This window comes from Labrus bergylta, chromosome 11 (genome assembly GCF_963930695.1).
Source record: "Labrus bergylta chromosome 11, fLabBer1.1, whole genome shotgun sequence".
Lineage (NCBI taxonomy): Eukaryota > Metazoa > Chordata > Actinopteri > Labriformes > Labridae > Labrus > Labrus bergylta.
In genome coordinates this window covers 17368283-17437956 of record NC_089205.1, presented here as the reverse complement: position 1 = coordinate 17437956, position 69674 = coordinate 17368283, and the positions used below count along the sequence as shown (strand labels likewise).

The following is a 69674-nucleotide window of genomic DNA, read 5'->3' as shown; positions in this document are numbered from 1 at the left end:
TTTTTCTTCTGTGCCTCATTGAACAAAAGACACACCTTTATGTTAGCAAGTGGTTTGACGCAAGTGTGACCCCACCCAGCTAAAAACAAGGTGCATCACTGATTGTTTTGTTTGTTTTTTGCCCGGCCCAGTTAAATAGCTTGAATTGAACTTAGTAGATTGATTTGATTTGTGGTTTACATAATTCCTCCTTACAGCAGTAAACCTGCTTTATTACCATTTTTAAAAAACAAATTTTATTTATGTCCCCACAGGGATGTTGGGACCTAATATACCCTGAGCTCATATCATTTTACTGCATGATAGAAGCCTTAAGAAAAAGCAAAGAATAATAGTTTGATAAATCACTAAAACCCCAAAGAAAGAATCTGGTCACAATGTTATGATTATAAGCGTTGATTACTTTCCACAGATTTAATTAGCCATCTTTAACTCTAGCATCATATGGGAGCAATGTGTAAAAGATAACGGTCCATTGACTAGCCACATGACGTGACAATAGATGTAAGGTTCTGTATTAGGCCCCTTACTGTTTAATTGATACATCAATGATCTATCAGCAGAGTTAAAAAGATAAACCTGCAAATTTATGCTGATGAAGCTGCTACATACACACATACTAAAACAGCTTAGCTAGCAGGATTGTCCATTCATGGCTTCTGTAAAAACATGGCTGTTCAACATGGCAGACTGAGTGGAAAAGGTCATACTCTCACTGTGTTTATGATAGAAAGCTAGTTCTAAGGTTACAGAACCTCAATAAGGTTTACTTTCAGGTGATTCTACACTTATAAAAACATGTGTATTTATTAGTGTCATGATTCCTTTAGGCAAGTGCCCTCTGACTTTCACACACTGGTCATTTACTGTAACACAGAATTTGTTTTTTTTTCTTTTTGTTGTAATTTCAAGAAGATAATTTTTTCAGATATAATCAAATGCTCGCTGTTACCCTGTGTTTCCTGTCTTTGCTATACTAAGCTTAGCTAACATGTTGCAGCTAGCTGTAGCTAGCCCCCTGAACAAGAAATGATAATACTTCTCATCTCTTTCATAAAAAGAATATGTGTAGTTTCACTCAGAAAACTTACTAACACTAACACTGATATCCAAACCATTTTAACCACAACTTTTCGGTATTACATCGAAAACAATCCTACACGTGAGATTTCAGCTGGGAACTGATGTGTGTTTGATTGTGTGTTTGACTCATTTCGTAGTGACTTTAGCTATGCTACTTACCAAACAAGAACATTTACTACTAATTACTCTATTTTGCTGAGTGTCAGGGGATTACACAGAGATAGATAGAGAGAGAGATAGATATAGAGAGAGAGAAAGAGAGAGATAGAGAGATAGATAGATAGATTGATAGAATAGGTTCTACCTCTGTCATAGCATCATCAATCTGTTTCAGCTCCTCGTAGTGGTCACGAGAGTCTCTCAAAGGTTGAACCATGATCTCCTCTATTTGAGGGAAAAGCTGTTGGACAACACAGTGAAAGCATTAGGCCCTAGGCCCACTTGTTTATCAGTTTGTGTATTTATCGAGGAACACTTGTACACACATTATCTTACCTTCATGACAGTCTCAAACATTGGGATGAGAACAAACTTGATAAATCCGATTTGAGCGGTGGGTTTGGTGACTTTATCTCTGTCCATGAAGGGAGCCACGGGGAGACCCTCCGACTTCTCCCTGTCACTCTGGGAGGCACACAAGTGGAATACTTTCATGTTATTCTGAAAAATGTAACACAATCAGCTGTATGTACTCTGTCCTTTATCAGTCGACCTGAAATGTCTTTATTTCAGTCACCTGCATGAAGTACTCCTCCAGCAGGCAGTCCACCCAAGGCTCTGCGACATCAGTTGGCCTCACTTCGTTGGAAATATCGCAGCACTTGATCAAAACCATCTTCAGCTGCAATCATACACACACTTGTCAAAGCGAGCATGCAGTACTCCAAACAAAACCAGGATAAGAAGCCTTATTATCATTAAAGTGGATAACCTTTTTTCAGGACATCTACTGTATTCTTGTATCTACTTTATCAATTACATTAATACAGTCTGTTTGGAAAAGTTGACAGATAAAGGAATGTTGAGGACACATCTTGAATGTGCAGGGCAGTAAACAGCTGACCTTGTCAGCCATAATGTATACGTACACAGGTCACATGCTCTTCATTGGTGAAGTCAAAGTTGTCCACTTTGTGCTTGAAGGAGTCTAGTATCTCCCCGTGTCTGGCCATGTCTGTGGCCAGAATGAGGGTGATAATCGCCTAGAAATATATAAAAAAAAAAACAGCTGAGATTTTTAAATGTGTTTGCCTTAATTTATTTGTTATAACCCACATAGTCTTCAAAGTTACATGTAAATACTAGAGCTTTTCATCTCACCTGTCGGATCTGTTTAAACGCCTCTGGATCCACATTTGCAAAGATGTTGCACTCCGGCAGAGAGAGGATCTGGAAGGCCACGGCACAGTGGTGGTTCTCCAGGGGGGATATGTCGTTGTAGCGCACTGCCAGCTCTGTGCGGGCATTGATTTGGTAACTGATGGATGGATGACACAGGTGAATGCATGGATGGACAGTTCATTCATATAAAGCTTACCTGACAATCCTCGCCTGTCTGAAACCTTTGACAAAAACATGGTGATAATCTGAATGTTTTCATACCTACACTCTGTTCATGCTGAACTAGTTTCACAGTTCATTGACATCAGTGTTGTGCAGAAGATGTCAAAACAAACTGGGGTCAATGGGCATCCGCATTACCCTTTCTTTCAACACCTCTACAGAAAGGACAGTGAGTCTTACGTGTTATTGTAGCCAGGGTGGTCCAGGTCATGACACACTGCAGCTGTCATTAGGATGCCCATATCTGTGAGAGTCAGCTTCTCCTGGAAACACAGTGTAAATGATAAATGTAAATTACCGTAATACAAACGGAAAGATTATTAGTGTGAAAAATTTATTATTTTATTCTACAGAAGTTTGACTAATGTGTCATTGTGTGGGTGGATTTCTGACAGTTTTCTGCGGTGAACATGGAGGATCATTCCCTTGTATAATGAACTTGACATGCATGCATGAACCCTTATCAAAAAGCTTGCATTGTACCTGTAGGTTGCAGAGGTGGATCATCCCATACATCATCTGACTGACGCAGAAACAATGACGGAAGTTGTGAAAAGGGTTGATACGGTAGTTTTCCTGAATTGCCAACTAAAGAGAGAATAATTTTCATTGAGTGAGTGGCTTTTCAAAGTGAAGTAGAGTCAGCCAACAAAGCAGTGTACAAATAAAGTATGCTTCACCAGCCAGCGTTTGAGTGTAATGGGGTTCATGTTGAATTCCTTCACCAGTCCCAAGTCATGGTACATGTACTCCAAACAACTCAGCATCTGCAGCCACAAAAGAAGAGCCAAGAACTGTAGACTCTCTTGGGTTAACATGGAATGGAAACAGCTGATTGAGTTTTTTAGAGGCAATATCAACAAACCTCGTTATGTTCCCAGTGCCAGACATCAAATGTTGGCTTCTTGAGTGCCTCAATAGTCTCCTGAGACAGTGTGTACTGTAATGCCAATAAAGAAGGCCATCAGAACTTCAAAAGACTCTGTACAGATGAATGAAGTTAACTTTATCTAACAGTAATTAAGGTATTACTCCTGGTGGACATACCTTTGGGTAATTGGGGACATCTCGTCTAGGAGTGACCTTCTTTCCGTCATCTGAGAAGTTGTATTTGCATGGACAGTTTACTCTGAATTTAAAGGAGAAGAAAATTCAATCAACAAAATCAATAATTTGTTTTCCTGTACCATTTCACTTATATATCTATAACTTTTTTTATTCACCTGCCACCACCTCTTGAAGTCATCTCATCTCGAAGCTTCTTCAGTTCATTTTTACACCTCTCGATCTCGACCACCTTCAAACCCTCCACTGTTAGAGGACAACAAGAAAGCTAAGTTTCTTGTGTCTTAAGGCAGTGGTTCACCAACTTTTACTACTAGTGAATATTCATTTTTAGCCTTACATTTACCTGGAAGTCCTCTCACAAAAATGTCCATGTTTTGCTAGCAGTGAAAAACAGTTTGCTTGATTTGCTATGATTGTTAAGCCATTGTTAAGCCACCCCGTCATAACTTCAGGCCACCCCTAGGGGTCCCACACCATACTTTGTGAATCACTGGCTTACAGAATCTTTTTCCATTAGCTGAATTTCTTATTTTATGGATGTTTAAAAATTGTACAGGAAATTGCACCACTCACGTTCGACTCTCTTCTCCAGCATTGCTAGCCTGTTGGTGACCTCAGTCTTCAATTCGTTGATGCGAAAAGCTCTGTGATCAGAAAGTGTGATTAGGAAGGGGGGGGGGGAAATGAATGACAAAGATTTCATATGGGCCATTGGCAATTTAAGGACAACATAAGACTGTAATGGGGCCGACAAAATGGTGAAAGATCGTATTGCCTGATTTAACGTGCCTCTGTGGGTAGCAGCATGTATTATCATTGAGAGTCAGTGCTGCCAGGTATGTGTGTGTGAGGTATGTGTGAGAGTAGAACGGCGGGCAGGCTTCAGCAATAACATAACATAACATAACACAACATAACATAAACAACAGAGGTGTTACCTGCTGAACTGATCAGCCACCTGGGAGAGCACGTTCTGAAACATGTCCTCCTTATCTGCAGAGATAATTAAATCCAGGTTATCATCAGCAATTACACTTTTATATTTGTTGTTGTACATGATCTGTTTGTGTCGGTGGACTACAGAAAAATAAAACTGTTGCTCTCAATTTACCTCCAAGATTACCAGTAGACAGAGGGACAACTTTGTACAAAGAGCTGTGAGAGCAGAGGAGAAATGATGACTTATCAGCTGAACACTTTCTGTACATTGCCTCTGCAGAAATTTACATTTTCACCTCAAACATCACGTTTTGCTTTTATTATTTAGTACATAAAGATCCTTAACAGCTTCTAAATTATTATTCAGGTGAGAGTGATATGTCATTAAATAATCATGACCTAAGTTTATTACATTTATTGGGGGAAAGCAGTAAGATGAGGGGAACGTTTGAAAAAGCTAAGATAAGAGAAATCATACAATGTGATAATCACTATAAAAACAAACGTCATCATTCGTTACTTTGGGGAGTTGGTGGGCATGGTGGGATCAATGGAGACCAAGGCCCCTTCTGGGTCTACCATCATGATAGCAGTGTTCCTGAATTGAGAGTAAAAGAAACAAAATATATCAAGAGGAAAGACAGTACGTTCTTAGAACTCTCTTTAATGCTTTATATACTATCAATGAAAATGTTTGAGTCTAGTGAAAGACTGAAGGGCAGCTGAGTTCACTCATCACTTATCCTCGTCAGCATTAGCACGGTTAATGACATGCAAGTGTGAATGCACAATAGTGGTTGCTTTGCAGAATCTTCCCATGGCCATAGATAGGGACTGATGTAATCTCCATAGGAATAAATCTTAATAGATGTACAAAAACAAAAAAGGGAGGAAAAAAACTACCAACCTGGGTATGTTGGAAGAGGAACACAGAAGCTCCTTGATGTCACATGGGCTGCAGTGCCGACTGAACACCACCTGCGGAATCAAAACGGTTCTCAACCTGCTCTGCAACAAGTCTAATGCTCCCTTCATTTATCTTTTTAACTTTAATGAAATAACTGCAGAAGCTCAAGATTTTCATTGATTGAGGGTTAATTCACTGATCAGAGACATTTTTTAAATTAAAACAAACCGTGACCCACAAATTGGTAACAGAGCTATCTGTTTCCATGTTTTGCACAAGCACACCTGCACACAAACAGCTGCTGTGCTTTTGCTTTAAGGCCTCTGTGTTCTGTCAGCGTGGAAAGGATATCAAATTTCATGTCTCTTGTAGACAAATGTGTCACATGGGAATGTAAAGTCGGTTCCTTATTATGGTTGAATGGTAAATGAGTTGGACTTGTATAGCGCTTTATACGTAGTCTTCTGACCACCTAAAACGCTTTTTACACTATTTCACATTAACTCATTTACACCACATACACACACAATGTATTTGTAGTGTACTATACATAGAGGCTGCTACGATAAGTGCCAAACTATTACTATTTCAAATGCATTCTCTCGCTGCTGGCTATGCAGATAGAGCAATTTGGGGTTCATTGTATTGCATAAGTATACTTCAACATGTGACGTCAGGAGCAAGGGATTGAACCCCCAACCTTCCAGTTGAGAGATGACCGTCTCTACAGAGGAACCACCCTCTTGACCAGTAAGGTCAGAGAGAGCAATAAGAAGAAGAGAAGGACAGCTGGACTGTGAGCTAAATTATCCATGCCTGTTATGCAATCAGCCCAGTTTAGAGGCCTTGTTTATTACAGTATATCTCAAGAGAGTATCAAATCTTCCCATGGAGTCCGTGCTAGCCCAGAAATCCTGTTCACAAACTGTGATCTTTCATCTCAAGCTGAGCAGGTGTAGCAGACAAACATTCAGCCTCAGGCCGTGGGCTCGGGGCTCTTGAATAGACATGTGTCATCTCCAGCTTTGTACTTGAACCGCACTCTACATCACCAGATCACCAAGTGCTCCATTTCTTTGAATGTCAGTATGTTAGGAACGCTGAAACATGAGACTCGAGCTTTAAACCATTTGTGACAACTGTTAAAATGTTTTCAAAGCTGTTCCTCTACTCTCATTATGATTGAAAAGCTCACATAAGTAGCCGACATATTATTCCGTTCATGTTTTTTTTCTATATCATCACCGATTTAAGTCTTAACTTGATTAACATGTAAAGATAGAAATAGATCTTGATTCATATTTTCACACATATAATCCAGAGCTTTAACACCACAGTTAAAGTTGTTGACAACAGGTGTTTGATTATGTCAGAAACACCTGTAACACAACCTGCTCTGAATCAGCTTCTAATTGAAGCACCTTCGCAGGTGAGGTGTGTCCACTGGGAAAACCTGCCATGTGATAAGAAGGGATCTTACAAACTGGACTTATTATTTGCTGTGGTTAAAATTGTGTAGAGATGGTTTTAAAATAAAACCCATTAATAAAAATATATTTTTTATCAAACTGGAGAATGCATTTCATTTCGGATTGTCGTATTGCCAAATATTTGAATTTTGTGTTTGATAGCAAATGTAAAATATCAAATGTTTATTTTCATCATATAACTTTGTAAAAACGTTTAATTGCAAGGTAAAAAAAAAATAAAGTAATTGAAATCATTGCATTTGTTATTCATCATATTCAGATTTACGAGACTATGAAATTATGTGAAGTTAACTATATTCTTCTACATCCAACATGTCCATTCTACTCAGCTGAAAACACATTTTAAAAATATGTTTCTGCCAAAATGCTTCATTAACAATAGGAGGGAACATACTTTTACAATAAATGATAAAAAATTTTTTTGTGTTTTTAAGTACTAAAGATCTCTTTAAATAAACCCTGGAACTGGACCCACCTTTTGTATTTTCCCATCTACATCCAGGTAAATGGTTTTAGGGGCGTAGGAGGAGGAGCTGGAGCCCATGTTGACCTCCCTCTCCCCTCTAATGCACCTGAAGAGATTCTGGCTTATAGAGCCCCAATCAGCAAACCTGCAGAGCCGGTAACCAGGGTGTTTTCCTGAGGCGCCACTAAAGAAATGGATGAGGTGAAAACATAATATTTTTTCTCATTCAAGAAGATAGTGCACACATGCTTGATAAAAACACTAAATCACGACCTACGGAGAGATTAAAAAAACAGCATCAGATTATGATTTGCAATTGAACAAAATGTAAATAACAAACTTTTTACTTTTCGGAAATTTCTAGTAAAAAGGAAACAAAAAGGCAAAGGAGTACTGATGCAAAACGTAGAGTAACACACACATATATATATATATAAAGAATAACTTTACAGAGTTTATAAAGCAATAATTATTGAATTGACAAAAATCAACAGCAACAAATGTGTAAAACTCACAGAGTCAGCGATGCAGCTACCCCCTCTGGAAACTGAAGGATAAATCCCAGGTGCTGAGGATGCAGCTGACTCACATGCTCAGAAACAAGCAGACAAAAGAAAGAGCTACAGCAAGAGAGAGAGAGAGAGAGAGATAGAGAGAGAGGATGTGCGTGATGGTGTAGGTGAGGAAGGGTACGTATGAGGGAGTTGAGGGGGCATGGAGTAATATCAATACAACAGACACTCTTAATGGTTTCCAAGAGACGGTTGCTATGGAGAGAAAAAAAAGAAACCTAATGTCTTAAGTGGTGCAGGGCTCTTACCTGCACTGTTCCTTATCTACATAGTCTAATTCACTGGGTATGAAAGGAGAAAAAACATTCAGCTTGATCAAATTTTGAAGCTAAAGTGTGTACTATAGTGTTATCAGATTGAAACCTGGCTTTAAAATTGTATTATACCAGGGTCCTATTGAAAAAAATGATTATTACTTGCCCTAAAGGTCAGCAGGGCACAAACAAAGTGCTGATTATAGCACTCAACGATACATGGAAAATGATATCTTATCAGGGGGGACTCCACTTCTAAACGAGGTGGTCCCTAATTTTGTGTAAATACATTAATTCTGTCACGAATTCTGTATTCAGGTATACATTTGTTTGTTTGCATATCATATTGATTAATATGTATTTTTTTATTTTTTTATGGACATGTTTGTGTGTGTGTGTGTGTGTGTGTGTGTGTGTGTGTGTGTGTGTGTGTTTCTGTGTGTGTGTGTGTGTGTGTGTGTGTGTGTGTGTGTGTGTGTGTGTGTGTGTGTGTGTGTGTGTGTGTGTGCGTGCGTGCGTGCGTGTGTGTGTGTGTTTGTGTTTGTGTATGTGTGTGTGTGTTTCCCCAGTCCACTCATCCACTTCATGTTTGAGAGCAGGTCCGGCAGATGGTTTGGTCAGATGAGTTCGGCTGAACACTTGAGGAAAGTGTTTTTTATTTTTGGCAACAATTTAAAATTGACTCAGTCAATAATTAAATAGATATAGGTTAAAACACACATCATAATCAAATATCATAGCTTATTCTTGTTAAGTAAATTTGAGTAAATTTTCATATTCCAAAATGAACTTTTGGGACTTTACAGTCTGAACAAGATACATCATGTATGATTCCTGGCAGAGCTCTATTCACTCTCCCTACATCATTAACTTAAAGAAGCCATTGCTCTACTATCCACATTTAATGGACCACTGCAGGTCCTGACAAGACACACTAGAATAGGCTAGATAAGAGCTTTCTAACAATATAGACACCTTCCTCTACTGGGAATACCACCTCAACAGGTTGGTGTGAACAGGGACATTAGTGATAAGGCTTGACCAGGCAGGAGAAAGGAAGTCATTAATTTTAGCTGGAGAGCATCATGCATCAGCTCTATTCAACTCATAGGATACCTATTCCCTACAGATAGACTCATACACATGCACTGTATGCACGCAGATTAGATCTTTCTCCCAAGAGTTTAATAAGCTTCCAGGCTCCTCTGCTACACTGGAGGAGAACTGAAACACGACGGTCAGACTGTATGACTGAAAGAGAGCGGAAGATCCGAATAGATGAAAAGCTATTTCAAAGCCCAGCAAGAATGGATTACTTTCATTATCAGAGGACATTTAATTTCTCCATTGACTGTAAACCACAAGTGATTATGCACATATTTGTGCGCTTGCATGTCCCTGTCCATGATGCTGTATGTATATTCATGAGCCCACGAATACATTTTGTTTCAAATAGAACAAAGACAGCAAAGCTCAGATCAAAACGGGCAGCTCTAATATGCTGACGTAACCACAAGACTCATCACACCTTTAGTAACAGAAGATAGATTTCAGGATAAAAGCAAATGAATAAAATCCTGCAGCTTTTCATGACAAAAGGTGTCCAGCTGGACCTGTAAAGGGAACACATTATCCTGATAATAATGGCGGGGCCAGGCCATGGTGTGCGGCTGCATTTGTGTGCATTAGTATAGCCTTTCACAGGCTTGCACCACTCTTCTGAATACATCTTTCACTCTTTAATTTTTTAGATGTCGTTATTCCAGGCACACTAGCAGCAGTATGAAGGGTGCTGAAGAAAAAATAAACAGCAAATCAAGTAGTTCTTTCTGTTATTCAAGGCTTCCACATACTGTTAAGCCACTGTTTCGTGCACAATCAAGACGAGATGAAATGGAAAATCAATTAAAAGCCTGTAATGACCGATACTGATTGTAAGACAGACCTGTAAGTGCTGTCCAAACGGCTGGATCCTAAATTACCTCTGCATTTCATTTAAGATGTACTATTTCATTTGTCTGCAGTCACTCATTGATGACATCTTTAGGTGAAGCTAAATGTAAAAGGCAGTGCAAACATAACATGAGAGATATACCTTTAAAAAAAAGTCTCCTGTCAACTACTTCCCTTTCAAGTATAAAGAAATACATTATTGACATAAGGGCTAGATAAAATATACATTTACAAGTAAACCTTCCAATTTAGAACTCTTCCCTTCAAATTTGAGGATTAAAAAATAAATGTGTGGGCGACACCTAGTGGACTGGAATAGAAGTACATTGAGCTCAGCATGGCAGCATACATTCATTCCCCCAAAAAGCGCAAAAAAAGAAAAGATCTTTATTATATGTGTGTATATTACTGATAAAAACAAAATAAGATGCTAAACCAAGTTTTTTTTCTTCATGGTTTTCATTCAGAATGTTTTAAAATTGATGACAGCCACAAACAATTTTCAACAGTTTTTATTACCTTATGTTTTACATTGACCTAATATTGGAAAGAAAAAAAAAGTGGTTTAATTGTTTACAGGAGAACAAAAAGGAAAGGATAAAGAAAACAAAAAAAGGAAAAAGACATCAGACCCTAAACTTTTTACTTACATATGTACAGGTTCTTATCAAAAGTTCTCGGTAATATTTATGATTCATGAAGTGGCAAAATATATACCAGAATTGGACATCTTTACTTTCTTAGCATCACATTCATTCTATACTAAACTCTGTATACTCTCTAAAGAATATCACATGTTACATGTAAGGATATCGTCAGACATCAAACGAATTGTGCATAGCCGTAGAGAACTACATGATAAATAATGAAATATAAAGATAAAGAGTTAGCTAAAAGTGAACTCGTCTTTGATCCTAGTGCATCAAATCCCATATTTCAGTGGCAGGATGCAAGAGAATACCAATAAACTATACATGTGCTTTACATTTTACAGAATACAAAACTTACATCCAAGCAGTTGTCACTGCTGTGATGGACAGTGAGTCTGATCAATTGGGTCAGGACACTCTGCCTCTACAGGCAGCTGACTTGTTGGGATACCTACAGGAGGACGGACTTTTCTTATTGGGCTGAAACTGCGTGGCGATGAACTGGGGGATTGGGCAGGTGAGCGGACAGGGCGCAGAGGAGGACCTGGGAGTGGTTGTGGGAGAGGCTGTGCCAGTGGAGAAGGGCTGCGGGGATATCTGCGTGGGGCAGACCAGACAGGCCGGTCAGTTCTGTTGGAGGATGGGGGAAGGACTGGAGCGTAAGTAGCAGGGATAATCAATTCTGATTGGCTGACAGCATTGCTAGAACATTCTTCCAAATGCTCCAAAGCCTCCTGAAACAAGAAAACAGATACACATCATACAATGAGTGAATTAAGTCTTATTTTAAAGAGGCAATCATTTGGACCAAACCATCAACAAACCTTTAACTTGGCATTTTGTATACAAAGCATACCATCTGGGTTATGGATGGTATGCTCTGTGGTAAGACTATGGTTTTGATATAATTGATGATGATGATGGTAATGACGTTGGTTTTGTTTAATAACAACTATGATGTTTTTTTATACAGATAAGAATTCTCAAGAACATCGGACTTAAAGCTGTTCGTTTGCACTTACTGACATCGTTTCCTCTTTTCTAGTTCCTTGCTTGTATACTTACTCTCTGATGTACCTTGCTTTGGATTAAAGCGTCTGCTAAGTGAATTGTAGAATTTTAGAATTTGTGTCTGTTGCCCAGTCCCCCACTTTGGTCCCAAGTGATATGTTTCCCAGAAGAATTTTCCAACCCCTTGATTTTTCCTCATACATAGTCTGTAGTTTTAAGTGACATTTCTCAACAACTATTGATAAAAACTCATTATTTTTAAGCTCTATAGCTTCTTTCAAAACTCTGGCTCTTGAGACTCCAACTTTTCTACGCATTAAGGTTTCACAGCTGTCTAGGATTTCTTGCATGGAGCACTGTGTCAACATTATAGGTATGCTGTGAAGTAGTTCAGGTCTTCTGTCTGCATTGTTATTTCTATATCCTTAACTAAAGTCTCCTTTGTGGAGTCCCTCAGGGTTTTATTCTATGCTAATCATTTTTTCTTTTAATATGCTTCCTCAAGGGTCCATGCAATGTGGCATCACGTTCAACTGTTACGTAGATGACACACAAATGTAACTGCCCTAAAACACAAAGATGCATTTTTTTAAACTATGGACTTTTTAACGAGATCTAAGCCTTGATTGCCTTAACATTTCTAAATAGCAAAGAGAGTAAATGAGTTGCCAATATTTGGAATCAGTGTACTGTTTGCCTGTTATGGCTCTCATATTGACTTTTGATTCATTGACACCTATTTGAAACCAACTTGAAATCATGGGTGTAAAAATAAACATGATCGCAAAATAGACAGGATTTTCAGATAAACTAATGGTCACATGAGTGTAAGTGATTTTTAAACAGTTGTTCATGCTGTTATCTCCACCCAACTTGACTACTGCAACTGCATGCTCATGTTAGCAAGGCTTTCCTTCAGTTGGTCCAGAAGGCTGGAACTTGTGTTTTTTATTATTATCCTGTAATGTCCTACCTTTACTGGTTCCCTCTATATTATTATTAACTGAACCCAATGGATGGATTCAAATAATATTTGGTACAAAAACTCCCACCCCACTTCAGGATGGATTGCAACTATGATTGTATAACTTTTAATGAAGTGTCATTAATTTGGTTTATGACTAATTACTTGAAAAACTAACTAAATGATCAGCTGAACATTGTTCTATTACAAAAGTATGAGGATCATAACATGCTCAACTAAGATGGTAACACAATATGAATCCTACCTGCTAAATGTTAGCATAAGCGCTAACATATATTTTTTGTAAAGTGTCATGGCTAATAAAGATGCTAAATGAAAAAGTAAAATAAAAATAGGCACTTACATCTTCGTTGAGTACATACAGAGGCATTGGGCTCCTTCTGCCGAGTGTAGACGGTTTAGGAACAACATCAACTGAAAAGAAATGTGTTTGTTACTATTATATGACACCGTATTGAACAGTTCACTTTAATATGTTAAGTTATCGTATAATGTTGTGTCACATGTTAAAAAGTTGGTGTTGTACACATGTAAAGATGTCAGCTGTACTTGTTCTTACTGTCATGGCCATTATCACTCTGCTCCATATACACAGGAGCTCTTTGGGGGACAGGTCGATGCTTCTTTCTATAATAAAAAAAAGAAATCAGCTTGAAACATCTCTGAACCATACTGCTCAATCGCTCATATAATCACCTCGGTAATGTATTTTTTACTTTTCTCACCCAATAATCAGAGAATGGTGGCACTGGTGAGCTACTTGAGATTCTAGTCACATCCTAAAGTGCAATATAAATGAGAGAGAGAGAAAGAAAGAGAGAGCGAGAGAGAGAGAGAGAGAGAGAAAGGGAGGGGATAGAGGGAGAGAGAGAGATGGAGAGAGAAAAAGAGAGGGGAAGAAAAAAGGGGCAGAAAGAGATGAGGTAAAAGGGGGACTAGAAAAAAAAATCAGGTCTCACTTGGATGGCTTCCAACAGGCACACACGGTCACCAGGGTGATCAGGAGGAATATGCCGCCAGTGGACAGGATGATGTATAGAGAGCTCCGTCCTGAACCAGAATGATACAGAGAGGTGGATAAAAACACAAAGAAAGGAAGAAACAAAGAAAAAAAGACAGGAAGAATTGTTACAGTCACAGCAGGGCTTTATTTTATTTTTTACAGAACCACTGACTTGCACCTTTCCTTCTCATATACTAGCATTAAAGCCTGACCTGCTTTATGCATATATTTGTATTGTACTGCAAAAAAAAGATGGAAATCTTTTAGAATGAAATATGCTAGTTTGTACCGTCCTGTTTTCATCTTGGAAGCTTTTAATGAAAGATATGAAGCGTGTCAAACACCGGATTGTTTTTTTCTACATGTTGCCTGCCAAGTTTTTTGAGCATGCTTGCATGAATAAAGTGTTGTGAAGTGGCACATCCCTTTGGGACTTTGTGCCATGCTGCTATGCATGCAGAGGGAGCAGAGAGCAGTTTGAAGGCCCTGTAGCTGTCTCGTCATGCAGCACATCACAGTACAGCAATAATGAAGTGAGGATTATTGAGGTCCACTGAGGCAAAGCATACTCTCCACCTGACTTCTTTTTCTGCTCCCTTCTCATAAATAGCTGTCCATTCATTGGATCAGACGGCCTCTCCCTCTCTGTCAGCCTGACATGTGGTGCTTTACTGGCAGCCACTGAGGGCCAGCTTTGCTGCACTCAGCCTGGATTTGCTCTTGTTGTAAACAACATTGTTAGAGAGGAAGGAATGCTTGTGTATGGGTCTGCATGAGACGATAATTGCTCCTGCTAGCTACTGAGAATAGATGGCTGTTGAACAATAGGTGAAATATGCAGTTTTATAATGAGCTTCTCAGGGAATTTATAAATGTCAGTTTTGGTTGGTATTTAATAGATGTACGAACTGTAAATTAACTTCACCTGATTTTAGAGAATCATTATTTTCTTTCAGATGTGAATAAGCTGTCTTTCTCTTGGCTTCATTGGTTTTTGGAGTACAAAAAAAATGTCTACAGTATTTTACTCAACTCATTTGACAGCTACAATTAGTTTGAAGATGAAATCTTAAAACAAAAAATGTTTTATTTTCTAAATGCTTTACTTGTATACATCTTTACTCTGTACTGTAGTACACAAAACATGTTTTCTAATGATACTTTTAGTCGTAGTGAAGATATTGTAAACAATATTATTGTTACTATCACTGAAGAAAAGGATCTGAATACTATTTTCCACCTCTTATATACCATCATCTCTTCATCCTTAATGTAATCATGTATAACTTGACATCCTACCGGTGTAACATGCCACCTACTGTAGACAGTGAGCTTGACAGGTACGCTCTTCATGCTGCTTATGGGGTTCTCCACGAGGCAGGCATAAACGTCATCATCTGACATCAGAACACGAGCGATGGTCAGCACCTTTTGGTTGTGTGAAAGCAGCAGGCGTGTGTCATTGCTCAGCACCTTGCCTCCTTTCAACCAACTGTAGATGGGTTTTGTGCCGTTATCGTGGGAACAGTGGAGGTTAAAGTACTCATTGTACTCCAGGACAGACGAGGCCATCATCTGGATGTAAGGCTTGGACACAGGGACTGAGGAGGATGAAGGAGAGGGATTTAGATTACAACCCAAAGATACAGTATGAGAGAGTTGTTGACATCCAGTTATAAGAGAAAAACAGATAAGGATCCCAGCTAGTGTCTTAAAAGAAACACAATGTGAATCACTCTGTATGATTTTACAATTACACTCTCTAGGGCGAGATGATGCTCTTTCAACTTGCATTGATTTTCTTTTAGCTCATAACTCCTCTTCAGAATCGTGCTCAGACTGCTCAGATGTTTTGAAGAATGAGAGAATCCAGCTTTTCAAATACACTGAGAGGAAATTTTGGTTTTGATCCAGGCAACCCCTGTTGAGAAAACATTACGTCTTGTCTGTTTCCTGATCCTGTCCTGAACTTGCATGGGAAGTGTTTACTCATGAAAACCATCTCCCTGCTTTCTCTTAGCAGTCATATCACTCACTGTGACACTTTTACGTAGAAAATATTAGTTTTGGCAGGGTGCTGTAATTGCCTTGCCTGGCCTGCTGACAGTGCTTGTATGCATTAAAATGACTATACTACAAACGTGTAAGCTTTTTCAGGTCACATGGAGGTATCAGAATGAATTTCTGTCTGTTTTATAACCAGCATAAAACTCCACACAGGAGCTTTAGTGGAAAGGTTTTTCATGCACAAGGGTGGATCCAGGGGATGGCCTTTGCCCCCCTTGAAACCTGAGTTGCCACCGCAGTTGCTATACCCAAAATCTTAAACTATTAGAGCTTTCACACATGCAGAAAACTTCTGAATAAAACTCAGATTTTATACTCTGACTTTATCTGGACTTTCTCCTGCCAGCCTCCTAGTATGTTTTTCCTCACAAAGTTCAAGTGAGCTGATGTGAGAAGGCAGCAGGATGTTACCTCTGCGTTGATCTTTTTACAACACTTCTGGCCACAGGAGCCCACTCCGCTGCACAGGGATAGTCTCCCACTGAATGGTGCATAAGTGAACAACTAGTTCAGGGGATATTTTCAGCAGTGCATATGTGAAAACTGCCTATGAGTGGTTTAATGCATTGTCAGAGGGGGCACTTGTGTTAAAATCAACTTTTTGGGCTGTGTATCAACAGAGTGCGAGTAGAACTTCTTTACATTTCAGTTGTAACATCTCCTTTCCCTACGACTTTATATAGAGACTTTGGGCACAAATCCTTTTGTTTGAGTGCTTAAAGAATTAGGTTAAAAAGATTCATATTTGTCCACCCTGTTTTGTTCCTTTTTAAAGTAAAAAAAATGTTAAGCAGACAAACTTCAGGCCAACACAACACAAGTCAGCGCCCCAGTTGGGCCACCCCAGTCAAAAAAGTCTGGCTCCTCCATCATGCATACCATCGACAGTCAGCTCGATGTAGTGCTCTCCGGTGAAGGTGTCATCTGTGATGGAGATCTCCACCTCGTACGCCCCTTCGTCCGACAGCTGCAGGTTGTGAAGCAGCAGTGAGCCATTCTCAAACACCAGGATACGGTTACGGTACTCTGGCCTCAGGTTCCCTATGATGTCAGTTCCAATGGACTGCACGACTGTGATCGGCTTCTCCTTGTCCCTCCTTATCTGCCACTTGATCACGGGTTTGTCGGAGCTGCTGCTGGAATAGCTGACTGACAAGAGGGCCTCTCTGCCCACCGTGCCCCGCACCAGCTGGGTTTGGGTGGTCACGTTCACTCCTGACACCTCACCTGAAGGAAAGGGGCAAAGAAACAACGATGAGGGCTTGAAAGGAGGAGCGAAAATAAAGGCATACAAGGATTGCAGGAGTAAACAATGACAAGACCCTCTGCAGTCTATGATGCTCTGCCAATGAGCACGGATCAGAGAAATCAACTATTCACACACACAGTAACAATAGAGGGCTTATGCAAAGACACACTAATTACTGCTACACTAATTACTACTATTACTACAAGAAGACGCATAAATGAAAACTCAGAGCAGAGAGCTGGTATGAATACTAAGGCCCTCTGCAATTATTTCATGCAGGTACAACATACTAACAGTATTACAGTACTTTAATTTGAGAGACTTCTGTAGATTGTTGTTAATTTGCGGCATCAGACAAAGCAAGTTCCAAATGTGATTTCATTTGATTTATTTTGACACATGGAGGTTCAAACATTTCTGTGGTAAATATGTAATATATCTTATGTCACATGGGGCCTTCTTTTTTTAAGCATTTTTTCCAAAGATGTCATTTTTTGTTGTTACAGAAATATTATGTATTTACTCCCTAAAAACAGGCTCTTTATGTTACACGCATATACAAACTCATGTGCACACATGCTGCTTTAACACGGCCCATGTCTAATTCTGTCTTGATCTCTAATCTGTTTCTGAGAAACTCTCACCAGAAATTCTTCGTGACCCCGTGCAGTGAACAAGTAATATACTAATTTTGATTTGTGTTCCCAAATTATCCTGCACCTCCCAGTGGGATAAGGTATGACAATGCGGGCCACATTTCATCCTTTATAGAAGAGCCCTGCCTGGGAGACCAAACACAGCAAAGCTATTATGTTCACAGTGGAGGTTCCTATAACTCAGCTGTAGCTGGACACATGGAGGTTCAAACATTGGCTGCGTGCCTCAGAGGGGCATCCTACTGTTAGGCCTCAGTGATGGAAAGATCAACCTAGAAGAGCGGGAGGAGAGGGAGAGCCAGCACTGTTCGCTATTCTCTGTAGTGAGGCAGTTAGCAGGGCATCGCCTCATTACCGTGGTAACCATTTGGTCCGCCTGACGGGGGTTGCCAAGGCGATAAGACAAAGGGCAGGATTGTTGGAACTAGTTTCCTCCCTCGAAAAGAGTGAGAGAGCGTTAGAGAAATAGAAAGTCTTTGTCACTGGTGAAGTTGGAGATTGACACAGGACCCAGTGACTCTACCAAAACTAGCCTTGCTGGGTCCACTGGGCCCATGGTACTCTTTGGAAATAAATAACACACTTTTAACCACGAAACACAACTTTGTAAAGTTTTGAAATTTTTTCATCCAAAGCTACCCTAATTGAAAAGAAAGGGCAAATCCTACTCTGGACAAAACTCTCCACACAAATTGAAATCCTCTAACTTTATCTCCACATGCCCTTCTTACACAACTACAATAGTCACTCCGGGTACCTTTAAGCTTGCAATAGGGGCCCATTACAGAGAGCCACCCATGAAAGAATCCATTGTGTGTCAGCCCGTGGATGACAAGGACAAGAAATAACATCTGTGACTAACTTAACATTGATTAACTTTGCTGCATAAATGGAGGGCCAAAGACTTTTGAATTTTGTTAATTGAAAGTATAATTACCAATAATGGGCCCAGTCAGGTTTTTCTTTGCTTTACAGAATTTCACAATTAAAGAAGAGTCCATTTGTCTGAGCCTCTTCTGAACAAATAAAAAAGGCTGAGTGAGACCCTGGACTTACCTGTGAACAGAAGAAGTAGGAGGAGGCCAAAGAGCGTCAGTAGAGGAGGAATGTCAGTAAAACTGTCGCATTTAGAGGAGGTCTTCCTCTCCGCCTTCATCTTGTGTCCTGGGCAGAGTCTTTCTCACTCTTAGTGAGCATGGTTTATCCACCCTGGGCACGTTTCTGCCTGCAACACTCTCTCCACTGCCTGCCTGGCTGCAACACTGGCCTCTGCCTGGTCACACTGAGCCCCACTCTCCTCACAGCACCCCAGTCACTGCCAACAACAGCCAACTGTGTGTGTACGTGTGTGTGTGTGTGTGTGTGTGTGTGTGTGTGTGTGTGTGTGTGTGTGTGTGTGTGTGTGTGTGTGTGTGTGTGTGTTTGTGTGAGACAGAGACATAGTGTAGATGAGCTCCTCTCTTCCACTCCACATGGCCCTTTCAATAAAGAGCTCATAGAAAATAATGTTTGTTCTCTACGCGGATCATTTATCTTAAAGTGTGTGTCTTAAAAGAAAGGGAAACAAGATTTAAAAAAAAAAAGAAAGTCAATCCAAATCAGTCATTACATAGTTTAATCCAATATTAAGCTACTTTGCGAGAATCCCTGCTGGGAAGAAACTACTGTACTTCAGCCAAAGAAATGGCTCAAAGAGGAGCCCTCTAAAAGCTCTGAAAACTCTGAGTTTGAAAAACAACTCACTTCCCCCCTCTTTGGCCCACTTTTGTCACATTGTGCAAACTCCTCTCTGGACTCGAGCCGCACAATAAACTCAACAATTTGTCACTTGGCAACCAACCCTGCTGTTGACCCACACAAAAACACAGACCCAAAACATTTTGCTGCAGCCCATGTCAGGTACAAGAGACATGGTAATGTACCTATCTTTGAACTAAATACTGATATATGATGCACAACAAATAAAGAAGCAAAAAAAAAAAATTAAAAAGAAATGTTGTGCCCTCTTTGTCCTCTAGGTGGGGTAGAAACTGCATCAAATAGCTGGCCTGTTAGGTACACTTTTGCTCTTTTGTTTCCTGTTTCATGGTTTAAAAAGTTTACATTAAGGAAATAGGAAAACATCGGGTGCAGAGGGAAAGAAAAAAGGAAACATGGTTATGAAATGAAATGGCTGGGATCAACAACAGTTAAATCTGAACACTTTCAAATATTCATCCGACTGCCACTGCTTCTTTTCCTGAGAGCAGGAGTGTCACTCTGTGTTAAATCAGACTTACAGCCATGTTTTAAACCCCCATATGTTGCATCAGTTGTCCTCACTGTGTCTCAGACAGTAAGGCTTTAGCTCGTGTGCATTGATGACTCAATCCCTTTATAAGTACTTCGCCCACTTTGGAAAGCTTTCTTTTGTCAAGACATTTTTTAAGTGTAATTTGTTTGACAACAAAGGAAGGTTTTATGCAGAGGAGGAAGCATGGATAGAAGAAAAAAAAAAAAGCTGCAAGAATGTGGGAAGAGCTGCTCTTCACCAGCGCTCTCCCAGGGCCTGGACTCACTGTGGAGTGGGCCATCAAAGACGAACCTCTCCCCTCCACCTCTGCCCCTGCTGCTCCCTTTTACTCTCATCTTCTGACGCACTCTAAATCAAGGGGGACTTTTTCCACTAGAGTCAATAAAAGAAGAGGAGAGAGGGAGCACAGACAGGGTCTTTGTGCACGAGTAGTGACAGAAACCCTTTTAAGGTTTAGACCACAAACACACTGAGGCCATCATGTGTGTGACTCTGACAGTTGTGACAAAATTCAGCTTTACAAATCCCATCTCCTCATTGATATTCCCTGATTTCAGTAAAGCTGATGGCTGTTAATGCAGCTGTGGCATTCAAGTGCACTCATTGTATCCCCTCATTACAGCTAAGTTGTGTAATCCACTTAGTATTAAAGACAGCCAGTGGCAGAACTAGATAGCGGATAATTGTGCCCCCTGCTGTTTGTTCTGTCTTATTCATCTCTAATTATCACCCAGGAGACCACACGTTTTTTTTTTCTCGATGACAAGCTGTCTGAGAAAGTGAACAAACCAACCAAGCAGATCTTTCATAAGATCAACACTTAAAATAGTCCACTTACAGCCTTATAAAGGAGAGGCAAGGACGGAGCTAATACCCTCTGTTTCAACTTAGAAAGTTTAAGGCTTATCATGTGCATACAAATCTGTTTTGTAAAGACCCTTACCAACACAATTTTCAGAAAGCATGTCTTTTCCCTCACTCTCAGAAATTCAATCGACAGCACCAAGTGGGTGTTGTGCTATGTTTGGAGGTGTGCAAGATATTGATTGCTCACCCACAGCCATTAGAGAGACAGGAGAACGTGGCCATGTCACCTTTGGGACTGAGTAGGAGAAAAGACAGAATAGGTGCGTATAAAACCCATAGAGGATATTTATGAGATTGCAGTGGAGGAGGAACATCAGCCTGAGAAGGAAGTGCTTTGCACTCTGGCTCTGCAAAAGCACAAAGTAGAAAATTCATATTCGTTGTCCCAGCTCTACAGCTGGTGACACAGCCGACGAACAATGTGTGCGTGTGTTGACATGTTAGTGAGAATGAGTGATTTTGAGTGGGATATGCATATTAAAGTACGAGTTGTGTTTTTCCTGTGTGCAAATGCATGTGCAGTTGGAGTGTGTGCAGAGTGCAGTATGCCTCAGATGTGTGTAGGTGGGCTGAGTGGGAGCGCCAGGAGACTGAAGATGCTCTAGTCTATATTTCTCATAAAGCGCACAAGACTGCTTGGGCAAATGAGGCTAAAACTGTTTTCTTGTCACTGTTTGTGGTTTGCAGCCTTATTGCAATAAAGGTCGGATTCAAAAATATGCACACACAAGTAATGTGCTGTGCAACTTCATACAGTGTTTTATATTAAAAAGGCTGTAATAGCTATGAGAGATGCTAAATTATCAATTCATTTGTGAAATGTAATTTGTTGTTGTGAATATGAGAAATGCAGTTATATATGTGATGACTTATTCATGGGCTTTTTTGTGCAAGAGAGCCACACTTGAGAGAAAACATTGTTTCTGCTCCCTCTGATTAGCAGCGCTGCATAAGCTAATGTGACAAAAAGAAAATGAGTAGCTCTGCCTGTTGCAATGTACAAAGATCCTATATTACATACAGCAGCTATCGACATAAGAGGTACTGTTTAATACAAACTGTTATTTAACTTGAATGAATGAACTTTAAAACAGACATTTCAGCGTAAGGTGGATTTATTAATGATTCTACAGCAAAGTCCAGCAATGTACTACTCCATCAGTTTTAAAGCATGACGACTCTGCAAACTTTGACAATGGATTTTCACACACCTGATTTAGAAAGTCAAACCCACCAACACAACAACAGAGCATACTGAACCAATGCCTTGCAAGGCAAAGCTTTACCAAATGCACCTGGGATGAAAAAGAAAAAGTGTATTACTGTATTACTGCATGCTTACTGTTGTGGAAGATCAGATTTATAGAAAATGATTGAAAAAATGAAACTCATCGTGTGATCACAAAGAAAATCAAGGCAGTTCTAATCTGAATGAAGTTAAAAAGAATAAATAGAACATACAAAGCTACGTCCCTTTTATAGTTTTAATCACTTTTGTAAGCAAGTCAAATAGGTTTCATAACGGTCAAGATACAAGCACATCCGAGAACACTGCGAAAACAACAAATCATTTAAGCCACTATTAGTGTAACACTGATGCAAACAAGATTTATACACAGATGGTATGAACAGTTCAATCCAAAATAAGCCCTGTTTAGCATTATGAGGACATTCATTTTCACATTCACAGATCATCATCTAAAAACTAGCACACTACCAGAAGTTTCACAAGAACATGCAGTGAGTTGCAAATTCTGGGTCAAAGACATCCTTACTGATGAGACTGCTGGAGAGGCAGAGACGCAGAGAGAGTGTTAAAGTTCACAAAATTTCACACGAAACACACCCTCAAAACTGTCGCTTCATTTTCTACTGCTAAATTGTATTGAGGAAAAAAAAAACAAACAGAAAATAAATTGATTCCTGTGGTAAAAAGGTGTGCCTGAAAGCCAGCCCAGCCAGCTAAAGCCAGCCGTATCTCACAACCTTGCTTCCAACCTTTCTCTTCTTTCTTCCAGGTCAGGACAGGGGACGTCACTGCTCTGGCACAGATGTGTCGTCCCTCTCTACTGCGCCCGATCCTCCTGCCTCTGAAAAGGGAAATAGGGAAGATGGGGTTAAGCACAGTGGAACCAGGAAAGATTTCTGAACACACTTTTTTTGTCCAGGTTGAAGGCTCTAACCCAAAACTGTGATCTCTTAGAAAAACAACTTTATATTTAGTTGCTACTCCTACATCATGTATTTAATAAGTTTGAATTAGAGGAGCTGAAAGTACATCAGAACCCGAACATTGCTGTGAATAAGGGGGTCTCCCCAAATGGGAGGTGCCCATGATGCTTACAGTCAGACAGGTCCATTAATCTTGCCAGGCCCTCTGAAGCATAAGGTATCTTGTACCTCATGCTCCTGGAGCTATAAATACATCTCCTAGATAAGGATGCAAGGAGTAGGCAACTGGGTTAGGAAGAATCAGTGAAGAGAGTGCCTTGTGTGGACCAAATCCCCAAGACAATGCTGGACAAGGGGACATTTTAAAGGTTTATCAGAGTTCTAAAGTCGATTTTATATGATTAGAATAGTCCTATAAAGAAGTCAAATATGAATCTTAATACAATAGTGACTTGTTTTGACACATCTGACAACCCTGTGTGTAAGAAAAAAACCCAGCAGAAAATGATTTTTTTTATGCTAATAACCCAATTCCTAAACTTTTCTGATCCCCAAAAACAAAAATACCCAAATGTAAAAATAAAAAATAAAAGCAGGAAAACATGTTAACCATCGTGACAATGTTGCTTGGCATTTTGCTGCTAAACTGAACTCTGACAAACATCTTTTCGCTGCAGCACATCCACTCGTAGAATCATTTATAACCCTTTTTAAACAGGGGAAGTAATTGAAGACTCAATCATCTCTAGCCGGAGACCCTATGGGGTGATTAAACGAGTCGCTCAGTTATGTACTGCATTAATCACACTTGGGATAACCCATAAGAGGCTCTAATAGGTTTATTTAATTATGTATGGCTTTTAAACGGTTTCTTTTCCAAGTGTGTTAGATGCTAAATCAGTTAGTGTCGCAGCATCATGCTCTTGTGATTGGCTCTGAGAACAAACTTTCTCATCTGACATCTCAAATTGGAAACTTGTAAAGCCAAAGAGGACATAACCTTTAAAACGTTTAACTTAACTAACTTATTCTGTTCTAATATGTAACTTAAGCTCTCAATCGCTTACCTGGTGTAGTCACAGCTCCTGATGGGAACCTGTGTTAGTATCCTTACTCTCACTATCCATAATGCCCTCTGTCACGGCATTATGCGTCCTACTCTTACCCCATGGCTCTACACAACTGACCTGTGTCCCCCTGGCTGCAGTTGAGCACATCCCCAGTGCTGCTCACCTCCTCCCCCTCTGTTTTGTCCTCCGGCTTCATCTTCTTACGGGTCATGTGGCCACGGAAGCCGGCCTGGATCTTTGCAGCTGCTCTGTTAGCCTCGGGGTCATCCAGGGGGATGTCCATGATGTCCTCCTCCTCCTGGGGCCGGCTGCACTCCTCCTACAGGGACGACCCAAATGGTAGAGGTTTATAAAGAAAGGGTTTATATTGCATGATCAAAAGGTTTGTTTTTGCCGGGGAATTCTGACCATATGACAAACTGTAACAGCATATTTTGTACATGCTTCAAAACCATCGTTCAGACAGTGAGAGATGTGCTCTTGTAGCAGAGTGGCTCACGCTTATTACATGACTTCTATGAGGCTCTCATGAGGTCAATAACCCACATTGCCTCAGTTCTTTCTCTCCATTTCTCCTCTTGTCATAGACTGTATAATACACAGCTGGCAAAAGCATGTCTGAGTCAGTGTTTTTGTCTGTTTTTTTTTCCACAGAAAAGGTTTGAAAAAATATCCATAAACTCACACATAGAAAAAGCTTGGTTTTCCAAACAGAGCAACTGCCATTGATTAAAAAATATTGATCATTACCACACATCATTTTGTGAAGACAAATGGTGGGTGTAAAAAGGCTGATTCAAAATGTGTAATAGATTTCTAACTTGTTTCTTCTCATTTCCAATACATTTCAGATATGGTTAAAAACTGCTCTTATATCGCTTCCAATGAGCAATATAACTTCTCGCACTGCAGCCTGGTGCCAAAAAAAGATGACCCAGCGAAAACGCTGCTGTCGTCAAAACCATCAGCTCATCTAGTGACTGTGTGAACAGCATCCGCTGTCCTGGAGGAAATGTCGGGTGGGTGGAAGATGAATTCTGGCTTGTCATAAAGTGTCAGTGGAAAAGCGCCAAGGCTGTCGACAAGTTATGTAAACAGCATTTCAAAATCTGAGGCAAACACATATCGGCGACTCCCCATGCTTTGCTTATAGAAAACAGATTGACATTTCAAACAAAGGCAGCCCACAGAAAGAGCCCACTGTCTCCCACCACCTCGATGAAGCTGCGCATCATGTCTCCAGTGAAACCCCTCCAGTGTAGGAGTGTGACCACCCACCTGTTCAGCCAGCATTCATTAGCCTCTCTGTCTGACTGCTCTCAGAGCAGCCCAAACCAGCGTTTTTTTAAAGAACTAATGATTCCTGACTGGTGTATTTAATGTTGCTGGCTACACACTTCCTGTGGGTCGTTTATTGTCTTTATTGCCTCAAGGACTTTAGACTTGATCTGACACAAATTGATGAAATATTCAGACGCAAAACCCATTTTTATAACCCATATAAGATTATAAAAGCTTGAAAGCTGTGTAAAACTAGTTCATCTATATAACCCTAAGGGCTAACTGACTTTCTACGGTTAGTTTACCACTTAAATCAACACATTTAACCTGGTAAAACATGCAAAAACAGCAACACACAAATTACTGTCTGCAGATTCTGGGCAACCACAGTAAACATCATCTGTGACCACAAATTAATACGTGAATTTGCCGGCTGAGCTGATCTGTAAAAAAGACAAGAATCTCCTGGAAAAGTTGAAGTGAAGCTTCTACTTACATTGTGACAGTCCATGTCTCACTCTCTCAAGATGACTTCAGTCTTCAGGTGAGCTTACCTAGGATGACTTTTGTTGCCTCTGTTTCTATGCAGACCAAGCAAAGTGCTCTTTAAGTGAGTCTCCGGTAAAATACAAATGCCTTACTGGCTCATTCTAACAATCACTGTATGTTCAGTAACAGCTGCTCACGCACAGAGTGAGAGAGAGACATACAGTCACAGAGAGAATGGAGGAGAGAGAAAGAGGGAGGGAGGGAAGGAGAGACCTCCTACAAACATGACAGCGTGTGTTCCATCTTTTCATGCTCATTAAGGCTGCTGACCTACTGTGTTCACATTCCTGTTACAAACCTTGAATACACCTCAACAATCACTAAGCACAGCCTTCAGTAACTCAAAAGGCTGATTATTCAGACTATTTAAGTTCATGTTGGAGAGTCTGAAGACAAATGACGTGATGATGAAGACCTTATATAACTTAGGACACAAACAGAAAGGCACAACCACACGCACAGAAAGTAAAGCAAATCCTCAAGTTGCAGTGTTACTAATCAATGTAAACAATAAACTCCAATAACAGATGACCTACAAAAGAAATACTATGAAGAAGCCAGATGGTCAAAGAACAATAATTGCTGACTTTCAAATTCTACTAATAGCGTGAAAACAAAACAGTGTAAGCATCTTGGACTGCTTTACACCAGGAGGTGTTATAAATTTATTAGAGGCAGAGTGAGCTAACAGCCCTCTCCATCCCTCTGATCCCAGCTGGTATGGCCGCCCACACTCCTCTGCCAGCCACAGAGACAAGACGGAGAGGGAGAGAAACACAGAACGTCAATTTAACCGAGTTATATCTCTGACACCAACACTCTCTTGCACTTTTTGCAAACCAGAACAAATGGCGACTAGTTTCACTCGGGCAGATCCGAGCAGTTCACGTTGTTGATTTATAAGAATGTCAACCACTGTATGGTAATTATACACAATGCAATCAGTTATGCTTGCTTCAGCTTAATAACAAGTGTATCTTAAACACTAATGAATATTATAGCTGAAATTGTGTCCCTGTGATTTGATCGTCTTACAAGAAAGACTCCTCAGATGCGTTAACACTACAGCTGGCTCGCTGTTAGAATGGCTGACCCATGTTATGTTCAGTTTTGTTGTAGCTTTGTTCTAGCTGAAATCCTTTCTGCCATTAAGCACAAGTATGAACACAAAAGGGCTGTTTTTCTGTTAAATCAGTCGGTTACAAACTGCTATTTAAGGTAGAGGACTGATACAGATGGTGCATAGCAACTATCAGCATCACCATCTCCTATTAATTCCATGACGACACTAAAAGAGAGCAGGATGGTGAGAGGTTACCATGGTAACATTCTTAGTACCCCTTCCTACACTCCCTCCCCGCGTGTTTTGGAGCCCTGATGGTCCAGACACATCAGACGCGGATAACTGTGACAGCAGTAAAAATGTTAAAGGCCTAATTCGCAAGACAAATTGTTCCGTCTGTCTTTGATGATGATGGATTAGTGAATCTGGTTCCAATCTGTGGAGGCTGCGGCGGCTCCCAAGAGGCGTGTGGATCCAGCGCTAACAAAGCCAAAGTGTTACAGTTTCATGAGCATGCAGCAGAGCACGCGTCTTTGTTCAGCCATGTATATTAACAGAAACAAAGTCGGAGGTGAACTACAAGACTGAAGCTGTTCAGGCGGTTTTGATTATGACCCTCGGGCAGCCCTTGCAAGGTTTAACAGAGCAAACAACCATACGTCATGCAGAAAATGAGGTCTTTTGGAGATGTTCTCAATCACCTGCCCCTAGAGAGTCCAGGTGGGGAAGAAAAAGGGCCCCTGTTGATCAGAGCTGCCCTTGAAAGGTTTATTTATATAGGCTACCTGAGGCAGGAATGGGAGCAAAGACGACTATAGCCCAGCTAAAGACACCTCTGTCTGAAACGGAACATTTCTACCCCTCAGCCTGCTGATAAAAATGGAGGAAGTGTGGTGTTTCTAACAGCCATCAGAGGTGGACTGTTTTCTCTTTGAAAAAATGTTGATCTATAATGTTTAAGCCTTTAAAATTTTAGGAAATACAATGTTTTGATCTGTGTTGTGTAGAAGAGTGTATGGTAGACAGAAGGAGCGTCACACTGTACCTTGTCACTACTGTTGCCTTCAGGCTCTGTAGCGTCCTCTTCAGACCCAAGCAGCCTTTTCTCTCCTTGCTGGTCATCAGGGAGCCGTTCTGCACTTTGTAGAGGGCTGATTCTTCCCTCTTTACGCATCGCATCACTCTTCTCTTCTACACAAGCATCCATCTTTCCTTCTTCTACAAGTTCCTCTGTGTGTGACGCTTCCTCTTTTAATGTGACCTCTTTCTCTTCCGCTGTATCCTCTTGCTGGGGCTCTACAAGTGTTCTCTGACACTCCTTGTTCCCCTCATGTAAAAGTTGAGCGCTCACTTCTAAAGTTTTACTCTCCGTCTCGAGTGCAGGAGATGATGTATTTGACTGTCTCACTTGAAACGATAGATTTTCCACACTTCTGTCGTTAATGTTCTCCGCCACTTTACTGTAACCCCCCGTTTGTATGTCCTCTTTGCCCTCACCAAGAATAACTCTATTCTCATCTTCTTCAACAACAAGGTCATGTGACTTCTCCTTATCTTTCCCAGACTCCTCATTCTTGTGAAATTCACCTTCACTTATCTGCTCATTATCTTTATTTTTATGATCGGTTTCACCCTTGAGGTTCTCTTCATCCCCCTCTGGGGTTAGCTGAAGTGGTAAGATGTTTTTGCCACTTTCTCCATCCTTGTCATCATCACTTTCATTTAAATTGGTGTCGTTTCCGTTCCCTTGCTCCTTTATTTTATCAGATGTCTCGTGCTGACTTTCTATTACCTCTTCCTCAGAATGAACTGCCATTTCAGTTCCAACCATCTCAGGTTCTCCATGGCCCAGTGCAGCAGGTATATTTTGGTTTGTTACCACAGCAGTAACCTCACAATTTTCCTCATGTTGCGTTTCTAATATTTTAGTCTGTAAGACCTCTATTGAATCCTCTTCCTGGGGCTTTTTCTCCCCGTCCTCTTTAGTCTGTTGAGCTCCTGGAACATCTTCAAAGCTTATCTCAACCAAGGAATCCACCTTTGGTGAGGTATGACTGTCTAAACCCCCCTCTATATGAGCTAAACTTTCATGTATTTCCCCAGAAGAATCCCCAGTATCTCCTCCTTCCTCTTTAGCTAGTTCTGCTTGATCTTCTGCTTTTTCTTGATTGCCCTCAGGCCCTTCAGATTCAGACAATGAACGTTCAACGGTTCTCTCCGGGTTGGATATTGAGCTTTCTTCTTCAACAAAATGTGTATTATCTCCTTCCATTGTTCTGCCTGTCTCTTTAAACTCTGTAGCACACACATCCACATCAGCTAACCCTGAATATGGAAAAACCTCCACTGAATGTTCAACCTCAGCTTTTTCCTCTACTTCTAAATCTCCAGTTGTCCTATCCTCAACTGCAACTGCAGTTTTGTTTTTATCACATAGCTCATCTTCTGCTCTTCCTAACTCCTTAGCACAAACATCTACATCTGAAATCCCTCTGACAGCTAACAAGTCCGGGGGATTTAACTCAGACTGGTGTGTATCTTGGTCTAGAAGAGAGCTGCTACCTTGTTCATCAGCTGCCCTGTCAACTTTATCAAATGTGGTTATTGTTGGGGCCTCCTCCTCCTCTAGCCTACTCAGTTCATCTCGCTGTATGTCTTCAGCTAGGAGCCTGTTGACTGATTCCTCTTCTTTTGCTGTTGAAATCATGTCTTTCTCTGCAATATCATATTCTTCTTCTTCTGTATTTTCAGTCGAGCCAGTCTCTTGAGTGACGTTGGGTTGTGGGATGGAAAGAAGTGAAACATCTGCTGAATGACTTGATTCATCTTCAGTTTGAGACTCATATGATATCTCTCTAAAAAGTACATCAAAAATAAATGTTAATGTGAGAAATGTACAGAATGGCAAAGAGAAACTTTAAGCTATAACACCGATATTATGGAGGCCTCCTCTGTGAACCTTTTTCTGTCACCTGTCATCTTCTTGCAGAGCTCCTTTCAAATCTGCTCTCGTTTTCTCACCCTTGTTGTGACCTGAAATCTCTTTCAACACTGAGCTGACAGTCTGTGCTAGTTCCAGGTCTCTATTGAAAAACTGACTTTTGAAATTATTTGAATTTTCTTCAAAAATTGAAGCATGGACTGAAGTTTTTTTTTCCCCTTTTTTTTTCTTCTTAAGTTATTTTTTTGAATCTATTGTATTTTTCTAAACCTAAACACATGACTTCCAGAAATAAGTAATCATTATTTTTCAGACATTTAAAAAATAACGCTGTTCATTAAGTTTGTATAATGCACGTGTGTCAAAATGTCATGGATGCTGTAATAGTATCAACAAAAGGTCTGCAGAGTATCTCAAACAAGGACTCAGAATCAGACGCTAAGTTATTACCATACAAATATGTAATGTTTTTATTCTTATTTTTTCATTACTATTACTATTACTATTCTTTCCCTCATGTTCACCCTCTCCCTCTCCTGTTGATCCTCCTGGCTGTTGAACAAAGATCAGACTCACTTGGAAAGGGTCACCTCTGGTCCTTTCTCTAGACTGGCCTGTTTGGAAAAATAAAAAAAACAATGGTATGAGGGTAAATAAAATATTGATAACAGAGTTGAGATTGACTAGTTTTAAGAGAGTGGCATATACATATACATATAAATATGGCATATTTTGTACCCCAGTGGCCTTGAATGCATGGTTGTTGTAGAATCGATCTTCCAGATTTGCAGCCCACTCCGCAGGGTCTATTCGACTTTCTACAAGAAAAAACAAACAAAAAAAAACCAAGTATTTGACAGCAATAAATCATATACTGATGTCAATTAAGTTTCAGTTACCTTCTCTTTGTCTCAGAAGATCATCGAAGTACTCTGCCGCATATTTAGGAATGTCTTCAGGCTGGTCTCGCAGGACTTCTCTTGCCAGTCCCTCCAGGAGAGCACCAAATCCTCTCGGGACGCGCAGGTGAGTGTTCGAGAAAGGCACTGACATTTCTTTTTTCTTTTTTTTTTGGGGGGGGGTACACTGGCACAGGTAACTTTTGCGAAAGCAAGTTCGGAATGTATGTCGAAGTTTTCGCTTTAATTTACTCCTTAACGTAAGAGAAGGAAGCAAGGTGGCACCACGAAGTTCCGATAGTTTTGCGCATAGGATGTATTAAGCGAGCTAATGAAGCTATGAACAAAAAGTGAAAGTATTTCCTTTAAAGTTCTTGCAGTTCGTCTCCACCTTTACTTGTGAACGTTATATCCAACAGCTTAGCTATTGTGTTTTGTTTACAACCGTTTCTATGCAACGGTTGTGACTACGGACACTGACAAGGCTCAAATGTTTAAAAAAAAAAATCACATGGGTTTATTGTTTCAAGCAAAGCAATATACAAATATGTAGCGTTATACGATGGCATTATTTACAGAGGACAGAAAATATTTATTTGAAAGTATTAGATGCGGTGTTACGTCACAAACACAACGTTATTGTCGTCTTTTTCTTCCCATCCATCAGCAGCAACCTTCAGAGTCAGGCGTACGTGATGACGGCATACTCAGAGTTGGTGCTCATCTTCCGGCTGACCTCTCTGGGCTGAGGCACATGCAGTCTGTCAGCTGAACGTGAGGCCTGCAGGTTACACCTCGAGTCATCTCCCCGCCACTGCAGGAGAAGCACGGTGAAAAATAATGAATAAAAACTACAAGATCATTCTTTAATCACAAAGACTAGCTCAAAATACTTCTTGGGGCTTGTACAGAAAAAAAATGTCGTATTTTAGGATGAATTATTACCTGACAGTCAAATTTCCTCTAGGTTACGGCTTTTGTTACTCCAATAGCCTATAACTTTTTTTTTTTAATGAATTAACCTAATTTGATCAAATATAAACAATGTAGCTAATAAACTGACAGTATGCCTATTTAAAGCCATCTAAACCAATACAGTCTAATTTTACACCTCTGAACTAAATCTCAACCTGATAAAGGTTATCTTCAGTTTTTGAAAGACAGGTGCTTCAAGTGTTTACAGGCTTTAGTGTGTTTTACTGGGTTTTTTTTCCCGGTTTGCATTACACCACACATTTCTCTTATGTGTGGTGTTTTGTCCATGCCAGATAACAGCAACAGGTGACCACTTTAAACAACTCCTCATTTATGAAATATGCAATATATATAACTATAAAATATTATGAATGACTTTTTTAAAATTTTAATTCTGATATATTTTTTACATGTTTGTAACCACAGTCACTGATGCACTAGCTCCTTTACCTCAAATCCAAGTGTCTATAAATGTAACTTGTATAGCCTACTAACAACAACAAAAAAAAGTCAACACAATAACAAAGGCAATTTTTTGATTAAGACAATGCACTTGTTCTATACGGTTTCTGCTCTTGTAACAGACGACAATTGACCGTCCAATGAATTTGGCATTCAATAAGATAAAGAAACATGTTGAGTCTGAGGTTTCGTCCTTTACCTCTCTTTGATCTCCAGGGGTCAGGTAGCCGACCTGAGTGAGCTCTGGTGTACTAACGCCTCGCACAGTGATCATTATGTCAGCATAAGGAACCTCCGTGTCACTCTCACTGTCTGCGTAAAATAAATGATTTCGTCAATCAGAAAATGTTTAAACTCTGAGGTACTACTGTTGATGCAAATAAAATATGATCTTACCAGGTGTTGGAATCCTCAAAGTCACTCTCTCACTTTGTGTGGACTGTGGCCCTGTAGGGAATGTGGCAGGTATAAATGACAGGGCTACAAACAATTCTTTAAATTTAAAAACTACATTTTTTATTTTGTTTACCGTTCACTGGTAGGCAGACAGCATGAGGGGGTAGTGGTGAGCTGAAATAGTAAATAGATAAAGTAGCAAACAAAGTAAGAGATCAAAATGATAGATTTGTTTAAAATGGCAGCACACATTTACCACAAATGATTCTTTAGTAGTACTCACCCTGACCTGGACCCAACAGGCGGCCCTGTTGAATGTGACATAGACAAAATGTATTTTAGATACATCTGTGTCGAACTCAGAGATTTTCACTTTTCACAGCAAGTGTATATTCATAATATTTGTTTTTTTCACCTTTACAACTCAAGCTCTGTCTGTTCCGGTTCAGACACATGTAAGCTGCCAAAGCTGTTAGCACCGTGGCAACAGCAACCGTCACCGTTGCTAAGACTTTAATTCCAGTAAACTCTCCTGTTAACATAGAAACAAGAGGATAAACCTGATTAACAGAGAAGGGTTACTTTTCAGGTCTACAAACAGATGTGCATTATTCTGAAGAAAAATAAATGCATATTTGGGAATTTTATCATATTACTTAGAGACATTTGCCATGTTATAAAAAACAAATCCCTTGATTAATGCAAACTCACCTCCACTTTGATCTCTTGGCTTTTCAGGAAGAGTTGCTGAAATTTTTTAGAGCATGGTTTATGTAAGTGAACGTAATGCTTAAAATTATTAGAATATTTTTAACAAACATTTTACATTTTCCGAGGACCTTACCATTTTCAGTTTCAGTCTTTAGGGTAACTTTCCACGTTGGGGCTCTTCTTTGACCTAAGCCAGCCAACCATAAGAAAGATCAACTTTGAAATGACATCTACCCATGCCTTTGAAACAGCTCTCAACATTTTCCGACAGACTTTAAAAAGTATGTCTCATATTATCAATCAGTTTATAAATCTCTACCTTGAAGCTTCAGCTTAACGATTCGCTCTGTTTTTGGTAGAAGTTGTGGGTCGTCCGTTACAAGTGTATAGCATGTGTAGTTCTTCTCGAGGTCTTCAGCAGACACATTTGACAGACGAAGAGACACTGTGCACTTTGCGTGAGTACCGAAACAGACGGAGTTATCTGATGATTTACTCCAACAGCCGCGGACAAATTCAGTTGAGCAGTTGTAGGTGCAGTTTAATGTAAGAGAGTCTCCTAATGCTGTCGTTAAGATATCAACAGGCATCCTCATATTGACACAGGTCACAAATTCTGCAACAAGAAGATGTAACATGAACGTCAGAGCTTCTTTTTTTTCCATAGATGAATGCATTGTTGAATTTACCTGATGCATTTAACGCATTTAATCCAATGACAGAAGGTTATATACTCTACCTTGTGTCATCCAGATAATGAGCACAATGAAGTGAACCGAGATCATCATGCTTGCTTCTTGTTTTTCTGAAACCTCTTGCCAACCATGCAGTCAAATATGTTGTACTCTAGTGGTTTGGTGATGCTTGCACCTGCAGAAAGAATTGCTGTAATACCACACATATGCTCCAGCACATGGTAGAGGGAACAGGATGTGGCATACAACCGTTCTCAGAGATGTGTAAAAATAAATCTGAATTTTCCATTTATTCTGCCTGACTTCCTGCATAGAAAGTATGTTTCTGTTTGCTATATTACAAAGAACAGCAACAATGTTTTCTTAGATATTGTGATACCCAAAAGGCACTCAGACATTAAAGTAAACAATATTTTTGTATGCAATAACCTGCATAGAATAGATCTGGCACCTTGCTTAACAAAAAACGCTTATCTGCACATGCAACACCGCAGCGTACTCCGCCCTTGAACAGAGGAGTGTGTTGACACTGTGTTAAGTTTTGGAAATAATTTATTATAAAAGCCTCACAATTTGAAAGCAAGAGAGGTATTTAGTGATAAATCTTTCAACTTAGCCTCTGGACTGACTCAGATGATTCCATGAATCCATCTGATATTTCACATCTTTTTCATATTTTCTTCTTTGTGTAATCCCCAAATGAATTACACCAGAAACATAAATCATTCAAGTGATCCACTAACTGAGACAATATCTAGGTTAGCTTTAGCACACACTCATACATTATGAAAGTAGAAGGTACGGTTACAGAACATCACGGCACACCATTATTAGTGAAGGCGCTCGCATGGGAATCACATTACGTGCTCGGGTTTCACTCTCGATGCCTGAAGGCCTCTCACTTTCCTGCCTTTAAGCTTTCAGTCATGCGGGCTTAGACCAAAGAGTATTCATGAAAACACACATAAAAAAACCAACAACAGGGAAATGACGTTTAGGTATGAATTGCTCAGGAAAATAATGCATGCGTTTTATTTTTCAGCTTTAGGGGTTTGTCTGCTGCGGACACACTCTGGACTCGCCTCAGGTAGGAATGTTAACCGTTCAAAGTTATTTAGCTGTGTAAGTTAATATACTTGGTACTTATTGAATGATGAAAGACTTTTAAATGTGTCTTGACATTTATATTTGCATTTAAGACTCATTTGAAGGGAGCGCAGACCTTCCCCCTGATAACGAGACCGACATCAAATTGTGTCCAGAAGGAAAATACTTCTCCCACCAGATTTGCTTAGAGTGTTCGTGCGGTCATTTGTAAGTCTTCAACCTATTTTAAAATGTCTTTTCCTCTATATTTTCATTATACAAACAAAAGAAAATACATAGATAAGTGCGTTTTGTATTGTCTTGTATTATCTGTCCCCTGTTTTTCTTTTTGATTTAATGTCTGTTTTCTAATTATTTCTGTAATGACTCGATGTCATTGTAAAGGAGGGTTGCCCCTCAATGATCTTTTGAGTATAAATAAAGGTTGAATGAATGTTCACTCGGGACCTTTGCTCCTTTAAAGAGTCAATCGCAAGAATTAGATTAATAAAATATTTAACGTCTTTTATGACTACTGGTGAGATTGCAATATTGATAATAAATACATTGTATTTCAGTTGTCCTGGCAATGCATCTGCACCTCATAGATGTCCAGTAGGAACATTCAACCCATACACAGGGAGAAGTAGTATTAGTGACTGCAAGGTAAGAGAATCTGTGTGTGAAACCCTTAACTCATTCAACAGAGTGGTTTCAAAACTTCTGTCATTCAAATTAAAATTGCATATTCAACTTTGTAGAATTTTCATGTAGCTCATCAGATTCACCGCCCTGTCTCATCTATTATTGACCTGGTGAAGACGGAAAGCACTCTTTTAACAAGTTAAATGTCTAGATATCTTAATTCACTTGACTTTTCCCACCTTGTCATGTTTGTATAACCCTCACATACCTCAAACAGTGTGCTTGATACTGTGTGACAGCTTGTGATGTTTTGTCGCTGTCTTTCCTGCTGCAGCCATGTTTCCCTGGTCTGATCAGTTCTGAAGACAGAGTGGACTGTAGTCTGTGTCCGGCAGGTTTCACATGTGATCCCACCCTAGGGACCCTCTCCTTATGCCCCCCAGGGCAGCATTCTCCTGAGGGAGTCTTACAATGTCTGACATGCCCTGTGGACTCTATCTGCACCTCTGGCTTTCCTTTGAAGGTAACAACAATGGTTTCTCCTTAAATATGTTGAAACCGAGAGAGAAAAACATATTGTTTACATATATATGCTTGCTGAGGTGGGCTTCAAAGTCGGAACTAATTGCAGTCATTTACTTCCTCCCCTTGTTTCTTTGTTCATCTCTTATATGTGCGTTTCAGTGTGGGCCTGGCAAGGAGCCCAGCGCAGATCAAACTGTGTGTAATGACTGTTCCCCAGGCTTCTATTCCACTATGTGTACTATCCAGTGTCTGCAGTGTCCAGAAGGTAGTGCAGTAATAAAAGGCCAATTACTCATCCAATCTGCTCTCAGTACTCCTATATTTAAATAGTTTTAAAATAGTTTGAGATAAAATTGGTTCCATGATGATTTAAGTTGTCATCTGCTTGCTATAGGAAGTTACTGTCCAGACAGTGGTATGTCCCAGCCGCTCCCCTGTCCGCCTGGTTGGTCTTCCACACCTGCACAGACTCACTGCCTTAGCTGTAATGATACGTCTTCGCTGTGTGGAGAAGCTGTGGCCCCCCGCTGGAGCCAGCCGGTCCACAGGTCCAGTCAAACGATCACCTGTCGACCAGGAACGTACAAAGACACAAAGGAAGAGTCGGTATGTGTGGTTTGTCCAGTAGGTAAGTGTTTCATTTTCACTTCATGCTGACATTGATTTTACAGTTTGCATCCCTCCTGTAATAAAGCCACTTATGTTTGTGTTCCTGTTTTTCACGCCGCAGGTTATTACTGTGTGGGAGGTGCAGCTGTACCCTGCCCTGCAGGGACTTATGGCCCTAAAGAAGGTCTGCAGAGGCTGACCGACTGTGCAATCTGTCATGCAGGTTGAGTATCAACATAGGAAACTCTCTGTATTGTTGTTCTCACAGTTACACGTCCAAATGCTGTAATATGTGCAATCATATCAGTGGGTATACCTATAAAAATATCAAATAAATGGAGGTTTCTCCAGTACTATTGGCCAATGTGGCTTTAGCTTATAATTTATACTATGCTCTAAAAAACAGCTTTCCACTGAACTTATCTATAAGTACTTTTCTCTAGGGTTCTACTGTCTGGAAGGCAGCTCCCAGAGACCCACCTCCCAGTTCCTGTGCCCACAGGGCTATTACTGTGTGGAGGGCACAGCCACCCCTCACGAGTCACCTTGCCCTGCTGGTACAGCGGGGGAACAACTGGGCCAGACAAGTAGGGCAGCATGCAAGAGATGTAGAGAGGGACGCTTCTGTCCCGCAGGTAAGTCTCTGCAAAAATATACGGACTATATTGGGCATTAAATGCTCAATTCTTCAAAATATCAAGTTTCTTCAGCCATATATGAGGAGAAAACACTGAATGTAGAGGTCAATGTTACTTGAGGATGCAATGTGCCCACTATTCGACTTTTGACAGGATCATCTGCGCCAGGCTTTCCCTGTGCACGGGGGAGATACTGTCCTGCTGGTACCTTGGAAGAAGTGATATGTCCTCGAGGCACCTTCACCCCTCATCAAGGAGCAATAAGCAAGTCTAAAAGCCATTTTATTTATTTGTTAAACTCCCTAATCATTAAGTAATATCTACATTCACAGTCATGTTATTTTTATTTTACTGCATTCTAGGTATGATGCGTCTCCATGTCACTTATGTAGAACTGCAGTTATTGTTTGAGGACAGCCCTACAGTCCCTCTGCAGCTCAGTCTAGCTAATATGGAGCTCTATCATACATGTCTGTTATTATATAAAGTGTTGTTTGGTTCCCTTGATGAACTGGAAAATATAGATGAGAAATTGCAACAGATGGAGGCCAGAGGGACAAACAGAGAAAGCATCTAATTTAGCAATAAAAAAATAAGTGTGGATTGCAGGCTGGAGCTGTGAGGCCAGCATAAAAAAAAATATTAGAACTGTGATGAGAAACACGGACTATGTGCTACATAAAGACAGTAAATTAGATAAGTTTGCGAAAAAACATATTGAAACTTTGAATTAAATCGTAAAGACATCTGAATGAATACTAAACATCCTTTTTTAACATGATGACAACATATTCCCTCCAGGTGTGAAGGACTGTCTCAAATGCCCGGCTGGTTTTTACTGTCCTGAGGGGACGAGTGACCCTGTGCCCTGTCCACCAGGCTCTTTTAACCCCTTAGAGGGTCAGGCTGAGTTAGCTGATTGCAGGGAGTGTTATGCAGGGAAGGCCTGCACGCAAGTAGCCCTGAGAGCCCCTGATGTGGACTGTATGCAAGGGTAAGTAACCTCTTCAGACCCTCTTCAGAAGAATATTCTTATGTAATGCTGTTTAATTGTGTTTTCAAAATCATGCTATGAGACTATTAATACTGGTTGAGACTTTACAGTTTCTCTCAGTCGCTTTGGTACATTTCTCAGATCAGAATTGAAATTCTCAAAACTACTTGTTCAATCTTCACATCATTGTGTCACTTGTGCACATCAAAAACGCAGTTTCTCATTTCTTTGAACAAGTTGCAAATGCTTTGGTACATCCATGCAAATGATTATGTACAATTCTCTACTGTTTCCTACATTATCAGTTGCATCAAAATGTATTATAATGGGTCTCTGTTGAATTGTCTCACCCCCCTCAACATTTCCGCATTAGTTCATCGCATAAGTCTTTACATGCAAAATGGCTGAATAAGTTGTCATAATATGTCAAGCACATTTCTATACATTTCCATTAGACTTTTTTTCTAAATCTGTCCTGAATTGGTAAATTGCTCCCAGGTGAATCTTGACTTTCTCTAATGAAGGGAAATGTGTGAAGCATTAGAGCAACCAATAATCAACCAGTTTTCTGGTTGAACCATCAACTGGCAAGTATATATATAGCCGGAGCAGAACACAATGTTACAATGTCTGACAATGGAAGGACAAGGAATTGGACGGGGTCAACAGCCAGAGAGAAGAAAAAGAGGAAGAGGAGTGAGGCTGCGTGGCGGAGGAGCTGGGAGGCAAAACAGAGGAAGAGGCAGAAGAGGCCGAGGACATATGCGCGTTCCTGATGAGATAAGAGCCACACTTGTAGACAACGTTCTCAATCATGGGCTTACAATGGCCGAGGCTGGTCGAAGGGTGCAGCCAAATGTTGGGAGAACAACTGGAAATACTGGAAAGTATATGATCTCCAGCCACATGCACAGATGACCCTCCTTGCTGCCATGGATGCAGCGTGATGACATCACAGCAGATGCCTGCAGAGGCTGGATAAGACACTCTAAAAAGATTCTTTCTACGCTGCATCGCAAGAGAAGATATTCGTTGTGATGTGGATGAGAATTTGTGGCCCAACAGACAGGAACGTCAGGAGGTGTAGGAAGACTGCACTGTAATTCCTACAGCACTGCATGTACAGGTTTCCCTTAGGAGATTGTCCTATGTTCACATTTCTACTTTGTTTTTTTTTGTTTTTCTTTGTGCTATACAGTGCTGTCTTTTCCTTTCTGTATCGCAATGACATGGTCTGTCAACAAATTACAGTACAAACAGTAAAAGCGTAAATGTGAATCTTGTCCAGTCTCTTGCAATCAATCTCCCACATACACTAAGGTGTAACTTACAATTTACAATAATTGTCATCAGAACTTTAGCCATAGTTTGTATCAAAACACCCCTCCAGAGTACACTGTTATATTGACAACATGACTAAGCAATTTGACTGTCTTATCCGTACACAATGACACAAGGACTTGTCATTCTGATGGCACTGACATGTTCATTGACACATATATTTACTTTTGAGAGATGAACTAAGGCTTTTGAGCAAGAGACTGGCTTTTGCAGGTAATCCATGGTGTTTTGCTATTTGCACGAATTGTTTTGAGAAATGCACTTACAGTTTTGCAAATGTCGAGGATGATTCGAGAAATGTACCAAAGCAACTGAGAAAAACTGTAATATAATTTGGTGGAAGCAATCTAATCTTTTCTTGATTCCCCCTCCCCTCAAGTCAGGTGTGACATTATTCAGTAACTGTTATCACTCTTTGTCAATCTTGATAGGTTTGTGTGCCCCCCTGGTTCCTCTAAACCCAACGCGCCATCAAACGCCTGCCCACCAGGGACTCTAAGCAATCGCACTGACCTGACTGACCGCTCACAGTGTCAGCAGTGCCCCGCTCGATATGCTTGTCTTCGAGGTGCCATTTATCTTTCATACATATCCATGAGTTGTCTTTTTCAAACACTGTGAAGTGTTTCAGAAGAATACATGCATTTACTGGCCTTGCCTAAATAAAAATGGATGAAATAGTATCAAAATATTGTATATTTTTCATTGTGAGTCGACCTGATATAACTTCAATGTTATGCACATTCTTATATCGCACATTTGAAATGAAATGAGCCATCAGTTATGGGGCGCCGATTGTAAAGTTGCGCACACTACAAATAACAACAACATTTCTCCACAGCCCTAAAAAATAACTTTTTATTCACATTTAGAGAAATATTTGTGAACTTTGTCATTTTTACTTTTGTGAATAAAAATGTAAGACAATTTCATTGGCAAATGTGTTAAATATTATATCTAAATGTTGAATGTTTTATCTAAATGTTAAGTGTTATATATAAATGTTAAAAATAAATCTCCTGATTCTAAATATTTAGCTACGTTTCTAAACATTTAGTTTACATTCTAAATATTTAGTTTTGATTCTATATATTTAGCTAAAATTGTAAATATTTATAATCAAAGCTAAATATATAGAATATAAACTAAATATTTAGCAACGACTTCAAAATATTTAGAGTCTTAGCTAAATATTTAGAGTCTTAGCTAAATATTTAGAAGTGTAAGCTAAATATTTAGAGTCTAAGCTAAATATTTAGAGTCTTAGCTAAATATTTAGAAGTGTAAGCTAAATATTTAGAGTCTAAGCTAAATATTTAGAGTCTTAGCTAAATATTTAGAAGTGTAAGCTAAATATTTAGAGTCTAAGCTAAATATTTAGAGTCTTAGCTAAATATTTAGAGTCATAATTAGAAGTCGTTGCTAAATATTTAGAGTCTTAGCTAAATATTTAGAAATCGTTGCTAAATATTTAGAGTCTTAGCTAAATATTTAGAGTCTTAGCTAAATATTTAGAAGTCGTTGCTAAATATTTAGAGTCTTAGCTAAATATTTAGAAATCGTTGCTAAATATTTAGAGTCTTAGCTAAATATTTAGAAGTGTAAGCTAAATATTTAGAGTCTTAGCTAAATATTTAGAGTCATATTTAGAAGTCGTTGCTAAATATTTAGAGTCTTAGCTAAATATTTAGAAATCGTTGCTAAATATTTAGAGTCTTAGCTAAATATTTAGAAGTGTAAGCTAAATATTTAGAGTCTAAGCTAAATATTTAGAGTCTTAGCTAAATATTTAGAGTCTTAGCTAAATATATAGAAATCGTTGCTAAATATTTAGAGTCTTAGCTAAATATTTAGAAGTGTAAGCTAAATATTTAGAGTCTAAGCTAAATATTTAGAGTCTTAGCTAAATATTTAGAGTCTTAGCTAAATATATAGGATCAAAACTAAATATTTAGAATGTAAACTAAATGTTTAGAAACGTAGCTAAATATTTAGAATCAGGACATGTATTTTTAACATTTATATATAACATTTAACACTTAGATAAAACATTCAACATTTAGATATAATATTTAACATTTATATTTGCCAATTAAATTATCTTACATTTTTATTCACAAAAGTAAATATGACAAAGTTCACAAATATTTCTCTAAATGTGAATAAAAAGTGATTTTTTTAGGGCTAAATGTGGAGAAATGTTGTTGTTATTTGCTGTGTGCGCAACTTTACAATCGGCGCCCCATAATCAGTGCCCTTACCAATTTGATCATTATAACCAATTTGATCATTTATGTTTTATCAGGAACTGGTGGTATCCAGAGACCCCCCATCTCCTGCTTTGCAGGGCATTATTGTCCCCCTGGAACTATGTTCCCCACCCAGTTTAAGTGTCCAGTGGGGATGTGGAGTAGTCAGAGTGGATTGGAAGCTGAAAGCGAGTGTCGGCCTTGCCCTCAGGGCAAGTACTGCTTGGCTGGGTCTGGAGCTCCGTCGGGTCGATGCAACTCTGGACACTACTGTCCTGAAGGTACACACGGGTGATACTTGAATATGAAATTGAGAAGTATTAAATTTAATTAAATGAAACCGTCTACGACACTGATTCAGAAATATTAGGCATGTGGTACATTTTCTTTTAAAACTTTTTGCGAGAGAATTTGATGAAATATGATGTTTCCTCATGTAGAGCTGTAACCATGATTCATTCATGCATGTTTAACTGTTTTGATGTTGCTTCTCCAGGGACTGCATATGGCACCCAGTTTCCCTGCCCTGCAGGCACCTATAGCATCCAAATGGGCAACAGACGCAGAGAAGACTGCCTGACTTGTCCCGATGGCACATTCTGTCAACAGGGAACCTCTAAACCTTCCCCCTGCCCTCCGTAAGCAGTGGATATCAGAATGATTTGAAAATAATGTTGAAGGTGGTGATATTAGGGAGAGAATCTGTTAAAATGAAGTAAAATGAGTCCACCTGCTGTTATGAGTGAGGTTCAGTGTATCCACGCCTGTCTTTCTGCAGCTCCACATTTCGCCGTCTGAAAGGAGGTCAGAGGCTGGAGGACTGCTCTGCTTGCCCTGCAGGCTATTTCTGTCCCCACTCAGCCACTGTCAACCCCAGAGTGTGTGGAGCTGGCAGCTTCTCTGTAAGGTCCAATCCATAACACAGTTCACTGTGCCTGGTCAACTGACTGAACCAGTGGAAAGCAGAGATGGTGTATCAGTCTCGGCCTTTCATAAGACATACTGATTGTTCTATTTTTAGATTAGCATTTTCCGCCCACAGTGGTATCGTCTCCCATTACTCATGTATGTATATCTGTAAATGTCAGCAAGAGAAGTAGTTAAAGTCAAATTTTATTATGGCTCATCTTTAGCTCTCACTATTGAAGCAGTATCGGTGTTACGCCATCATCTCTCAAGTTCGATCCTCCTTTCCCTGGAGTTTTCAAGTCTGCATTTTGCTCCGTCCCTCCCCCATACTGGTTGGTATCTTTAACTTCAGCTCTCTGCATCTTGCTTCACATTCTCTGGTGTGTAGGATGAGGGCTCTGTGGAGTGTTCTCCATGCCTGCAGGGCCACTACTGCAGTAATGAGACCACTAGTGAGGAAGCCATGTTAAGTGTCATGGTGTGCCCCCCAGGCTTTCTCTGCTCTCAGGGTTTGGCCAGAGACCCCCAGCGCTCAGCCACCCTCTGTCCTCGAGGCTTCTATTGCCCCGGAGGAGGCATTGTGAGTCAGAAAACCACACATACAGCAAAAGTCGATATTTTACAAGTTATTTTGTCTCTTTTGCAAATGTCTGAAGCACCTTTTTGTCCACAAAACTGCCTCCAAATGTGATTTTCCCTCTTAGGATCCAAACCCAATTCCTTGCCCCAATGGCACTTACAGTGAATCTCCTGGTCTGCGTTATGCCAGTGAGTGTATGCAGTGTCCTCAGGGAAAGTACTGTTATTCCCAGCAGCCAGAGGAACAGCCTATCACAAGGCCTGTAAGACAACTGATTAATGTTATATACAATATTAAGAATGAACAAATGTTAAGGATGTTATTACAGAATTGGAATTGGATTCTTTGACCATAGAATCACATTTGATTCTATGGTCAAAGAATCCAATTTGATTGACACTTGTATGTGATAATTATTAATTGTTGTTTGTCACTTTAAAAACTATTGTTTATGGTGTATAATTCAGACAGGAGTGTGTCCTCATGGGCATTATTGCCCCCAAGGGACAGGCTACCCCTACACCTACCCCTGTCAGGCTGGCCAATATAGGAACAACACACTCGGCCACAGTGGAGAGGTGTGTGTTTTGTGTCCTGCCAGACATTACTGTGACAGACCAGGAATTTACCTTCCCTTAGTCTGCCCTCAGGTAGGAATTTTCAGGATTTTCAATTTGTATTTTTTTATTTTTAAACTTTTGCATGAAGAAAGCTTAACTTGCCTCAAAATGTGCTTACCACTATGTTTGTAAATTGTCCATATTTCTGCCTTTCACTATTGAACAGGGCTCTTACTGTCCAGAGGGCACCTCATCTCCAGATCCGTGTCCTGAGGGGACCTACAGTCCTCGATCCGCTCTCAGAGATGTGTCTGAGTGCTCTCCTTGTGGTGGAGGCCAGTACTGCAGTGGTGTGGGACTCACAGAACCCACTGGAAGCTGCCAAGAGCGCTTCTACTGCAGAGAGAGAGCCAAGTCTGCAGTAGGAAAACAATATTTTCATATCTTTTAAAATAGATACTGGTATTATTACTATTTTTCTTTTTTTACAGATTTCATTACCTGTTACCCTTCTTTGAGTGGATGCTCCACTTGGAGGTTTCCCATTGTGAATTAAATGAAATTCATAAGAACAATATTCTTGAAATGTTTCTTGAAATGGTTAGAGTAACATACTATAGCAGTGATTCATTTTATTGATCGTCAGTTTGGGGTTAACACTCTTGTTATGTAACATTACATTGATTGATTTTATTCCAGTATTTGAAAAAGCACATATCATGGATATAATAACTTTATTACAGTACGTTTTGGCACCTTGTCTTTACATGAATGTACTTTGACTTTTTCCAGACTCCAGCTGATGGGCCAACAGGAGGTTTGTGTCCAGCAGGAAGTTACTGTCCTCTAGCTTCGTCCTCTCCCTTCCCCTGTCCCCCCGGCACCTTTAGCAACAGCTCAGGCCTCAGTCGACCCGAGCAGTGTGCAATCTGTCCACCAGGGTAACATCACTCACATTCACTTTGGACTTTGACTTTTAGGTGTCATCCTGTGTATTTAAGACAACCATACAATATAGAAACCTCTATTCTTCCTCTCTTTCTCTGTCAGTTTCTATTGTTTAGGCTCAAACAACACGTCACCATCGGGTCTTTGTTTCCCTGGATTTTATTGCACCGGTGGCTCAGCTTCACCTGTTCAGAATGAAGCAGAGGAGGGCTATTTTACCTTGGAGGGGGCAGCTAGGGCACAACCGTGTCCTCTTGGCACTTTTCAGCCGGTAGGAACAAAACCTTACAGAATAGCATGTGCTGTTCTGTTGAAAGCGCACTGATAAAACGACACAATGAAATAAAGCTATGTTCAAGGTTGTCTATAAATACTCCACAGAGTCGAGCTGCACAGTCATGTGTGGAGTGTCAGGGAGGCCGATTGTGTAACCAGACAGGCTTGTCCCGGCCGCCGCTGTGTCCCACAGGACACTACTGTCCTCTAGGGTCATCCGCTGTTCATCCCTGTCCCCCAGTCAGTATTGTTTATGTGTGTGTATTGTGTGTGTGTTTGAATCTGAGTGCCTGTCACTCTTCATCAACTGTCATCTTTGCAGTATCTCAAACTTCTGTACTTAAGCTTCATGACAACTTTCTCACCCAATCAAAGTATCTTTTCTATAAAAGTGTGTACCATCTGATCATACAGGGCTCTTACTCTGACCAGACTGGTGGCGATGCTGTGCGGCACTGTCGACCTTGTGAGGCCGGGTTTTTCTGCAGCAGAGCAGGTCTCTCTAGTCCTCAGGGTCTCTGTGACCCAGGACATTACTGCACCTCTGGAGCCTCCACTGCCTCTCCTGTAAGACGTTACAAATAACTTTCATAATTCAGCTTTCAAAGTGGTTATTTTTTTCAAACTTCTAGTGCGTGGGAAATGAATGACAGTTGCCAACCTGATCTGCCCACAGCTTTAACTTTCAAAGCTCTACAGTATCTTTAACTGAAAGCCTAAAACGATCATACCTTTTCATACTTTTAAGATTACTCCAAAATTAAACGCCCTCACAGGTGGCTCTGGCCTCTGGAGGTGTATGCCCTGTCGGCTACATCTGTCCACGGGGGACCATGTTCCCCCAGCAGCACCCCTGTCCTGTAGGAACCTGGAGCAGCATGGTTGGAGCCCAAAATCTGTCCTCATGTTGGCCCTGCCCCCCAGGACTTTACTGCAACAGCACTGGACTCAGGCAGCCTACAGGAGTCTGTGATACAGGTACAAGAATATATTATCTACGACAACTGAAGTAGGTTGTGTTTTTATTTCAAGTGTATTATGTGCTGTAAATGTTGAATACAATGCAGAGTAGCATTTTAAAGTAGAATTAGACTAATTCAAAATGAGTGTGCATGTTTTTTTATCTGATTACCCACAGTTCTATTTTATCTGTAGAGGCAGGCTCTGTTATTTTATTAATCGTTTAATCATTTACTTACTAGTTTCCAAACATTATGTCCAGTTCGTTTGACTTTTTCATGGTTAAAGCTGTTGCCTCACAGCAAGAAGGTGCCTGGTTCTAATCCCCCGCCAGGCAGAGCCTTTCTTTGTGGAGTTTATGTGTTCTCCCTGTGCATGCATGGGTTCCCTCTGAGTACTCTGACTTCCTTCCACAGTCCAAAGACATGCTCGTTAGGTCAACAGGTACCCTAAAGTTCCCGTAGGTGTATATGTGAGTGTACCTGGTTGTTTGTCTCTCTCGACCAGTCCAGCGTGTACTTCGCCTCTCGCCCAATGTCAGCTAGGATCGGCTCCAGCCACCCGTGACCCCAAACGGGATAAGTGGTATAGAGATAATGGATGATAGTAACACAAGCTAAATGGGTATTGATTAAGAGAGGATCCCTGCTTTAATGATTTTGGTCAGTGAGTGTTCTAACCTTTGTTTATAGGGTATTACTGTACAGGAGGAGCTGTGTCCTCAAGGCCCTCAGACGGTGTGACAGGTGACAATTGTCCACTTGGACACTACTGCCCCATGGGAACATTTTCTCCTGTACTTTGCCCTGATGGGACACACTCAAACACAACAGGTATTGAAATCATATCATGGAACTACATCACAAAAAAAAAATATTATTTTAAATGTAAAAAACAGACATTTCTCCTTTGTTTTGTATCATTTCCTATTTGAATGAAGGGGCAGAAGCGTGTGAAGATTGCCCCTCTGGGACCTACTGTCTGTCTGGAGAAGGTGTCCAGCCGTGTCCTGCAGGACACTACTGTCTTGGTGGAGGTGTTGAGGGCATCCTGCCCTGTCCTCCTGGTACATACAGCCCTCATTTAGGCCTGAACCAAGTGGAGCAGTGCCTCATCTGTCCAGCAGGTGAGAGTGTTGTCTCACATTTCTCTTCCCTGCTCTGCAAGACTTTAAGAAGTCTCTCATAAAACATTTGTGTGGTTGTTTTTGAAAGTATGAAGGCATTCATTTGCTACAGGTTTGGGGAAAAACTGATTTTTAATTAAATGTAATGAAAGACAGTGCTTTTCAAATTTGATTTAGTAGAGGAGAATATTATTTGATGAAAGGATTTGAAATCAACACTCACTATCTTTGCCTTGTTGTTATTGCAATGATGGTCTACTGTAAATTATTCATGTTGTATTTGCAGGGTTCTTCTGTGAGGACTGGGGTCTGTTTGAACCTACTGGAGCCTGTCAAGCTGGTTACTACTGCATAGCAGGTACTATCCATGTGTGATTCTAGCACAGGTGTTACACTAACAGTTACCTTTTAACACAAGGCTTTAACTGAAACAGCTGATGTAAACAACAGGCACTTTGCTATGAAACTGGATAAAAAACGAATAAACTTAACTTGTGCAACTTCTCAAGGTGTAAACTTTCAGAACCCAGATGGTAACTTCAGCACAGGAGTGGGAGGAGCATGTCCAAAGGGGAGGTACTGTCCTGAAGGCACCAGTCTCCCTCTGCCCTGTCCAGCAGGAACCTTCTCTAACAGGTTTGTGGACACAAACTATACACATACACAACATTCATAGACAATTTTGTTGTTCTACCATTTAACTGTAAATGTTTGTGTTTCCATGTGTGTGCGTGTCTTTGGCTGAAGTCTGCATCTGACGGACACCTTTGGCTGTAGTCCATGTCCAGCGGGTCAGTTCTGTGGCACTGCAGGTCTCACTCATCCATCTGGACTGTGTCAGGTCGGATACTTCTGTCCAGGGGGTGACACAGCAGCCACAGGTAGAACAGCGAAATCCAGATTTAAATATTTTTAATTAGAAGTTAATTACATGAGAGCTTTAGAGTAATCACAAAGAAACTGACTTCGTGTTTTCTTCAGGATGAGCCTGCTTCTGACATAGTCAGAAATCAACAACATAATTTACTGTTAATTAGTAAAAACAATTAGTAACGACAAATAATGAATGTAATTCACACATGAATTGAAAGAATAGAGAACAGAGCTAATGTATAATGTGTGGAGAGAAATCTTATGAACAGGCATCAGTTTGATTGAGAAACAGATGCTGATAAATGCAGGAAACCTGAATGTGTGAGGGTGTTTTTGTTTGATGAATGATTATTAAATGAATCAGGCTTTCATCACAGCTCTCTTAATATTAAGGGCTTAGCAGTCATAATCCTTTTAATTTTCCATATCTAATTGGTTTTCCTCTCCAGGCTCTGAAGGAGGTCTTTGCCCACCAGCTCATTATTGCCCTGAGGGTAGTGAGAGACCATTATCCTGCCCAGCCGGGACCCACAACAACCTTACAGGCCAGTCAGTGTGTACCCGCTGCCCAGCTGGTTACTACTGTCCAGAAAAGACTGGCAACTTTGCCAAGTTCCCGTGCCCTCCTGGATTCTACTGCCCTGATGGTACACGCACACAAAATGCTCTTGCTATTGTTGCAACAGGCAGCCATTGCACTCAAATGATGACCGGCACAAAGGCCATGGCAAATAAAGGGAGAGACACCGAAATAACACTGAATTAAATGTATTTATTTACAAAAGATAAATAAATTGCAAAAGAGGTCAAGTTTATATTTCTGATTCTGATTCAGTAGAGACAGCAGAGTTGGTGTGTGGAAAGTGTATTGATCATGTGTTGGATGGAGAAGGAAAACGAAATAACAAAACAAGTCGCACACAGAAAGTCTCCTTCAGCAGACTGCGGTGGCAGCTTACATAGTGACTGTGAGCATTGGACCCAGGTGCTCTCAGTCAAGCTCCTTATACAGCCAAGCCTACCAGTTACACGAACCTGAAAGGCCACAGGTCACAATATCAAGACAAATGTTATTATTTTACTACAACCAAGTAACAAAAAGCTGAAAATCAATGGATTGTTTTTTTTTTATATATACTTAGGAACCCAGCATGCCACCCAGTTCCCCTGTCCTCGTGGATACTATAACCCAGAGCCCATGACTCAGAGTCTGGACAGCTGCCTGCCCTGTCCTCCGGGACACTACTGTGAGAAGGAGAGGCTGACTAAAGTGTCTGGAAAATGCAAAGCTGGTGAGTAATGTTTTTTTAAATGTATTCTAAAGATACAAACAAAGCAATACAGCCTAGTTTCTCAGTGTCAGGACTTTGTTCTCTGTCAAAGGCCAACAAGCCAAATCGAAGCGGTCTGGAAGTATTGACGACTGCTGATAAAGAATGCACATTATGCACAAAATATCAAGACTCAAATCCAGATACATCAATTACCTGATCCTTTCATGTACTTTTTATTTCAGCATACAGCAAGTGCATAAGTTTTTAGATGTATCTTTTTATGTTAATATTTATGTTTTAGGTACAGAACAGCAAAAGTGTCTACCTGCTCCATTAAGTCTTGTTTTCACATCAATGACTCATCTCTCTCACCTCCCTCTGTACTGCCATCATCCAGCTTTTTTGGCACATTTGGTTTCACACTCTGCTCAGGAAGTGATTGGGGGATATCTACAGAGATGCTTCTTTTTGTGGCAGAAACAAACAGTGTTTGTATATATCAGAATGATACAGTAGTCAAAACAGCAGTACATCACTTTCTTTGTCTCCCACTCTGTCTCCTGCTGTTTTTTTTTCTCTCTCAGGCTGGTTCTGTGTGTCAGCAGCATGGAACTCCCAGCCCTTTGACCTGGACAATTACACAAATGCCAACTGCCTCTGTCCAGCTACATCCACAGGGGGGCGCTGCCAGGTCGGCTTTTACTGCCCATTGGGTAGCTCAGAGCCGCTGGCTTGTCCACCTGGAACCTTCTGTAACATTTCAGGTATTCCGGCAGGGATCATCAAATACTTCACAGCGACATCATAGTCCACAGTCAGCATGTCGGTGGTCTACACCGCTGGTGTCATGGCCTTAATGTGAACCAAACACATGTGTATAATATTACAGTTGTTGTAAGTTGTAGACGGTGAAATTACAGTTCAAATATTTGTATTGTTTATTTGTGAAATAAAGCTACAAAACATTCAAAGAAGGTCTAAGATCAGATCTGACCTCAGTCTTAAAGTCTATGTTGTTCATGTGTAGCACATTTACCCAAAGCCAACCTAGAAACGTCCTCATGTAACAGCTTTCATTTTAAAATTTTACAATATACTTAAGAGTAGAAAAAATTATATGAATTATGCTATATTCGGTCCAAATATATAGTTAATATACAGATATTTCTCTACTATTTTAATAAATGATGGTATTGATGGTTGGGTTTTTGACTTTTATTTGGCCAGTCTTATACTGTATATATATCTATATATATATATATAGATATATATACTTCAGTATCCACATCTATTCTATCTCTGAATTAAAACTTTCATTATTACTGTTAGAAAACGTATTTATGGGCTGTATGGAGACACACATATTGTTCCACAGAAGAAGAGTTAGTCCTGAAGCCATGAATACATAATTGATCTGAAGTTAAATAAACTTTGAATAACAATGTACCTATGTCTCCTCTAAAGGTTTGGCTCTACCAATGGGTCCCTGCTCCCCAGGGTACTACTGTGTAGGAGGGGCCACGGAGGCTAGACCAACAGATGGAGAAACAGGCAGCATCTGTCCACCTGGGACATTCTGTGGTGAGCCCGACATTACTGCCTTCAAATGGTTGTATTATAAACTTGCCAACACAGCAAGCCTATGAAAGGTCTTTCAGTAAAGTGCTTGGTAATACAGACGGCACATTAGTTCCAATATTATTCATATTGCATATTATGCAATTATGCATTTTCAGTATTTATTAATGAGGATACCTGGCAGAAAAGAAGTTCTTATTGGCTAGGCCTTTAAATATCTTACTTTGTAATCAAAGGGCCGAAGATTGGAACTGATTTGAATAGTTTTTATAGCAACACTGCCCCAGGTTTTATTTTTCCCAGAGAGCCCAGAGACATGCAAATTAGATAGACCAGAGAATCTGTAAAGTATGTAGCTATGACTCAGGTGGACACCCTAAATCACCCATGGGTATGAGTGTGAGTCATCATGTGTCTATTTGTGTCAGCCTGCTGATAAACTGCTGACCTGCGTAGGGTGTTTTCACACTTTCTGCCCATTGTGTCCTGGAAAGAGCTTCCATGCCCTACGATCCAGGATATACATTTGAAATGAAAGGCAAATAATAAAAGGATGAATGAAGATATACTCCACATTTTTACCCTACAGTTGAGGGTTCAGGAGAGCCAGAGGTGTGTCCAGCGGGTACTTTCTCCTCAGTACCAGGTCTAACCAGTGAGGCCGGCTGTCAGGCCTGCACCTCAGGTTTCTACTGTAGTGGGGCAGGTCTCAAGGTTCCCACTGGACCCTGCAGTGAAGGTCAGTCCATACACAGCTTTATGATTCATTTTCATTATGTAACTTAGGTACATTTTTAGCAGTCAACTGTTTCATAAGCATATACTGTATGCATTTTTTACTCTTGTGTTTAACTTATCTTGTCACCCTGAAAGGCTACTGGTGCCCTCCTGGTCAGGCAGTTGCTACAGCCATGCCATGTCCTCCAGGCCACTTCTGCTCACAGGGTAGTGCAACTCCAAAGCCTTGCCCATCAGGAACCTACCAGGACAGAGACAAACAGGCAGCCTGCACAGTCTGTGAAGCAGGTAGGAGCCTCCTTTACACTTTGTACCCTCTCGCCAGCAACATATGGTTTTTAAAACTTTGTTTTTCTCCCTTCAAGCATTGTTGTTTGGCTGAACAGACTGAAATGAAAACAGCTCTCAAACAAAGCTTCTTATTGTTTTTAATTTATAAAAACTGTGTGCTTTTATATGTTCATGCATTCCATTTATTATGCTACAGTTAACTCTAAATGTTAGTGTTTATCATCATAACTTCATGATGCTAATTGTGTATGTATTTGTCCTCTTTCAAGGTTACTACTGTGACATGAGACTAGCAAACGCCTCTGTACAAAGGCCCTGCCCTGAAGGACACTACTGTCCGGCAGGTACAGCCTTGGCCACCCAATACCCCTGCCCCAGAGGCTCATTCAACCCCAGACAGGGAATGGACAGCCTTGTAGGCTGCACATCATGTGCTGCTGGACATCATTGTCCTTCTGTGGGACTGTCAGAGCCTGCAGGTGAGAAATGGAGACTTCTCTTCTTCTCCAACCTCCTCAGTCATTTTTATGACATTCATACAGTGATTATAGAAAAGCTTTGTGAGGAGTTTATTAAAGGTTAACACACACTTCAGAATTTGGCTTTAAGGTGCCTGTTTTAAACATTTGAGCAGGTGGCCTACCCAACTTGAAAATACACATTTTTCAACTAAATACTAGTGGAGATAGCTTTGATGTAAATGTATCACCGTGCCGTATTGGTGTTTGAGAGTTATATGTTAAGTTACGTTGATTATGCAATAATTAAACCCAGAAGCCGTTGATGTATCTGCAATACTGTAAACTGATCATTTGTTATGATATATTCTTACCCATAGGACTATGTCATGCTGGTTATTGGTGCAAACAGGGAGCATCCTCTCCCAGCCCACTGGATGGACTCTCAGGTTCCCTGTGTCCGCCTGGTCATTTCTGCCCCTCAGGTTACAGGCTTACCCTCTCTTAAAAGCAACAAGCCATCAGCAGCTGTTCACTGCTGCTGTGCTGTTGATGCCTATAATGTATCAAGCTTAAAGACTCCACATTTTCAAGTGGATGCAATTATTTCCCGCAACTAAATGCTGACACAATCTGTTTTATTGGCTTACGCAATCAAATTTAGACTGCGTGAGGCTATTTACGTGCTACTGTTTTATATTCAAGGACCAACATGTTTTATTCATGTAAATTACCATTTAGGGCCCTACAGGAAGCTCTGACAAGATTTATCTTGTAACCCCATATATTGTTTTCTTGAATTTAATTTTTACACTTGCTTCAAAATACTGCTGTAGGGTAAACTCTGTCCTGAATTGCTCAAAGCTGGGTGTGATATAAGATTATGTCCCGTTTTTAATTTATTCCTTAACGCTGCTTACAGCGCGTAAAATATTGTCACAGTTGTCACGTTAGTCTTTAATGAGTTTACTGCCTACTCTTCTGTTTACGGGAATTAAAATGTGAGTTGGTGTTTGTGACATCTTTGCAGGCACCACAGCTCCTGTAGCCTGCCCCGAGGGAAGCTGGTCAAACAGCTCCGGCCTGCGTATCCAGGAGGACTGCAAACCCTGTCTGGGTGGATTTTACTGTGACTCCACTGGCCTCACTAAACCTAGCGGACCCTGCATTGGGGGGTACATCAGACTAATTAAATACTTTTTGTAATGATTAAAGACAAACTCGTGGAGAACTTCTTTCTGGCAAACTTTATTCACATGCCGGCCATATTCCTCTGAACCCAATAGCTAACATTAGCATTCAACCGCTACCTATCTAATATTCCTTTAGCTAGATGGTAAATTCCTAGCTACCATTACATAGTTAGGGATTTACACACTTCTTAGTCCATCATGTACAAAAGAGCAATATTAGCTTGAAGCCACTCCTAACTAGAACTTGCACAGCACTCAAAAAGTGGTGAAATGTTAATGATTTTTTAAATACCCTAAATCTGTATGACTTATAACAACACAACAGTGGGATATTATTACATTCTTTTTGCTTCCCAGACGATCATGGCGTCAGAGAAATGGCTGCTGTGTGAATATGATCAATTGTCACGGTTGTTCTAGTTCAACACTGGCTTTTGTACACACAATATAGACATGCTTTCATGTTTCATATGCAGGTTTTACTGTGTTGAGGGAGCAGTTACATCCACCCCTGTTGATGGAATAACAGGGGGACCCTGTCCTGAGGGTCACTACTGCCCAGAGGGAACTGTTCAACCTGTACCCTGTGATCCAGGGACATATGTTGCAGTTACACACGCAACTCACTGTGAGACCTGTGTGCCTGGCTGGCACTGTGTGTCTGGCTCTCTGTACTTGTGCCCTGCAGGTTTGTAGTTTTAAATCCCCTAAAAGCCATTTAAAAAATACATATATTTAATCTGTGTGGTAATTTGTATTAAATGATCACAGAAAGGAATGGCTAAACGAAGAAACAATGATGATAAGTGAAAAAGCTGATGAAATTACACAACAGTATTTGTTTTTATATTTGTTCTCTGGTCTGAAGGCTTTTACTGCCCTGAAGGCACCGGATCTGACTTAAGGGGCTGTCCAGAGGGAACTTACGGTCCTGACCCTGGCTACTGGTCTGTATCTCAGTGCAGACACTGTGATGGCGGTCATTACTGCTCTTCCAGAAATGGCACAGCTGTCACTGGACCATGTCAGGCAGGATATTACTGTTCACATGGAAACATCTCTCCGCAACCTTTCTCAAAGACTGCAGGTAAACAAATGTCTTTACCAGTCATCATGTTTGCACATTCAGGAGTTGAACTACAGTACAGTCAGTACATATTTTGTGACAACATTGGAATCTCAGCTTTGTATTATCTGTAGAAGCATTTCTACATCAGTTTTCCTATTTGGAGACTGTTGACAAATGGCAGCATGTTCTCTGTGTCTTTCACCAGGAGAGGGGGGGCCTTGTCCTGCCGGTCATTACTGCCCCCAGGCCTCCATCCATCCTCTGCCCTGTCCTCGTGGCACGTTCTCTAACCTCACCAAATTAGTCTCCCAGGTCATTTTGACTCAATGTCGTACTCACATGTCTCCCTTACAATGATTGAGAGAGAAATATTTTCCCCTCAAAATTGAACCACAGAGAAATTCTTTTTTAGGGGTTCGAAACGACTACATGTTCTTTCCTTTCCTTGCTCAATTCTTGTCTATTGAGATTCACAATTCATTATATCTCTATTATATATTTATATCTTTTTGAATGTCAGCAACGACTACTTCCGTAATTAGCTCTGTTATTTTTCTGTTGATTGCCCAAAAAAGACTTAAAAATCCCAATATGAAATATAAAATATTAGTGAAGCTATTGTGAAATAAAAAACGTTGAGGATTATTTAGGGTTGTATACTTTGTCTGCATTTATTTGTTTGCCATATTCATTTTTTTTCATTTTTTCATTTCCTTTATTATTTTATTGATAATTATTTAATATTGAACACAGCATTGTTTGTGCTCTTTTTGAACATGTGTACACCAGCTCTAGACAGACTACACAGTAGCTCTCATTTTTTCCTGTTGTGGTATAATCAATACCTCATCCCAAATCAATGTTGCAGTGGGGCATACTCTCTCTCTCTTTTCATTATCTTACAGCTTCTCTCTCTCTCTCTCTCTCTCTCTCTCTCCTCCTTTGTCTTTCCTCGTCTTTCCTCTTTCCCCTCTCAGGAGGATTGCCAGCCATGTCTCCCTGGTTACTATTGCGATGGTGTGGCTCTCTCAACACCTTCAGGAGAGTGCTGGGAAGGTTTCTTCTGTTTGGAGGGGGCCGTTCGTCCTGACCCCCCTCTGAGAGATAGCCGGGGAGGACCATGCCCTAAAGGTTATTTATTCCCCAAGAATGTATAGTCTTCTTTATTTCAGTGTTCAAACAGCAATGAGAGAGTTTTTTTCAAAAGAAGGAAAGAAGACAAAAAACACATGTGGATGTTGTACTCTTGTAGCTATTGCTTAGAAAATAGAAACATCAACAGCATCAGCATCAACATCAACCATATTTTACTTTTTAAGCACATAATTAAGTTTAAAATGTAAAAAAAGCTCAGAGCTAGCTAAGTGAACAGATAAACAATTGACTCTTTAAGGCAATAGGGCTAAACAAAAGCAGCTGCTCTGTTGACACTGGAAATCGAACCTGTCCCCCCCACCCCCCTGTGGTTTGTGTGTCTCTGGATGTGCTTGATTGTGCATCTCTTTCATGATTCCTGTCTTTGCATAACCAGGTTATTACTGTTCTCAAGGCTCTGTGGCTCCTAGGCAGTGCCCCCAGGGAACCATCAGCACAGACAACGGCCTAGCCAGCTGCAGCGCATGTCCTCAGGGGTAAATTAACTTATCAGCCACACAGTTACTTTACATTGGAAACATGCACATTTTTCCACATTTAATCATGATGGATTACTTAAGAACTAACTATGCAGATTTCTACACACAGTAATAATTTCTCCCTACCTTGCATACATATACTACACACCGATAAAAGAACATTAATGCCTCATTGCCACCACCAGAAGCAAAGAGCTAATTTATCCCCTTCTTGTTGTCTGGGTAGCTTTTACTGCCCTGGCAGGAGTAATGGCTCTCTGTCTAGAAGTAATGAGTGTCCAGTGGGTTATTACTGCCCGTCCGGGACATGGTCCAAAGACCAGTTCCCGTGTCCAGTTGGATCCATCAACCCCCACACTCGCATGGCAAAACCCCAGGACTGCGTGCCCTGCCCTCCAGGTCAGACACCATTTATTGCTAATTATGCCATTCCTAGTTTCCTTAAGGTTAAGTAGCTGAATAACGGTTTAGGACGACCTTGATGTTAAAGTAGCAAAATAAACTGTTTCTTCATTTGGCTGGGCTTAATACAAGATTCAGCGCTTGTTTCAAACTAGTTATTCTTTAAGAAATTCTCCATTCCTCTCGATTTACTCTGTGTCCTTATTTAACCAGGCTCCTTCTGTGCTGCCCCTGGTGAGGGTGTTACATCAGGTCAGTGTGATGCAGGGTACTACTGCCTCTCAGGGGCCTGGTCACCCACACCACAGGATGGTGGGACTACAGGTGACAGATGTCCTGAAGGCCATTACTGTCCCCAGGGCTCCTCAGCACCCCTGCCTTGTCCCATAGGACATTACAGCAATAGAACCACAAACACTCGTCTTTCTGACTGCCTGCTTTGTCTTCCAGGTAGGAACTCATAATGTTTCTGACTTTAGTATTTTATCATGTGTCTTGAAAGATAAATCTTCCCTTATATAATTCATTTTGTCTGAAGGTAATCCGGTTATACAGTACCTGCAACTGTTTAACAATGGTTCTTTTTGTGTTGCAGGCTTCCTATGTGCCACCAGAGGGCTCTCTTTCCCTTTTCAAATCTGTCCAGCAGGCTTTTACTGTCCAAGCAGAGATAACAGCAGCAAGGAGGCATCTTTACCCTGCTCACCTGGAAACATGTGCCCACCTGGATCTGATAGACCGGTGCCCTGCCCGCCAGGGACCTATCAGGATTTACCCAGACAGGTGAGTATGATGATGATGAATAGTCTAATTATACTGTCATACATCTTACTGTCCTTAAGGGAAGATGAAGCTGCTATAAAATGCAATTTAAATAACATTTAGTGACTGTGTGGCTGTCAAAAAATAAACACATGGTGAAATATACTGGAGTTAGAAATATGTTCTACTCTAACACTGAAATAGAGTTATTGACTAACTGTACCAATAAAAGATGGGTTGTGAATGTATCATGAGGCTGCGTAATATAAGCTTTCTCTGTGGGAAGTTATGGCCCTGCTGAAAGCAAAGAAATAATGTCCCAGCTGGCCCACATTTTTTTTACATTAGTGCAAACTGTGTACAGTTTATAGTTCAGCTTTTATCATCTCCAACACAAGCATCCAAAGTGGTCGTGTCATTTGATGTAAGTGGACATCTGTATTCATAATTGTGATTGCACTGTGTAGAAAAAAAAAATTATGTGTGCCCCTCCACAGGCAGAGTGTGTTCAGTGTCCAGCAGGATTTTACTGTGCGGGCTCTCTGGATGCAGACACCGGGTATTTGTCCGGAACTCACACTCCTATGCTGTGTCCTACGGGACACTATTGCCCTCCAGGTAGGATACTAAAGCTAACACAATGAATGACATACTTACAATGTAATCACATCAAAAAGAATGTTGGCCACAAGTGATGCTTCAGGTTCAGTGAGATTGAATTAATTAATGTGTTAAATTCAGGTTGTGTGTACTCCTGAACAAGTGGCTGTAACAGTAAATGGCTTTCTAATTATACTAATGGGCATCATGGAGCATAATCAAGATGAGGCTGCTCCTCACAACCTGCTCTGTGATGTTTAGTCCTGGACCATCTGTAGATATTACACGCTATTTATCTACAGGAACGCAGTCTGGTGTAGCGTTCCCGTGCCCAGCTGGTGCCTTCAGCAGGCAGATGGGGTTGTCCAATAAGTCTGGCTGTGAGCTCTGCCCTCCAGGGAGATATTGCAGCTCCTCTGGACTTGCTGCTCCAACTGGAGCCTGCTCTCCAGGGTAAACACAGGCTAACTGAACACATACGCCATCAAGTTTTTAGATAGAATTTGAAAGCTATGACACAACTTGATTTTTGTTTAAATCTGCCCCCCTTGTTTACAATGAAACCTCCCTAATTCTCTTTTTTGTCTACATCTATCTACATTATTATTACCCTTCCTCTCATCTCTGTCCTCACCATCTCTCTGCTCCCAGTTACCTCTGTATCCATGGTTCTGCATCTGCCCAGCCAGAGGAGGGCCCGGCAGGAGGCCGCTGCTCTGCAGGGTCCTACTGCCCCCAGGGTACCAGCTACATGGTTCCCTGCCCTGCAGGCACCTTCGGCTCCATAGATGGTGACATATCACACTGAAAAATTATACAGATACACTGCTGGTGACATTTGAACATAATGGGCTGGCTTAAGGGGGCTTATCAACAGTGTTAAGTGTGAGCTTTTGTAATCAATGAAAGAATTCCCCTCTGTTTTCATCAGAAAACAATTACTAGAAGCAAATGAAGTGGAAATACTTTACTTGATCTTTCTTTTGTGGGTTATTTTGTCATTTAGATCGAACAAATTAGTCCTGTTTTGTGTTTCAGGGGCAGTTTCTATAGAAGCGTGTCAGCCATGCCTGCCTGGCCATTACTGTGCTGAGGTTGGCCTCTCGTCCCCATCAGGACCCTGCAATGCAGGCTTCTATTGCACAGAAGGATCAAAAACTGCTACACCTTTGGGTAATAACACAGAGAATACGCTAAAAATATTTTGCCCTCAATTTAGTGTTAATTAAAGCATTGCAACATGCACAGCTGATTGTTTTATAAATGACATTTGTATCAAATGGTATTCCTCTATGAGCTTGTGATTTGCCCCATTTTCTCTCCATGTTTTTTTTGCTCTCATTTAATATTGTCATGGCCTTTGCCTCCACGACGCTGAGGAGGTCCCTGCAGAACATTCACTATTCCCATTTCTTTCACTTGGTCATATTTTTCTCTCTGGAATTGCAGAAAATTGCTCTGGCCTCCTTGTTAAGTTCACTCCTTAACAGAATAAATGATGACATCCAATAAAGGTCTATTGTGTTAGTTTCAGGACGTAACACCTCTCCATCCCCACTTCCTGCTGATTCAACCACGGGTCAGTTCCATGGTGATGTGTGTCCTGCTGGCCACTATTGTCCTAACGGAAGTGCAAAGCCGAGCCCCTGTCCCCCAGGTAAAACAAAACAGAACCTTTTCCACAAATCGACTATGTAAAAAGTGTAACGATTTTCTGTTTCCATTTGTCATGATCATGTTAAAAAAATGTCCACTTTCATTTCCCCGAATGAGCTATGTGTGTGTGACCTCTTGCTTTTATTGCACTGCGTCCAAAGGTAGTGTGTAGTGCCACAAAGCCCCCAGAGGTACAGTATAATAGCTTAATGTATCGGGAACTTAAAAGGCAGTAGTAAAACCTAATGGGAGTCCAATAAAACTGTCATAACGGTCAGCTCGCTACTTAACCAAGTGGATAAATGGAGCCGTCTATGGCACAGTAGATGTTGTTCTTTACTCACGTGATTATTTGTCTTCTTTATGTAGGCACTTTCTTAGGAAGGTCTGCAGCTGAGTCCAAGGCTGACTGTGAAGATTGTTACCCGGGTTCTTTCTGCCCCTTGTGGGCTCAGACCTTTGTCGACCTCCTCTGTCCCCCGGGGTGGTTCTGTCCACAGAGATCAGTGTCTGGACGTCAGCCAGGTAGAGTACACATCATCAGGGGTCAGCTCAGGTTTAACCACTGTAGTCTGTGCACTTTATCATTCCCCCTTTTTTTTCCTTTTTTTTTTTTTATACACATTGTCTGGTCATGTACAGTAAGTCTGGTGTTGTAACGGTTCTGCTCACATAATGAGGCTGCTTCACCAAGAGGCTTCGCGTGTTTCACTGTTAAAAGTAGTGCCACAGTGAAACATTATAAATATATGATGTTCAACATTTTCACTTAAGAAGAAAAACATAATGCCATGAAAGAGCTTTACAGTTACAAACATGACATACGATTGCAAAGCTATGTAAACTCCCTAACGCTCCACATGCTATTTGTTTGTGTTTTAAAACCATGTATCAGCAAAATATCAATCTTTTAGGAGATAAGACAAACAGAACTAGAACCAGGTTTTTGGCTAAATGACAAAGTTGCTTTTTAAATTAAATATTGAGCTGGAGAAGGCAGATCACTTTTTTACTCATTTGGAAATCCTTAACAGTAAGACAACGTAAAATACATGCTTTTAATTGGACAGACAGTTTTGGTCAGTTTCGAATTCCTCCCCTTTGTTGATGTCGTAAAATGGAAATAAAATGTCATACCTCACAGTTTTCTCTACCATCTTTGGTAAATATTTTATTTTCAATTTAACAACATTGACCCACTTTCATAGCAGTTTTAGTAACTAATCTGTCACTTGAAAGGCTCTTCATGAAGTGTTTGGATTATTTTTGTATGCCCTCTTCTAGTTATTGTGTAATTGTATCCATGGATATGTATATATTTACAAACCAGAGCCTGCATGTACATGAGCTGCATTTACCACGGGGTATTTTTACACCTTATATAAGCTTTCCTCCTTCTCTTGTATTACATGCACCAACCAATTTTTTACATCCTTGCCTCTTTTATTACAATGATCTTTAGCTAATTTAAGCGTGAAATGGCTCAGAACCCATAAAGAGTCTCCAGCTTATGGCTGTCACAGGCGGAGTACCTGCTGCTGAGCCTTTTTGCTCATCTCAGGGTCTCCCACGGGATTTTCTTTACAGTACTAATACTACTTGGCATCACTCTCTTCTTCTTTTCATGGCTTCCGTGGCTCCACACTGAGCATGGAAAAATAAAGAAATTCTGCTTTCTTTCATTCACAATATCATATCACATAAATGTCTTTAAAGGATTAATCACATTTGTTACGTATTTGATATAGACATTTCGGGGTTTTTTTCCCCAATGTAAACCAAGAGCCACCAGGTGACGGTTTGAACTTTATATGACTATGTCACAGGATATCAGTGCCCACCTGGCCATGCGTGTCCAAGTGGTAGTGCTGAGCCGACCGTCTGTAGCCCTGGTACGTTCCAATCTTTATCAGGACAATCTACTTGCAACACATGCCCACCAGGTAATTACAAAAAAGACAAGACAAACAATAAAGAACAAAGAAACAAGGGAAACCTAATGCTTATTATACTGTCGTGTCCAGGTTTCTACTGTGAGGCTGGATCTTCTGTGTCATCTCTGTGTCCGATGGGCAGTGTCAATCCATCAGCTGGCAGGACATCCCTGACTGACTGCTCCCCCTGCCCCTCTGGCTCCTTTTGCAACCGCAGCGCTCTGACGGAGCCAACTGGACCCTGCAGCTCAGGTCTGACAGTCCTCCATCAGTGCAGAATGATTTCAGATAATTTAGCTACAAGAGATGCTTTTCCTATACTGTTCAGGCTACAGTTTCCCCTGAACAGCACGGTTCACTTTCTGTTACATTGTTAATGCTGCAGCTTTCTTGGTGAAATGACAAACCTTATTGTCTACCACAGGACATTTTTGCTCACTGGGGTCCTCTGAGCCCTCACCTGTTGCACAGCCTTATGGAGATGTTTGTCCCATGGGACACTTCTGTCCTCAGGGTAGTGGGTCACCCAAACCCTGTCCTGTTGGCAGCTTCCTCCCTGAGCCTGGAGCTTCCTCCCCCTCTCACTGCCAACCTTGCCCTCCAGGGAAATACTGCCTGAGTCCTGCTAGCTCAGCACCCACAGGTGGGTTATATTACTAGGTTTCCAGTTAGTCTGGGACATTCAGGCTTAGCATTGCTGGATGAGTATTGATGGCAGATTGTGTCAAATCCAATGCATGCCATGTTTCATGCTGTAAACTGCATCTAATTTCATGTTTGTAAGTTAAACACAAACCATTAGCATGGTTGCAAACTGAATTTTTGGCCTATGTACTTTTTCTTCTGGGGGCTCAGCTGAAAATTAATGAAGACAAGCTAAAATATAATTAGGATAGTTCAGGTATGATAAGGCCAGGATTTTTATAGGGATCATTATTCCATGTTTACAACCTCTTTCTATTATCTTCCTGTGTCAGGTCCGTGTTTTGCAGGTTTCTTCTGTATTGGTGGTGCTGATAGTCCCACACCTCGTGTGGACTCCTCCCTGTTCAGCTGTCTCTGTGAAATACTGGGGGCTTATACCGAAAAGACAAGTACTGCCTTCTGGATGTACAATCTGCCCTGCTTCAATAACTCCAGTAATTCTGGTAAAATATGGGTTTCTTGAGTCTGTAATAACACAATAAATGCTTCCCTTGAAAGGGCGGTACATCAATTTCTTCAAGCTCTTTAACTGGGGTTCATAGCCTTTCATGTTGTGATAAATGTTCCAAAAGACAGCGGCTTTTCAGTTTGACCTTCCGCATAAGTATTCTACAATTAATCATTGCCTTACAGTGCTACATTGTCAAAGATGTTCACAGACAAAACTGTTCAATCAGCAGGTAGATGGAGAAAATGGCTCCTTTTTTTGTTTCCTGTCTGCGAGACAAAGCTATTAACTAAGACATCTTTCAAGTTTTATCTGACATTTTCTATAATAGGAGAGGATGTTAGCTGGATCGAAGAAGCAACATCGCAACGGGAAGATTCAGACCTTACTAAGACTCTTTCACCACCATGTCTCAAGAGTCCACATTGTACATGTTCCACCTACAGAGGAGATGTATGCCCCAGAGGTGGGTAAATCTAATTAACATCATATCTAAACTTGTGTACGCGATGTGATACTCTGTTCATACCTGAAGGCACCAGTTCTCTTTCCTGCTCTGACAAGGCCCACTTACTGGAACTGCTGAGACGTATGACTGATTTAATTTAATTTGATCTGTACAGTCTGTGTTTGAGAATACAGCAGAAAACCACATCATCATAAGACACCTGGATATATTCTGTCTTGGTTTGTTATTTTTTTTAATTAAAAGTAATGTTCTTCATCCATCATCAAATTATCTTCATGCTACAGTAACTTAGTGAAAGCAGCAAGAGAAAAAGTAGAATTAGGCCTCATCCACAAGTTCTTTTGATTTTTGGTTGGGTTTTGACCTTTTGTACACACGCAAACTGTGTTTGAGGTCACTGAAAACACACTTTTTGAAAAACTCCTTCCAGGGTGAAGATAGATTTGCTAGTGTTAACATTGTTAACTGGGCTTTTTACATGCTTACACATACATACAGTATCTCAGGGAGTTGCTCTCCCGCTATGTTGATGAGCAGAGATGCCTGAATGGACTTCTTTGTAAATGAAATGGTCATTGCAGAGGTATAGCGAGACAATGATCGAATGTCATTGTTTTTTGACCTGGCATGCTCATGACAGCTGGAACAGTGGGTTTTGCGTTTTCATGAGGACAAAGATGTTTTTGATAACTTAGTGTGTAGATAGATTTTTTTTTTTTAAATGGATAAGGAAAACCTCAGTTTTAAAAAAGATACCCACCTATGTGTGGACTAGGCCTAAATCAACATGTATTTTGAACATTAAAATGTTCATATCTAAAGACCTGAAAGCCTTAATGTTGGGAGTTAGAATTCCCCGGTTGAGGAGCCGTAGATGTTTTGTTGGGGATGCACATAAAAAAACGCAGCAATAAAAATACAGCTGAGGTCAGGCCAGCAAGGAACTGATTTAAATCCTTGCAGCAAAGTAATTACTGCCTCCTGGAACATAAAATGACTGATGGATTAACAGTACAGAGAAAAAGCACAAATAAAAGTGTGAGAGTAAAAAAGTTTGAGAAAATCCTCTGTCTCTTGAGAAAGTTTGTAAGAAACAGTAATCCTTCTGATTGGACTTCAGCCCTTGCTGAAGTTGATTTATCTCGGTGATACTTTTGTTTTTGCTATTTTCAGGCTTTTATTGTCCCCTGGGCTCTGGCTTTCCGCAGCCCTGTGAGGCTGGTTCTTACTGTAACCAGACAGGGCTAGCTCTTCCTGCAGGGCCCTGTGCTTCAGGATATTATTGCCCTAAAGGCTCTTTAGAGCAACACACCATTCCCTGCCCCACGGGACACTACTGCCCCACTGGAACTCCTCTTCCTCTGCCCTGCCCTCTGGGAACAATAAAAAGTGAGATATTGCTCTATTATAATAAACCTGTATTTTTATGATTCATCTCATAATAACTTATCTATTATTACATTTATAAACAGAAACATGTGTGCTAAATGTTTTTCTTCCTTTGAATGTGAGTGATGAGTCAGTGATCCCCTCCCTGTTTCTTCCTCATGAATTAATGATGATCTGGAAATCAGACACAATACTAAACCAGGAAGTACAACACCTAATCCGCAACGTTGCTCACGTTGTCAGTTTTGTTCCCTTATGTCCTTACACGAACTGTTGTATATCTTTGCAGTTCAGTGATGCAGAGAAATGTGAGAAGGTTTTTTCCCTCCCTTGGGCGCCTATGAATAATTTCAGTAACAAAGTGCTCTAATCATGTAATTGTATTCTTGTCTGGCGGTGGACAACTTGAATCCTATTAACATGAGCTGTAGCTCCTTTGTATAGTTATGAATTAGAAAGTCATGAGGGGGTAGGTATGCACTCTTACTGAATAGACTTGCACTGTCATTGGTGACTTTTTCTTCCTTCCTAGTCAACAAACACTGTGTACACATGGGTTTAGAGATTAACACCAAACATATCAAGACTAATTGTTTCAACTTGTGAAATGATTTCCGATATGAACGCCCTGTGCTTTCTATGAGGTTTCCTTGGTGGATCTACAGTTGAGTCCTGCCAGCTGTGTCCCCCGGGTCACTACTGCCAACAGAGAGGAAAAGCGGAGCCAAGTGGCCGGTGTGCAGAAGGTTATTACTGTCCTGAAGGACAGAGCTCAGAGACACCACAACAACATTTGTGCCCAGTGGGACATAGTTGTGAGAAGGTCAGTCATCTAGTATTTGTCTTAAAGCTATTGTCAGTCATCCTTACTGAACATTATATCTGATCTCTCTGCATGAGACTTTCCTCTCTGCTGTACTTTCATTCTGTCATGACAATCGCATTACTGCATACCATGAACCAATTTTCTGTGGAGTTCTTGTTTTTCAGTCCTGGCTGTCTTGCTTCTCTTCCCATGCTGCGTCTGTTTCAGTTTCCAGTACCTTTAGTTGTTTTTTTTCTCGATGTTGATGTCTGATGATGCATGTTATTCCCCCGATATAAAGTCTAATAAAATCAATTTAATGATGGCTCTAGGGCAGTGTCCATCAAACCGCCTGCCTCCCAGGCAGCTACCAGCACAGACAAGGTCAGGGCAGCTGTGAGACATGCCCTGCTGGATTCTATTGTCAAGATCAAGGTAAAGCCGATGGGTTGACAAATTGTTGAATTACAGAAAAAAAAATCTAGCAGCCTTTCACATAAATGTACTCGGTGTTTCACCGGTACATCAGGGATGACCCTTCCGCTTCCATGTGAGAGAGGATTTTATTGTCCAGGGGGATCTGCAAATCAACATCCCTGTCCTGTGGGGACATACGGAAACATGTCAGGACTCGCTGAGGAATGGCAGTGCTTACTGTGTGACCCTGGGATGTACTGTAAAGGAACAGGTATAATGAATCCTATTCCCCTGACTACTTCTGTATATTTTACAAATATCTATCATGCAGGCAGCTGCCGTACACATTGAGTTTTATATATCTGAAACTATTAAATTTGCTTTTATTGGTCATAAAATTGTTGCTTGGTTACTATATTTTAAGGCAGTACCTTCCCAAGTGGGCCATGTGCTGCAGGCTTCGTTTGTGTTAAGGGAGCCTTGACATCTTCTCCACTTGATGGTGTGAGTGGATTTCCATGCCCTGCTGGCTTCTTCTGCCCTGTGGGGACGTCAATACCAACACCATGCCCCAAAGGAACATTCAGGTGCTTATCCCTTGATATCTCTGTAACTACTACGGACCAAATTATTCAAGACATAATAGGATTAAAACTCTATTACAGTATGTTGTGTGACTAAATATTGTCCTCTACGAAGCTCAAAGTAATATCAAATTTGTAAAGATGTAAACTAATCCAGAGACATTCAAGCAGGTAGTGATCCATGCTCACCTTCCTCCTTGAGTTGTATAAGCACAACAGTGTGATAAAACAGGAGATGTACTATGGGTTGTTATCTTTTAAAATGGTTCGTGGTTGTGACATGAATTGCCCTCAGTGATGTTACACTGAGCAATTAGTGTCCGATTGACGTGAAAGCACTTGACAACTACTGTGGTTAATATTTATTCAAATGCTCACATGTTTTGACAGTGAGCAGAGTGGGCTTGTGGACGAGTCTCAGTGTCAGAGCTGCAGTCCGGGCTTCTACTGCTCAGAGAGTGGCCTCTCCACGGTCTCTGGGCCGTGCCTGCAAGGTCAGACATTAGACTGAAGATTTTAAAAAGGCTTACTTTGAGGCATTATCATATTGTTACGAGTGTAGCTGAACAAACAATTTATTGAAGTGTTTTCCCCAGGTTTCTACTGTCAAGAGGGGTCTCATACTGCCACTCCAATATCAAGTGTAACTGGAGGAGTTTGTCCAGCGGGCCACTTCTGCTTGGAGGGCAGCAGTGTCCCCTCACCCTGCCCAGCTGGCTCCTTCCAAAATGAGACCGGAGGGAAAGGCAAAGATGACTGCAAACCATGCCCATTTGGTAATAAAAACAAGGTTTAAACTAAAGTGGGCTAAACTGACTTTAATTTGTCTGTTCACATTCCTTCGTCTTCTCTGAAGATGTTTTTTTCCGGTTTGAATGACTTTGCCAGGCTGGTTCCAGGATTTATCTGGCCAGAGAGAGTGTCATCCCTGCCCTCCAGGGTTCATCTGCCGCTCCCCAGGTCCCAGCCCCACCAGGGGGAGCTCTACTGGGGTCTCTAGTCCTCTGCCCTGCGCTGCTGGCTATGTCTGTCCGAGAGAGAGTCCAGACATTCGGCCTCTCCCCTGCCCCAGAGGCACATATAGCCCCAGACTGGGTCTCACAACCACAAGTATGAACCTAGAACCTCATATGACCATTTTTAAAATGAATACTTAGACTGTTTATTAGAGTAAAATAAGTGTTCAGAAGGATGTTTCATGGTGTAACTGCTGTTGGTTCCAGTCAACTACCAAACTTTCAAATCTGATTTTTTAGATGACAGAAATAAAAACTCAGGGGAGATACTATGAAATGTATAAGACTTACACACCTATTAGCTGTGCCTCAATATAACTGTCTTCCTTATAATTTGTTTGACATAAATTCACACCGCAGTGTAAAACCGTTCTGGAGACACTGATTGATCTCACCTGGCAGGTAACTTGTTTTTGCTGTTTGCTCTCAGGTCACAGCTGTCAAACTGTGTTCACAGGTGAGTGTCTTGTGTGTCCAGCGGGCCGGTTTTGTGGGTCTGAAGGTTTGGTTGAGCCTTCAGGTGGTTGTGCTGATGGGTTCCTCTGTCTGATTGGAGCCACAGTGCCAAACCCGACTGACAACAGAACTGGGTCTTTGTGTCCACCTGGTGTTTTCTGCCAGCAGGGACTAAGAGCAGGTAGACGAATTTAAAGACACACAAAGTCCTTCAAATATACCATTTAAAGGCTTCTGTGTACACTTTTTTTTTTTTTTAATTCTTCTTTCTTTTTAGTCACTATTTAAAAGAGAATATCCACTTTTTGAACGTGTTTTCCTTTTAAACTCCAGGTGAATGCTGGGCAGGGTTCTTTTGCAGCTGGGGCTCCAGTAGAGCAGATGAGCTTGTTTGCCCTGCTGGTTTCTTCTGCCCTCGTGGAACACCAGCCCCTTTGCCTTGTCCAGCAGGAACATTTAGCTCTGAATCAGGCATCACACAGCAAGAAGAATGCACTACCTGTACCCCTGGATACTACTGTCAAGGTAGAATTAGCCGCTGCAAGATGAGCAAGATATATTTCCACATCAATCCATAAAAAATCACATCAAATCAAAACACATAGACGATACACTCGGGGTGTAGCAAGTCATTTATTTTTTTTCTGCAGTAGTCACTGATTAGCATGCAGTACAGCTGCAGGATAAGTTCTTTTAATCAGGTACACAGCTATGATCACAGACAATTCGAAAGGGCACAACGCTGGGCAAGATCCTTGAAGAATATTTAAAAGACCATATATATGTTCACTTTTTATTAAAAGCAGCAGACTTGCAGCTTTTCCAAGAGGATTGTCAAAAGTTATTCAGGGAAGCACATGGTTTTACTAATTAAAGCAGGGCTGAATCCTCTGGAGGTAAAACGAGAACAGCCTGTTGAAGTCACACCTGTCTTTATCTGCTAATATTACTGATTATTACTGTCAGAATCCATGTCTTTAATTGGTTCACTGATTTTATCTCTTCAAAGTAAAAGACATTCTAAAGTTAGGAAATGAGAAATGCTGTCCATTTTATCCGCGTTAATAATGTATGTTTTGTGTTGCTTAGCTGAAGGTACTGTGCAGCCTACACCGTGTCCTGCTGGATTCTACTGTCCTGGAGGACAGGTTCTTGGACTTGAGTTCCCCTGCCCACCTGGCTCCGTG

At 40.7% G+C, this 69674-nt stretch overlaps 7 protein-coding genes and 1 long non-coding RNA gene across 11 annotated transcripts in view; 3 read left to right on the top strand and 5 right to left on the bottom strand.

Annotated features, from left to right (window-relative positions):
- pde9ac (phosphodiesterase 9ac) overlaps positions 1-8194 on the bottom strand; it is a 9948-nt gene extending 1754 nt beyond the window's left edge. The window contains exons 1-19 of one of the 3 annotated variants that reach the window (XM_020654841.2): positions 8032-8194; positions 7526-7700; positions 5561-5631; positions 5174-5251; positions 4826-4869; positions 4653-4707; positions 4288-4358; positions 3870-3957; positions 3694-3775; positions 3512-3586; positions 3327-3413; positions 3130-3234; positions 2827-2909; positions 2404-2560; positions 2172-2285; positions 1820-1924; positions 1579-1707; positions 1388-1483; positions 1-14 (exon numbers count right to left, since the gene is read on the bottom strand). The exon at positions 1-14 is cut by the window's left edge and continues 69 nt beyond it. In XM_020654841.2, coding sequence (XP_020510497.1) covers positions 1-14; positions 1388-1483; positions 1579-1707; positions 1820-1924; positions 2172-2285; positions 2404-2560; positions 2827-2909; positions 3130-3234; positions 3327-3413; positions 3512-3586; positions 3694-3775; positions 3870-3957; positions 4288-4358; positions 4653-4707; positions 4826-4869; positions 5174-5251; positions 5561-5631; positions 7526-7594 — 1523 coding nt within the window. In that variant the 5' untranslated portion in view covers positions 7595-7700; positions 8032-8194. The remainder of the gene's footprint in view (positions 15-1387; positions 1484-1578; positions 1708-1819; positions 1925-2171; positions 2286-2403; positions 2561-2826; positions 2910-3129; positions 3235-3326; positions 3414-3511; positions 3587-3693; positions 3776-3869; positions 3958-4287; positions 4359-4652; positions 4708-4825; positions 4870-5173; positions 5252-5560; positions 5632-7525; positions 7701-8031) is intronic. The other 2 variants (XM_020654854.2, XM_020654847.3) reach the window with 2 other exon arrangements.
- Positions 8195-10791: 2597 nt separating this feature from the next.
- Positions 10792-19207, bottom strand: hepacama (hepatic and glial cell adhesion molecule a). Its single transcript, XM_020653965.3, has 7 exons — positions 18973-19207; positions 16891-17238; positions 15264-15545; positions 13901-13991; positions 13501-13568; positions 13285-13355; positions 10792-11679 (listed from the first exon to the last, which is right to left on the bottom strand). The coding sequence occupies exons 1-7, from the start codon at positions 19070-19072 to the stop codon at positions 11317-11319; spliced, it is 1323 nt and encodes a 440-aa protein (XP_020509621.2). The 5' UTR covers positions 19073-19207; the 3' UTR covers positions 10792-11316.
- A 2966-nt stretch (positions 19208-22173) lies between these two features.
- LOC136180474 (neurogranin-like) lies at positions 22174-26289 on the bottom strand. 2 transcript variants are annotated; one of them, XM_065960261.1, is made up of 3 exons: positions 26096-26289; positions 24436-24637; positions 22174-23166 (listed from the first exon to the last, which is right to left on the bottom strand). In XM_065960261.1, the coding sequence occupies exons 1-3, from the start codon at positions 26108-26110 to the stop codon at positions 23111-23113; spliced, it is 273 nt and encodes a 90-aa protein (XP_065816333.1). In that variant the 5' UTR covers positions 26111-26289; the 3' UTR covers positions 22174-23110. The 2 variants fall into 2 exon arrangements, with proteins under 2 accessions (XP_065816333.1, XP_065816334.1); XM_065960262.1 differs by having other exon boundaries at positions 24482-24637; positions 26096-26273.
- Positions 26154-31415, bottom strand: LOC109998824 (enolase-phosphatase E1). The gene is made up of 4 exons (XM_029281116.2): positions 31052-31415; positions 30891-30970; positions 30729-30766; positions 26154-30066 (listed from the first exon to the last, which is right to left on the bottom strand). The coding sequence occupies exons 1-4, from the start codon at positions 31203-31205 to the stop codon at positions 28176-28178; spliced, it is 2163 nt and encodes a 720-aa protein (XP_029136949.2). The 5' UTR covers positions 31206-31415; the 3' UTR covers positions 26154-28175.
- Positions 31416-31544: 129 nt separating this feature from the next.
- LOC109999487 (uncharacterized) lies at positions 31545-34489 on the bottom strand. The gene is made up of 10 exons (XM_020654546.3): positions 34335-34489; positions 33915-34211; positions 33729-33782; positions 33596-33631; positions 33300-33416; positions 33168-33192; positions 33018-33058; positions 32885-32935; positions 32688-32800; positions 31545-31865 (listed from the first exon to the last, which is right to left on the bottom strand). Exons 1-10 carry the CDS (start codon positions 34381-34383, stop codon positions 31734-31736), a joined length of 915 nt encoding a protein of 304 aa, XP_020510202.2. The 5' UTR covers positions 34384-34489; the 3' UTR covers positions 31545-31733.
- A 692-nt stretch (positions 34490-35181) lies between these two features.
- On the top strand, positions 35182-37383 carry LOC114921260 (signal peptide, CUB and EGF-like domain-containing protein 2). The gene is made up of 7 exons (XM_029281037.2): positions 35182-35377; positions 35490-35604; positions 35955-36042; positions 36356-36544; positions 36706-36811; positions 36941-37174; positions 37277-37383. The coding sequence occupies exons 1-7, from the start codon at positions 35278-35280 to the stop codon at positions 37381-37383; spliced, it is 939 nt and encodes a 312-aa protein (XP_029136870.2). The 5' UTR covers positions 35182-35277.
- An 11111-nt stretch (positions 37384-48494) lies between these two features.
- Positions 48495-49871, top strand: LOC136180498 (uncharacterized). Its single transcript, XR_010667135.1, has 3 exons — positions 48495-48617; positions 49059-49256; positions 49752-49871. It is a non-coding gene; the product is annotated as an uncharacterized lncRNA (long non-coding RNA).
- Positions 49872-67767: 17896 nt separating this feature from the next.
- Positions 67768-69674, top strand: part of si:ch211-286b4.4 (uncharacterized) — a 19403-nt gene continuing 17496 nt past the window's right edge. The window contains exons 1-5 of the mRNA XM_020654117.3: positions 67768-67791; positions 67904-68125; positions 68462-68488; positions 68821-69012; positions 69577-69674. The exon at positions 69577-69674 is cut by the window's right edge and continues 52 nt beyond it. Coding sequence (XP_020509773.3) covers positions 67768-67791; positions 67904-68125; positions 68462-68488; positions 68821-69012; positions 69577-69674 — 563 coding nt within the window. The remainder of the gene's footprint in view (positions 67792-67903; positions 68126-68461; positions 68489-68820; positions 69013-69576) is intronic.

Coding starts and splice junctions, on each gene's coding strand:
- hepacama (XM_020653965.3), bottom strand. CDS start 19,072: ATGAAGGCGGAGAGGAAGACCTCCTCTAAATGCGACAGTTTTACTGAC. Junction 15,546..16,890: donor CATCGAGCTGACTGTCGATG/GTATGCATGATG, acceptor CATCCTCCTCAG/TCCCTGTGTCCAAGCCTTAC. Junction 11,680..13,284: donor TGTATGTACTCAACGAAGAT/GTAAGTGCCTAT, acceptor TTCTTGTTTCAG/GAGGCTTTGGAGCATTTGGA.
- LOC136180474 (XM_065960261.1), bottom strand. Junction 23,167..24,435: donor CTGCAGCCAGGGGGACACAG/GTCAGTTGTGTA, acceptor TTCCCTTTTCAG/AGGCAGGAGGATCGGGCGCA.
- LOC109998824 (XM_029281116.2), bottom strand. CDS start 31,205: ATGTCAGTGCCTTTCTCGAACACTCACCTGCGCGTCCCGAGAGGATTT. Junction 30,767..30,890: donor ATGCATTCAAGGCCACTGGG/GTACAAAATATG, acceptor TTTTCCAAACAG/GCCAGTCTAGAGAAAGGACC. Junction 30,067..30,728: donor CCAGAGGTGACCCTTTCCAA/GTGAGTCTGATC, acceptor TGTACTTTTTAG/AGAGATATCATATGAGTCTC.
- LOC109999487 (XM_020654546.3), bottom strand. CDS start 34,383: ATGATGATCTCGGTTCACTTCATTGTGCTCATTATCTGGATGACACAA. Junction 34,212..34,334: donor CATTATCTGGATGACACAAG/GTAGAGTATATA, acceptor TTCTTGTTGCAG/AATTTGTGACCTGTGTCAAT. Junction 33,632..33,728: donor AAAGACTGAAACTGAAAATG/GTAAGGTCCTCG, acceptor AAAAAATTTCAG/CAACTCTTCCTGAAAAGCCA.
- LOC114921260 (XM_029281037.2), top strand. CDS start 35,278: ATGACGTTTAGGTATGAATTGCTCAGGAAAATAATGCATGCGTTTTAT. Junction 35,378..35,489: donor ACACTCTGGACTCGCCTCAG/GTAGGAATGTTA, acceptor TTTGCATTTAAG/ACTCATTTGAAGGGAGCGCA. Junction 36,812..36,940: donor GTGTCTGCAGTGTCCAGAAG/GTAGTGCAGTAA, acceptor TGCTTGCTATAG/GAAGTTACTGTCCAGACAGT.